Here is a 72,089-nt window from a genome sequence, read left to right as displayed (position 1 = left end):
GGCCTTTTTCATTTCTGAAAAAATGTCTGCAGCATCTAATAGTAAAAAAATAATTTATTTTCTAGCTGTTACACAATATAAATCAATGTCTATGTAGAGGACAAGAGCTTCTACTTGGTCCCGTACAGCATACAGTGTCCCCAAAATTGTTAATGGAGCAGCCCTCACCTAGTGTCCCAAGGAGGAGCTAACCCTGGCACAGCTCACAAATAGTACATAACTTGTAGTTCCTCTCTGTACTATAGGGAAGCACTAACAGATAGCCAGTCAGTGCCTACATTTCAGTAATACAGGTGTTTTTTCAGTTGAGGGAAATGCTCATTTTGATTCATCAATTCAAGCCATTGAATGCTTTCAGATCTGAACTGTAACTGTCCATATCAGTATGGTTTCACATTACAATGTTCCAGAAAAAGACCATTGTATACCACTTTTCATGAAGACATTAATTACTAGTACATAAAAGTCCATTCACTAATGAATGTTTCATTTACAATAATTATGATTTATTCAAAAAGCTTACAGTACTTTGGGGGTTATGATTAAAATACCTTTGCATTTGGACGTCGCAGATGTACTTGCAAGTCAGCCAATAGACTTTTTACTTTACTATGAAAGCCTTTCTCTGTTAAAATCCCTAAAGAGACAGTTAAAAGTAAAAAATTTAAACTCTGCATCTTAATTTTTTTTATTATCCTTTGAGTAACATGGAAGTTATTTGATATAGCATGGAGGCATATATTTAACATGCAAACCTTTAATTAACACACCGAGCTAACACAAAACCCAGATTATTACAGTGGGCCAGATTTATCATTAGGCAAAGTCACTTTTCTGGAGTGGAAAAGTAGCCAAAAAATGTGCGAATGAATATTTGGCGCATTTTTTTGCGACTTTTTCAAGCAAAGCGCTAAGCACTCCAGTTTAGTGAAAATGGGTGTTTTGCCTCATGCAAATGATTGGCTAGACAAATTTACTATTGCGACATTTCCAAAAATCGTACAAAGGTCGCAGAAAAATGAGCAAAAACTCTCCACTGCATACCATGCTTATGTTGAGAATAATTGTCCAGTGCAATTAACATTGCTATGAAACTGAACTGAAGACTCCTTTTTTTACATTCTTATTACCTTGTAAAGTTTGGCAGCTCAAATCTATAAAATGTGAAATGTTTTAAAGTGTTTCTATATATAACTTTTTTTTTACATTTATGAATATAATTTAAGGAATTTTGAATTTATTGTAACCAATTCTCGTTTTTTAAAATAAAATAAAATAGTTTTACTAATTTCTGTATTTTATTGCCTTTACACAGTATTGCCCAAAAAGAACACATGTAAAAGCTTGACGCTATGTAAGCTTCCTTGGCTACTCCACCACAGGAGGACATGAGCCTGGACTCAGTTTGCTGCTACAAACATGATGGTCTCTCTCCTCAGTCAGCTGTAGAGGGGTGGTGTCTTAATCTGCACCAGCCTTGAGAGACTCAGATGGTGCCACACAAAGGGGTAATGTGAGTGACATGACAGCAATGAGTTATTCAATGTATATTGATAAAACTGCTCCTAGCAGTTCAGTGGGCCTCCCTTGAAGCAAGGGGCTCCGGCAGCTGTCTGCCCATGCCTGATGCTAACCCCGGCACTGCCTGATGTTAGTGGCACTGGCTATTGTTTGTACTTGCCTTTACACCTTGTGGTGTTTTTTTAAAAAAAGAAAAAATTTATACTGCAGTATTCCTAATGGGGTAAGTTAAACCATTAGTTTTGTAAAGAAGGTACTGACTTGAATTGGGATACGGCCATGCACTAAGGTACCTTGCAGACTAGATCTCCTCCTGCATTAAGTCATCATGCCAGCACCCGCCCTGACCTTCCAGCGTTATTGTGGGTCACATAGCGTTATAAGAATTACAGATGCAGGGTACCCATCACAGTTTAGGAATGTATTAAATAAAAATGACATAATTATGCCTGTGTTTTGGTAGTGATCCAATAATTGAAAAGGGTATCTTACATCATAAATGAATAAAAATCTATGTGAGCCCCTGGCAGGGGATGTAGATCTTTGCAGAAGTTGAAAGTCTGAATTTATGAGGGCGGGGCATTCATTTAAAAGTGGGCAAAGTACTTGCAATTAGATGGCACATAAAAATGTAATATTCTAATTAATTTACTGTGGAATGTGGTGATGTTTCGGATTACGCCTCATGCACACGACCGTAGGTTGAGTCCGCATCCGATGCGGCATTCTGGCGCCTCGAATGCAAACCCATTGACTTCAATGGGGCTGCAAAAGATGTGTACAGCACTCAGTGTGCGGTCTCCATTTGTGGCTCCGTTCTGTGGCCCCGCTACAAAAAAAATTTAATAAAATGTCCTATTCTTGTCTACGCTTTGCCAACAAGAATAGGCATTTATATTGCAAGAGCCTTTTCCGTTTGGCAAATTGCCAATGGAAACACGGGTGGATTTCGTTTTGTGTGCATCCGTGGTTTGCCAACCACAAAAAACAAAACTGTCGTGTGCATGAGGCCTAAGACTATCATTGTCAAGAAACATAACATCGTTTTGTGAACAGTTAGTGATTTGTTTAGTTTGTGTAAAAAGTGTTTTTATTAACTACAAATACACGCTCAGCATAAAGACAGAATAACTACCTAACAAACAAATGCTTCTGTTGTGTGATTCCACCGGCATTTGCTTTAGACAAATAAGCACTGTTTGTAATTTCTTAATGAAAACCAACATATGATTGATGGCCAAAAAAAAATCAGTTTATTAAAAACGGAAATCAGATAGCCATCCGTATTTTAAAAAAAATATAACTTGAATAACTTAACATTCTCTTTCACAGATGTTCTGCAAATCAAACTTTTTTAACTTGGAAATGTCAACACGTTGAGGTTCCAAATTTAACTTAAAGGGCTTCTGTCACCCTCCAAAAGTCATTTTTCATTTTTGGGCTAATTAAAATCCTTATAGTGCAATTATTCAATCTATAGTGCTCTTACCTTTTTCTGTGGCTTAGTTTCTATAAAAACCGCACTTTTATAATATGTTAATTACCTCACTTCCAGCTGGTAGCCGCCGCATCCTCCTTTCAAAAAAACGCCCCCTCCTCGTGTTGATTGACAGGGCCAGCGAGCGATTTTCTCCTCCGACTGGCTCTGTCTGCGTTTCAAATATCGCGCCGTACTGGTCTTCAGTCGGCGCAGGCACACTGAGAGGAGGACGCTCGCTCGGCCGCTCCTTCCTCAGTGCGCCTGACCCGGGTGTAGATGTGACGTCATCGGCGCAGGCTCACTGAGGAAGGAGTGGCCGAGCGAGCGTCCTCCTCTCAGTGCGCCTGCGCCAACTGAAGACCGGTACAGCGCAGGCCCAAGATTTGGAATGCAGACAGGGCCAGCCGGAGGAGGAGAGCGCTCGCTGGCCCTGTCAATCAACAGGAGGAGGGGGCGGTTTTTTGAAAGGAGGATGCGGCGGCTACCAGCAAGCAACCACCCTACTTGCTGGTAGCGAGGTAATTAACATATTATAAAAGTGCGGTTTTTAAAGAAACTAAGCCATAGAAAAAGGTAAGAGCACTATAGATTGAATAATCGCACTATAAGGATTTGAATTAGCCCAAACACTTTTGGAGGGTGACAGAAGCCCTTTAACAGTGTAAAAATGTTGAAACATAACATTAACATTTTTTATGTGTTCAATAAAATGCTTTTTTGCTCTAATTGAACAACGTGTTTCTTTAACCCCTTAAGGACTTAGGATGTACCGGTACGGCATGTTTGCCGAGTCCTTAAGGACCCATGACGTACCGGTACGTCATGAGTTTAAAATGAGATTGCGGCGCTGCTGGGGTTAATCCGCACAGGATGCCGGCTGAAATCATTCAGCCGGCATCCTGTCACAACGCCGGGGGGGTCATATGACCCCCCCCGTATCAGTGATCGCAGCAAACCGCAGGTCAATTCAGACCGGCGGTTTGCTGCGCTTTTGGCAGATTCTGATCCCCGCGGTCCCTGACCGTGGGGATCAAACTTCAAAATGTCGCATATACTTTTTTTTTCCACCCCCCCCTGCACCCCTGAATGGTTTTATGGCGGCGGGTGGTGCAGGGGGGGTGTTGCGGGAGGCAGGCGGTGCGGCAGGCGGGATCGCGATCCCCCGCCCGCCTCCCCTTGAATAATTGTTGGTGTACAGTGGTATACCAGGGTATGGAAAAAGTTAACAGTAAGAGGGAGCTCCCTCCCTCTCCCATCGGGGGGCTGCTGTGCCTTTGCAGTCCCCCGATGGAGAGGGAGAGAGCCCCCAGACAGCCCCCAGAGAGCCCCGTCCTTACCCTTCCCCGTCTGCGAAGTTCTGACAACTACTGAGCAGACGGGGAAGGTTCCCATGGCAACAGGACACCGTCTCAGGCATCCTGCTGTCCATGGTGCTGAACAGATCTGTGCTAAAGGCAGAGATCTGTTCAGACAAAGTGTAAGTAAAATACAGTACAATATATATTGTACTGTACTGTATTATACAGACATCAGACCCACTGGATCTTCAAGAACCAAGTGGGTCTGGGTCAAAAAAAAAAGTGAAAAAAAAGTAAAACTCAAAAAACACATTTATCACTGATTAAAAATGAAAAAATGAAAATTTCCTACACATGTTTGGTATCGCCGCGTCCGTAACGACCTGATCTATAAAACGGTCATGTTACTTTACCCGAACGGTGAACGCCATAAAAATAAAAAACTATGATGAAATTTAAATTTTGCCCACCTTACTTCCCAAAAAAGGTAATAAAAGTGATCAAAAAAGTTGTAACAATCAAACAGTCATCTCATCCCGCAAAAATCATACCCTACCCAAGATAATCGCCAAAAAACTGAAAAAACTATGGCTCTCAGACTATGAAGACACTAAAACATGATTTTTTTTTGTTTCAAAAATGAAATCATTGTGTAAAACTTACATAAACAAAAAAAGTATACATATTAGGTATCGCTGCGTCCGTATCGACCGGCTCTATAAAAATATCACATGAGTTAACCCCTCAGTTGACCAACGTAAAAAAATAAAAATAAAAACGGTGTAAAAAAAGCAATTTTTTGTCATCTTGCGTCACAAAGTGTAATAGCAAGCGATCAAAAAGTCATATGCACCCCAAAATAGTGCCAATAAAACAGCCATCTCATCCCGCAAAAAATGAGACCCTACTTAAGATAATCGCCCAACAACTGAAAAAACTATGGCTCTTGGCTATGGAGACACTAAAACTTTTTTTGTTTTAAAAATGAAATCATTGTGTAAAACTTACATAAATATTTATTTTTTTGACATATTAGGTATCGCCGCGTCCGTGACAACCTGCTCTATAAAATTACCACATGATCTAGCCTTTCAGATGAATGTTGTAAATAACAAAAAAAAAAATGGTGCCAAAAAAGCTATTTCTTGTTACTTTGCCGCACAAAAAGTGTAATATAGAGCAACCAAAAATCACATGTACCCTAAACTAGTACCAACAGAACTGCCACCCTATCCTGTAGTTTCTAAAATGGGGTCACATTTTTGGAGTTTCTACTCTAGGGGTGCATCAGGGGGGCTTCAAATGGGACATGGTGTCAAAAAAACCAGTCCAGCAAAATCTGCCTTCCAAAAACCATATGACATTCCTTTCCTTCTGCGCCCTGCCGTGTGCCCGTACAAAAGTTTACAACCACATATGGGGTGTTTCTGTAAACTACAGAATCCGGGCAATAAATATTGAGTTTTGTTTGGCTGTTAACCCTTGCTTTGTTACTTGAAAAAAAATTTGACGTCTTGTTTGTTTTGTGCCATATTCATTATACAGTAGGCTTGAAAGCTCAAATAGGATTCTACATTTTTTCTCATGAACTTCTCCACGACACGCTTCCTCATAACCCATTTCATTCATATATTTAACCATTGTAAATAGTTCCTTTCTTGTAAAAGGTGCTGCTCTCTTTTATATTTTCCTGTGTCAATAGAATAAAATTTTTAAAACCAATAAAAAAAAAAAAAAATTAAAAAGTAAAAAACTTACTGCTGGAAGCCATTTTGCGTGAAAATGTATGTAAAACAATGGTCTCCTTGGTTTGAGGAATCTATTTAACTCTAATCTGTAACACAAAACCCCAAAAAGAACATGTTTATGCATAAAATATAAGGTATTACATATTTGTATTAGAGAAGTTTTCCACATCTTAGAAAAAAAAAACTGATAAATCCAAACATAATACACCAAGACACGTGGAAGTGCAAGCAGGGCCACACAAATTTCCTGGGGAAAGTCCAGAGGTCTGCAAACAGCAACACAAGAAAAGCGTACCAACTACTGGAGATATATCCAATGTTATAACTATATTGAGAAAGCAGCATTGTACACATTTTCCAGAGTGTAAGCCAGATATACTCTATTGTAAACAATTCTGCAGGAGAACACTTCACCCTGCATAAGTAACAATCTGGCTGGCTAATCTGCAACTCAGCAATAGCCTTTTGATTCAAACTTAATATGAAAGAATGGATATAGGCAAAAAAAAAAGCAGTGTGGCCCCCTCTACTGTCCTTGTCATATGAAAAAAAAAATTGGGCCAGTCAAAGCGGCGTAATATATATAACACATAACATACACTGATGTCATATGACACTGTACACTAATATAGTAGGTCATTACTAATATTGGCCGATTTTTCAATAACTGTCTAAAACAGAAATGGGCAAACTTGGCCCTCCAGCTGTTGAAACACTCCAACTTCCACCCAGCCCTGCTGTAGGCTGAAAGCTGTAAGCAACCTTGCAGTTTGAGTTTAGAAACATCTCAAGGTGCCAAGTTTGGACATCCCTGGTCTACACTATTTGGGCCTCATTTGTCAATACTTTACAATTCCTTCTTTGTTAAATAATTTACAATGGTAAAATTAGGTTAAAAACCGTATTAGGATGTCCTGGATTCTTTTAAACTCTTCATCATTTTGGAATACTGTACCTGCTTGCAAATTTTCCAAGAGAATACTTTTTGAAAACCTCTAAGATATAAAAAAAATAATAATTTTTAAACAAATTACAAAGATAGACTACATTAATGTTGTAATAAGCCATAAAATCTAAGGTTAAAAAACACTGTCCTTTCACACTTGTATTAAGTGCGGATCCGTCTGGGATCTGCACAGACGGATCCGCACCTATAATGCAAACGCTTGTATCCATTCTGAACGGATCTGTTTGCATTTCCATTTTTTTTTTTTTTTATTAGTTTGACAATATATTCAATTTATAAATTTGGTTCAAGAGAAGTCAAACGGATTCCTTTTGACTTACACAGAAAGCCAATTGGAGGCGGGTCTGTTTTCAATTGCACCATATAGTGTCATTGTTAATGGATCCGTCCACATTGCCTTACATTGTAAGTCTGTGCAGATCTGTTTGGATCAGTTTCGTTAGACGGACATCCAAACGCTACAAGCACCTTTTTGTTGTCCACCTCCAGAGTGGAATGGAGACTGTTTGGAGGCAAACAGATGCATTCTGAGTGGCTCCTTATCCATTCTGAATGCATTGGGGCTAAATTGAACCGTTTTGGCCCACTAGTGAGAGTCCTGAAACGGATCTCCCCTGTGGACCCAGAAACGCCAGTGTGAAAGTAGCCTAAACTGTCACAATAACGTTTATCTTGCCCAGCATAGAGTTCCATCACAGTGGCTCAATATTGAAAAAGAACTGCTCAGGCATATCCCCTTGCATTCTGAATGGAGAGTAATCTGTTCAGAATGCACAAGGATGTCTTCAGTTCAGTATATCTGTCTGTTCTTGCAAAAATTAATACCATAGCATGCGATGGTTTTATCTCTGTTGCTAAAAAAGGTAGACTTGCCTGAATGGGGTTTCGGCATTTGTCCCCCTAAAAATGTAGTACTACCAGATCCAGCATCCAAATTTCCACAATGACACATTTTTCTTTTGAGCATGTGCATGAGCAGACCTGTTAAATTTTGTAAAACAAACCAAGACAGATCCGTCTGTCCGCATGACAAGCGGAGAGATGGATCCGTTCTTGTAACACATTGGTAAGACCGATCCTCATCCAGATGTATCTAAAAAATTTGGTCTGTTCCATCTAGATTGGGGTATCCGGTGTCCAGTTCCAAAGTCCGAATTATTTTCCATGGACAACCTTCCACAAGTGTGAAATTAGCCTAAGCTGTGTGTTTGTTCACAACTTTTAACAGGAGACAGATGTTACACACCATTGAATTAAATATTGGTTTAATATTGCTGAATGCACCAAGCCATCTCCACATGTTGACCACACTACTACCTGCACCTTTATTCATGTGTTAAATTAGCAGCTTTTGTTTTACCAGGTACTTTGATCAGTGTTCAATACATTAAAACATCTCACATGTAAGCAAACCTACCAGCAACAACCTCTCTTCAGCTTTGCCACTGGACTCTGTCTTTGCTGCGTCATTCAAGTAACTCCCACTGCAACTTAGCAATAATAAGCCTTCTGATTGGTCCAGGCTTTTTTTTTTGAAAAAAAGTTGCACGATGCTTTAAAAAGTCCCACGTTAAGGACGTGCGACTTTTCTAAATCAGTGGTTTGGTCAGTAAGATTCAAATCCAAACGGTTCACACAATCACTGAAGCCAGTTTCGAGTAGTTATTGTGGTGACAAGTTTTGTCAAAATGGTCAACGAATATGGTTTAATGAGAAATGTATATCTAAAGTCAACTTAAACACAATGTTTTGGTAACAATAAAAAATGCAACAAATACACTAAATAAAAAACCTGGTGAGACAACAGTGTCAATAGCAACTGTTTTTGAATTTTTGAGTTGAAAATTGGATGTGTACCAGAGGACAGTTGCTGAGGGGTGATTACTTACCTGATATACACCTGTTTGGTGGAGCGCAGAGTCATGGGATGAAAGGTCATACCCCCACTTAACATATTCCTAATTATATCAATAAAAACACTAAAGCCAGTCAATTTGATTGGAAAATAATTTTTTTTACTAAATTAAGAATTTAACATTAATAACTCAATTAAAATTCCATTAAACTCAAAAACACGAGCTCAGCCATAAGCTCAAGCTCATTATAACTTAATAATTTAACATTACCAACTCAATTTAAACATTCATTTGACCTCATATACAAAAAAGCACGAGCTCAGCCATAAGCTCAAGCTCAAAAATTGCAGCTTATCAAACAACTCATACCCCAGCTTAAAAATAAAATAAAATGAATATAAAAAACGACAGCCTATCGGGAAGGGCGGGCGGGGCAGCGATGCTTCTTTCTTCACAGATGAGGTAACGGACCCCAGCTTCACCTGCACCCACATATTTATCCACACCAGCTCAACCCGACCAGCCAATCAGAGTCTTAACAACTCAAACAAAGATATCCATTGGCTTAAAATATCAGCCAATAAAATAAGGGTTGCCACCACAGGGAAGAACTACCCAGATGGTGGCGACCAATCAAAACCATGTTGCCATCCCAGGCAATCTGCCCAGACACGGCAATAGTAAAAAAGGCGGGAAAGATTCCCGCCAAAACTGATAGCATAAACCACCTAGGGATGACCTTAATCCCATGAGGACCCTTCCCTAATGTCCAGGATCCCACCATTCACCACGCAGGTGCAGATCCATGTAATCAGGGAGGAGTATAAACCACATTAGCCAATCCTAGCTTGCTAGTTAGATGGATTGATTGTTTGGCTTGTGGCTTTCTGTGGGGGTCTATGTATGTGTCTGGACTTTAGCGTGCGTTTCAACCCTGGTATTTTATTGGAAAAACAAGTCTGTTTGCTATCTGTAATTGACATTTCAATTGGTAGGTAAATTTTGTACTTTACAGTGTAATTTATGTGGATTTTGGCAAACTGGTTCAAATGATTTTCTACACGGAAGTTTGGTGTGGCTTCCTTAACTTTACGTAATATGGATGGCTGACAACGTGTGATATAGACATTTAGCACCCTTTCAAACGGGTGAGTTTTCTAAGCAAGTTCTGGGATGTGGACCCTATCCACCTGCACTGATTTGGTCCCCATTTAACTTCAAAGGGGCTGTGTAGAAGAGCTTGGAATTATCATGCATTACTTCCAATGTATATAAACATTACTGCTTATTATGTATGAGCCATTTTCTCAATTAAACACAGCCATTCAGCCAACACTAAAGTGAATTAAGATGCATGCTTGATAGCAGATGATAGGGATGAGCAGCCAGAAAAGTCTATTTTTAGCTTAATTTGGACTTTTTTATTTTTTATTTTTGTTTAAAGCAAATATTGTTGGTAAAATTGTCTCTTTTCATCTGTGTCTATGTTGAATGTGGCATGCAGCAGTCTGCTGGGGATTTGCCATAGTGGTGCACAATCCATGTACTTTTCTCTCATTTTGCTAATCACATCTCCTTGTGTGTATTTATGGTTGGTTTCAAGGTCACTCATGGCTTATGTGTTGTCCTGTAGCTGGGGTTTCATATTATGTTTAAAATGTTTGCCTACCTCCCTGTTAGATCCTAAAGTGGTTATCTTCCACTAGGAACTTTAAGGGGTTGTGCTGCACCAGATGTTTTTGGAAAACACACGTGTACTCACAATGTACATCTAAAAAAATGAACAACCATATAAATAAAGCTATTTTAAAACATTTCAATGCGGCTCCAACGCTCCCCCACTCAATGATTAGATATCTGATTGTCTTTCCCTAACTTGCGGCTGCACCGCCCTGTGGGTCCTGGGACAGCGCAACATCAGGTGGCTAAAGCTGTCTCTCTCTGCTCCACTGTAACTTTGCCACCTCATCAATATTCACCCCCATTTATTCTCAAGCTCCTTGGCCCTTTACGTTACCAGACTGGAGGGGTGAGGTTTAGTGCAATGTTGGCCAGCCTAGTTTCTGCCCCTTAATCAACTTTGCAAAAATTACTTATGCAGCCAGTGACGACACACGGCTACCTGAGCAGCGGAAGAGGAAGCTTTGCTTACCTGCAAGGGACCCGGTACATCACTGTGGAGTAGAAACCATTAACTTCCAGCTATGAGTTTCAAATTTGAAACGGGGGTGCTGAAATCTGTGCAAAAGTTCACATGATTTTAGGTAATGTGTATGCCACACTTGGACTATTATAGCTATGTTCCCTGTCACAGACAACCCCATTAAGTGGTTTTGTCCTCTCAGGTTCGCACATTAGCCTTCACCTTCAGTGTGTGCTTTGCTGTGATTCAGTCTGTCAGTGCCGTGTGTGTTTCACCCTTCTGCTCAGTCTTGTTTATGTTTTTATATGGTCTTTAAAGGTTTTCACTATATTGCTTTCCAATGGGTTCAACCATCTATGTCTCAATGTGCCGCCTTGTTCTGCAATATGGCATTATGTCCATATTTGTATGCCATGCCTATGTCTGTATTACATGCTTTGTTCCAGTTTTTGGATTAGCCTTGTTCTGTTATGGATGGGTGTGTGTGTTCTTGTCTGTCCTGCTTTTCCTCTCTGCTCCTGTACATGGAAGGGGGTCTATGTGTTGCCTTGATGGGGAACACCAATCTCAGCTCCTTGAGTGTCCCCCCCAGGGTCCATGACACGTTTTAAAGGTTTTCTGTGCCCTTAGGCTACTTTCACACTGGCTTTTCTGGGTCCCCTTGTGAGATCCGTTTCAGGGCGCTCACAAGCTGTTCAAAACGGATCAGTTTAGCCCCAATGCATTTTGAATGGATAAGTATCCGTTCAGAATGCATCAATTTGCCTCCGTTCAGCCCCCATTCCGCTCTGGATGCGGACACCAAAATGCTGTTAGCAGCATTTTGATGTCCGCCTAACGATGCTGAGCCAAACGGATCAGTCCTGACTTACAATGTTAGTTAATGGGGACAGATACGTTTTTACAGAGACAATATGGTGCAATTGGAAACGGATCCGCCTCCCATTGAGTTTCAGTGTAAGTCAAAACGGATCCGTTTGCATGATCTTGAAAAAAAATTTCAATTTTAATTTTTTTTTAGAATGCTTTTTTGGTCATGGAAATGCAAATGGACACGTGCGTTTGCATTATAGGTGCGGATCCGTCTGTGCAGATACCAGACAGAACCCCACCTAACGCAGGTGTGAGAATAGCCTTACTTTTAGTGCTATTGTCACTGACATTCGCTGTGTCCTAATGTCAGGTACATCAAACTTTGAACTTTCCACTTAACCCTCCTCTTGTGTTAGGGTCAGAACTGACCCGTTTTCAGGTTTTGAATGTCTATAAGTATCACATAAATGTGTTTATTGCATCAAGATTTTTTTACTTTGTCAGGAACCTCTATTTAAACAATGTAATAGAAAAAGAATCCTTTTCACTAAATTATAAAATATTGTGGTGAAATTAAGACGTTTATGGTGCTAGGGTCAATTCTGACCCAGTTATAATATAGGATTATAGGACACTAATAAGTGCCAAAACTGAAATCCTAAACACTCTCTCTGCTTAGTAACACTGACAGCCAATCACCTCTCAACCCTGTGAGCTGTAGTTAGGGAGAAGCCTATCTCTTTGCCTGCTTGTCTGCTTCTCGAAATAAAATAAAGAAACATAGGACCAATACATTTCAGAGTTGCTGACTTGCAGAGTAATCATCTCCAATATGCAGCATGCAAGAGTGAGAAGATTTACAGGAAGCCAAATACTGGATTATATCTTGGATGAAAATGAGGCAGAGGACACAGCAGCATAGCGATATGGATGAGCAGGTTTCTGAGGCAGAAGATGAAGTAGAGTATCAACCAGAATACACAGACACATCTGATGAGTCTGATGAGGAGGCCACCAGTGCTGAACCTGCTGCTGTTCCTGCTGAAACATTCAAATCCAAAAGTGGTAAGATCTGTTGGAGTTCAGAACCTCCTGACTTACATGGCAGGGCAGCTGCTGCAGATGTAATCAAAATGACCCCTGGGATCACAAGGTTTGCTGTGACGAGAGTAAGTGACATCAAAACATGTTTTGAACTGTTCATGCCATTGTCACTAAAAAAAGTGATCATTGCAATGACAAACCTTGAAGGAAAAAATGTCCATGGCAACATGTGGAATGACATAAATGAGGAATGCTTAGATGCTTATATTGGTGTTCTTCTTCTTGCTGGAGTGTACAGATCCTATAATGAGGCCACTAATAGTCTCTGGGACAAGTCAAGAGGCAGATGTATCTTCCCAGCAACAATGTCACTTCACACCTTTCGAATGATATCAAGAGTTTTCAGATTTGACAACAGAGATACTAGAGCAAAATCTGACAAGCTTGCTCCCATAAGGGATATCTGGGAGAAATGGGTTCAGCTCCTTCCACTAATGTTTAACCCTGGGCCTCAGGTAACAGTAGATAAACGTTTGATCCCTTTCCGTGGAAATTGCCCCTTCCGGCAGTATATGCCCAGTAAGCCAGGCAAATACGGCATAAAAATCTGGGCAGCCTGTGATGCAAAAACAAGCTATGCATGGAACCTACAGATTTACACCGGCAAACCCGAAAGTGGCGTCCCTGAGAAAAAACAAGGACAACGTGTAGTCCTTGATTTGACTACTGGACTGCGGGGTCACAATATCACGTGTGACAATTTTTTTTACCAGCTATGACCTTGGACAAGAACTTCTCAGGAGGAAACGCACCATGGTAGGCACAATAAAAAAAAATAAACCTGAGCTGCACACTGAAATTTTGCAGGTGAAGGACAGAGCTCCACTCTCTTCAAAATTTGCTTTTACAGACACCACCACTGTGGTTTCATATTGTCCAAAAAATAATAATAAAATGTGATACTTATGTCCACTTTTCACAAAGAAGCAGCTGTGTCATCAGGAAGTGACCAAAAGCCCACAATTATCCTGGATTACAATAAAAACAAAGGAGGAGTGGACAACCTGGACAAGCTGACTGCTACCTATACTTGTCAGCAAATGACCAGGAGATGGCCGATGGCTGTGTTTTCTAACATCCTAGATGTGTCTGCATACAATGCATTTGTGTTATGGACCCACATCCACCCAGGTTGGAAAACAAAAAAAAATAACAAGCGGAGAATATTTCTCGAGGAGCTAGGAAGTTCCCTTGTCAAGGCACACATTGAGCAAAAGAAACGGGTGTCTCGAGATCCAATCGCTGCAGCCGTGATCAGACAGATGCAAAGTTCATCAAGCACTCCATCCACACCATCAACAACACAAAGAGAATCAGTGCCAGCATCCTCATCATCATCTAGCTTTGCCTCAACATCAACCAGCACAGCCACAACTCCAGTGATGCCATCTGATTCTAAAAGAAAGAGTTGTCAGGTCTGCCCCAGCAATAATGGCAGAAAGACACACACATTATGCTTCCACTGTAAAAAATATATCTGCAAAGAACATGCTAAGTGTCAGCTTTTGCCACACATGCATCTAAAAACACCCACACAAACACATGTTCTTGCACAAAGATGCTTTGAAACTAGTACTTGATTTCTATTGGTTTGCCTTGCTTGATTGTGTGTTGTTTGTTTGACCTTGCAAGTCTACATTTTGTATTATTACTTGCTTTTCATTGTTTATGAACGTTTTATGGTAAAAAAAAAAAAAAAAAAAGACTTTTAGCTATTTTCTTGAAGTAAATCTATATGGGTCAAAAAAAAATTTAAATATGGTGACATAACAACCTTTTATTTACTTATAATATTCTATTGAGGTTTATTTTACCATTTTTTTAATTTGAAAATGAGAGGTATGCTATCAAAAGAAAGGTCTAAGGGGTCACACCAAAAATATTAAAACCAATCTTTTCAAGGATGAAGAAGCCTAACAAGGTAACCAAGAGGTAAGAAACAAATTGGATGATAAATAAATTGTTCAGAGGGTATTTTATGGCTGATTTAAGACACGGGTCAAAACCGACCCGTTAACATCATGGATAGTAACAGAAAGCTAACATAAGAGGAGGGTTAAATTAAGAACCGCGTTATTACATCTATTGAGCCTGCATAATGTCACTTGCCTCTTGGAGCAGATGGTGCTTTGGTCCGCCACCTACATCCTCAAGTCTCTGGCATATTGACTGGACCCACAAAATTGAATAGAGTGCAGGCAGAGCTCGACTCATCAAGCTGTCCCTGTTCGTGTTGGAAATCAGGCGCATCTGTCATCCATTTGTAAAAAAAAAATTTTGCACTAAGACTAGCACAGACTACACTGTATTTTGTCACTTATGCACCAACACAAATCCGCTTCTATGTAACCGCTTGGCTAATGTATATATACAGTGGCCATTAATGCAATTAGTTGGGACTGTATTTCCTTACTGTATTACACGGTGTTTTGAATTTTTGGTGAAACGTATTTAATCGTTTTTTGTTTCAGTTTTTAATTTATACTAATTGTTTTTTTTTACCACACACAAGCTATATTGTAATGGATGTTCTACTGTTACAAAGGTATCTCAATCTACAGTGGAAATATATTTATCCCCAGATTTCGAAAAAAATATGTTTTCGAAACAGATTTATTTTATATTCAACACCGGTTGATAATTTTCAGCAAACCTTCAGATTAAATGAAGAAGCTTTTTTTGAACTTTATGACAAAATTAAACCTATCAGTGGGAAACTGAAACTATTATCTGTGTTGGTGGTCGTTTTGGATTCAGTCATGCAACATTTTCCAGAATACTCCAAGTAATAAAGGCTATTATTTCTGTGTGTAAAACATATATTCACTTTCCAAGGTCACCTGGCGAAATTTTTTAATTCAAACAAGATTTCTTTCTCAAGGCTGGATTTCAAAACATAATATCATTAATAGACTGCACTCACGTTGCTCTTATACCACCCAGTGATGTGGAGATGATCTACCGCAATCGTAAAATGTTCCACTCAATTAATGTACAAATGTGTTGTGGCCCCAATAAGGAGATCACTGATGTTGTTGCCAAGTTTCCAGGAAGCACACATGACGCATTTATCCTGCAAAATAGCTGCTTGGCAACAAAGTTAATGGATGGTGATTTTGGAAATGGCTTATTATTGGGTAATGTATTTTTTTATTTGTTTTTAACACTTCACTATATTTTTTTTTTATTTTATAAAATTTTTAAGTTTAGATAAATTTTAGTTTTAATATATTTTTTTGTAAATTATGTTTGGCAACATATGTATTAATTAATATTAATCTTGTGTTATTTTTTAAAAATTATTATTTTTAAAAAATCAAAAATTTATATATATAGTTTTTAGATTAAAGTTAACAATGTTTTTGATAATACACATTATTGGATATATATATTTTTTTTTTTTTCAAAAGGAGACAATGGATACAGCCTGAAAACATGGCTAATGACGCCATATTTAAATCCAACTTTGGAAGCAGAAAAAAGATTCAACAAAGCACATACAAAAACAAGGGGAATAATTGAAAGAGTTTTTGGGGTTTTAAAAAGTAGATTTCGTTGTTTGGATATGACCGGTGGTGCACTTTTGTACACTCCTGAATGTGTGCGCAAAATTGTCGCTTGTTGTATATTACACAACTTAGCCAACAAATTTAAATTATCAATTGATATTGCTGAAAATCTACGAGAGGAAATAAGTATTCAAGGTATACAACTTGCAGAAGGAAATGATGATGGTTATGTTGTTAGATGTGAAATTGCCCAATCATTTTTTGGATAATAAAAATCTTATACAGTGGGTTATTTTTTCTTAGTGTATCTTTTGTTAGATAATTTTAAAGATAATAGCCTTGAAATTTTAATTTTGGTTCACATTCACCATGTTCGCAATGTGATAGTGTTACAATTTAAAAAAATAAAAATAAAAAAGTGTATGTTTTTTTGTACATTATGTATCAATATTAATTTAAAACAGTACAGTTTATATCTATTGTTGGTTTGATTTGTCTATGTGAAAATATTTTATGACTAATATTTTTTGATTGTTTTGTGTATAGTCAAACTTTTCACATTTTATATTTGTCTAATCTAATTAACCGTTATTTCACATTTTATGAATAATCAAATCAAATAAATTTTTTGCGGAACTGAATTTTTTTACATTGGATAATTCCATCCAAAAGCATTTGGGCAAACATAAGAATATACATAGGCAATTTAAACAATTAACCAATAAAATATATTTAATTAAATTTGCAACGAAGAACGGGTATTCAGCAGTGTGGCCCATTTGGTGACTTTACGGCCAGACCAAAAGTTAGGCTATGGCACCCTTGCAGAGGTAAATCCACTTATGCAACATTGACTACAACAGTCCAGGACTGCTTCTCCAAAAGAGGCACAGCAAACATGCCAAGAGGGGACCTCAGTAAGTTCAAATCACCGTTTGCCCTGTCAGTTCTCCAACTCAATTCTTGAAGCAGGAAAAATGAAAGGACGGATTTGGCACATAACTGAGCGGAACAGAGCCCACGAGCCCCATAGACTAAAATGGGGTGCGTTAGTTTCTCAGCCAGTGGAAGTGGTGTTTTTAAGCAGAAAAAAAAATCCAGCATGCACTACTTTTGTCTCCGCTCCCAAATCATCTTCAGAGCGTAATCCAAACGCACCCTATGGGGTCCCTAGGCTCCTTTTGGCTCAGTTATATGCAGATTCTGTCCTTTACATTTTTCGGCCACCTTAAGGCATTAAGAGAACAGAAAAGGCAGAACGCTGTTGTGAACTCAGGCTTAAACTTTGAAAATTATTAATATTACTCTGTCCTACTAGAGACATGTTGACGATGCTGTGGCTGCCAGTCTGGCACCACCACATAAGGGAAAATGGGCCTGGATTACCAGACATAAGCGTTATCTAGCAGCATCAAAATTATGGCAGGGAGATTACCTGCTGGACACATCTAAAATACAATCCTATCCCAAATTTAAAAAAATGATGCCTGTGGACCACATGACACCAACAAACATGACTAAATCCAACTTTCATTAAACTAATGGATGCTGCACTTTGTGTCCAGGGACCGCTTGTCTGAAACCATAACTATGAACATTCCACCACTGTAGGCAATGTGCCAGTAGCAAATATCCAGCCACCATGAGGTTTGGTAGCGTCATTGATACATAATGCATGTGCCATTTTTGGAATTTAAACATAAAAAAGTATGAATCAAGTAGTCAAATTGACTAGTTGTTGGACATTTTTCTATTGTTCATATTTTTGCTTTTTCACATGACACTTTTTGGGATTGGATAATTCTTTTTTCACCTTCAAGAGATACTTTCCTTTATCAGAAACTTCTTTGGGAATATTTGTCTGTTTAATGGATTTTGTATTTTTTTTAATTTTTTTTGGGAGAGGGTTGAGGAACATTGCTTTCCAAATTTAAAAAATGTCTGGCACTATCTTCTTGGGACAATGACTGTTGAGAAACACTGAGGTTCATCTGCAGGTTCGGTAACATCATATACAATAGATGTAGATGGGCTTGAACCACTGGTTATTGGACTTTTTGGGGAAGTGCTATGTTGTTCCATTATGTTACACATTTTTTAAACTTCCATAAAAATTCCATTTAGTGAAACATTCAAATCAGATCTTATATTTTGCAGTGACATTGCTATGTCTCTTTGGGTTTGAATGAGATCATTATAAAAAAAATTGGGTTGCATTCATATACCTATTTAGTAAATTTCTTGTATTTTCATCATGTAATGGTTCTGGATTGTGTTCTTCCTGTATAGTATCAAAATTGGTGTTCTCTACACTTTGAGATGAATTTTCAGCAGCAACACAAATTTCCGAATCTTCTTTCAAGTTATCTGTTAATTGGGCTTCTAAAAAAATAAATAAAAAAAATTAGATTTATATTTGAAATTTACTCTTTATAGGCTTTTGGCTTGGACAATTATTATTTATTTTTTTTATAATTTTTGAAAACATAATATATAACATGTCATTCAACAATCTTTACTGTTCCAGTTAATGACTAATTTTTTCTAAATGATTAATTTAATTGAAAATTTAAACATAAAAGTTGAGAAATATTCCTTCTTGCAACTCCAAATCCATTGTATCCATGTTTCCAATGTCAGCTATTTGCTCTTTACGATAGGTGTTAGCAATTAGTTCCTCTATTTCATTCAAACAAGTTGTATTGCATGGACCACCTCCAGTTTTCTTTACCATTTTGTGAATTTGACAATTTTATTTTACAAAGTCGACGACAATCATGCCATTTCTTCTTTAAATCTGAAATAGATCTCTTGTCAATTCCTAAACTGTTGATTTGCACCCCAATATTTGCCCATATTTTATTTTTTAGGGCTAATGGAAGACGATCAGCGTTTTTTTCCAAATAAAGATTCATAGTTTGATACCACCTGTAGAAATGCAAAAAAAAGTTTTTTGACTAAAAATACATTATAAATTTTAAATGTATAAAAATATAGATATTGGTTATATTTGGAATTTTATAAAAAAATGTTAAAAAAAGGTATTTTTGGACATCACAATATTTATTATAATATTATGAGAGATTCACCATAGCAATGAGAAAACCAGACACATCATTTATGCAATATTGTATTTCAAAAGGTAAGTCAAAAATTATTATCCAAACCTTTGCTAACATTTATTAAGCTTAAGTTTGTCAAATGAGGAGGAAGAGTAATAAAGGATTGAAACGCTCTAGGAATATAGGGGATAATGGGTAATAAGGACACATGCACACAGCCTTTGCACATCTGTGGCTGTATTACGGCGTATAAGGGTCCATTCACACGTCTGCCATTTTGTTAGGTATTTAGCTGCATGGAATTGCGGACCAAATCATTTCTATGGTGCAGCACGATCTGCTGCCTGGACATGGAATTGTGCATTGGCACTTCTGGATCCGCAATTGCGCTGCTGCAAGAAATAGATCATGTCCTATTCTTGTCCACAATTGGGGACAAGAACAGGCATATTCTATTAGTGGCAGTGATGTGCGGTCTGCAAAATGTGGAACGGACATTGCCGCTGTCAGTGTTTTGCTAATGTGCGGATCCGTGGATCCACAAAACACATTATGGACGTGTGAATGGACCCTCAATTGCAGATCTCCAAAAAGCAGCCACCATCCATGTTAACCACTGTCCATCCATGGATAATAAACTCCTCTGCAATTAGACCTGTTCAAAAATAAAATGGGAAGGTTATTAGGATTAGTATTGCAGACCACATGAATGTGCCCTTTATCCGCAAGGGAATGCCCCACAAACACATGACATAATGAATGTTCCAAAGGCACACATTTACCCATTATTACATATATTATAAATTTAATATATTCTCATATACACAATTCCTATTTTTTCCGACTGAAATTTTTTTCCTAATTTTTTACCTTTTATACTCGTGTATACTTGAGTATAAGCCGACCAGAATATAAGACGAGGCCCCTAATTTTACCCCAAAAAAATGGGAAAAATTATTGACTCGAGTATAAGACTAGGGTGGGAGATGCAGCAGCTACTGGTAAATTTCAAAAATAAAAATAGATACCAATAAAATTACATTAATTGAGGCATCAGTAGGTTAAAGGTTTTTGAATATTTATTTTAAAGAAAAACAATACGGTATCAACAATAACTTTAACAGTACAAAAACCAACTAAAGCTAAAACAGCTAAAATCCTTCAAAACTGGATTCCTCATCGTCTGTATGTCCAAACAGAGCTTCAACTGTAGCTGGTGTGAGGTTATCAGCGTAGAAATTGTCATCATCACTGAGTTCGCAGTCATCACCATCACTGCTGTCCTCATACAAAGCGCTGTCTTCTCTGCCATCCATAGCATTACTAATGCCACATTTCTTAAAGGCGCGTTGCACCATGTCCTCTGGAATCTCTTCCCATGCATCACGAACCCATGTTGCTATCGATTCTATGTTGGGCTTCATCAGATTTCCAACTTTTGTCAGTCGGGGTTGACCAGATGACATCCATTCATGCCACCTATTTTGCACACGGTCTTTCTTTTAAAAATAATGACAGGCCGTAGCTGAGTTCCATTAGCCAAACATGACAGAACAACTGTGAAATGGTTTTTTCATTTCCTGTGGTTCTGAGTAAAATAGTTTTTTCTCCCAAACTTGCCACAGTTCTGTTGCTTGGAAGATCAAAGGTCATAGGTGTTTCATCCATATTCCCAATATCTCCCAGGTCATAGTTATGGATCCTTCTTTGTTTTATGATGAATGAATGGAATGACATCAATTTTTCATCAAGGTCTTTTGGCAACTTCTGTGAAATCTTTGTTCTTTGCCGCAAACAAAGGCCAAACCTATTCATGAAGCTGATGCAACAAAATTTTCAATGCCTGGTGCTTTTAATTTGTCATCTTTAGCCATTTGAAGGGCACGTAAGCAAATTCCCATGCGTGTTACGCAGTAACCATTTTGACGACACTCCATAACCCATTTATGCAATTCAGTCTCTAGAGCCCCATATGAAGTCGTTAAACCACGTCGAGCTTTTTTTGCCTTTGGAATCTTTTCCAAGTCAGCTTTCATTTTCCACCACTCCCTCACTTGTTTTTCGCCAACACAAAATTCCCTACTTGCAATACTGTTATTGCTTTCTTCTGCTCTTGACACAACCTTGAGCTTGAAACCAGCTTCGTATGACCTGCGTTTTTGTTTTGGTCCGGGATTAGAAGTACTGGTTTCCATTCCTAACAGGATAAAAAAAAAGACTTTTGAAAAAGAATGCCAACTATGTTTGCATAGAGCAGCCTGTGTTGGGGCTCATACTATACACGCAGTGTTACTGCATGCGCTGCGTTACGGCCGGCGTGCAGGAGAAAAGAAGAGCGGTGATCTCAACAGTCATTGGACCACCCACAGAGGCTGCAGAGGATGAGTCAGAAAAGGGAGTCAGACTCCCATCAATCTGAGTTACCCTCTTGCACCTAAAATGCAGAGTGTGTGCATATAATGCACACACTCTACATTATATACACACATCTGCAAGAGGGTGACTCAGATTGATGGGAGTCTGACTCTGACTCCCTGTATTTAATGCAGAGTGTGTGCATTATATACACACACACTCTGCATTAAATACAGGGAGTCAGACTCCCATCAACTGGGCATTTATTTATTTTTAATATTTATCAGGTTGTTTATTTTTTTATTTTTTGTTCCCTCCCTCCCTACTTTATACTTGGCCAGGGAGGGGGGGCTGTCCAGGGGCTGGTACTTACTGCCGGTGTAAATCTCGTGGTCTGCTCCCAGTGTAAATCTCGCGGCCCGCGTGTCTCGTGAGATTTACACTGGGAGCTTAACAGAGGTGCAGCGCGGATGTGCTGGGAGCTGACCGGAGCAACTGTAAAGGTAAGTAACAGCTTCTCCGGCCCCCAACATGTCATGGTCTGTATTATGGCAATGTAAGTTGCCATAATACAGACCTAGACTCGAGTATAAGATGAGGGGGCTTTTTGAGCACAAAAATATGTGTCAAAAAACTCGTCTTATACTCGAGTATATACGGTAACATTTTTTTCTTCTTCATTTGTGAAATTTTTTCCTTCTCTTTTCTTCAGTATTAACAGGCACCTGATTGTCTGATGAATCTCTATTTTTGGATTCATCCAAATCGGGTATTGTAGAAGAATTGTTTGTAGGGACAATACTTTGGCTTGTAGATGCTGTAACTTCAGGATTTGATTCATTACTAACATGTCTGCTAAGCTGTGGGCCATAATTTTGGAGAAATTTCACAAACAGATCATTCATCATCGATGGGTCCATGTTTGCCATGTTCTCTTTCAACGTACCTCAGGAAAATAAGTTATATGCGACTTTTACCTCACAAATATATGTCTATGCGACTTTTTAATAGTGTTTAATTAATGCCGTGCAATATTTTTTACCATGCGACCAATGTAAACCAACGTGCGAATTTTTAAGGTATTCCATGTGTGACTTTTTTCGGAAATGCGACTTTTTAAAACCATTTACAAAGACATTAACCGACTATAGGCAAACCACATTTATCACAGTCTTAAAGGGACCATCATAAATCTGACTTGGCTAAAACGGACTTTAGCCATATGTAAAAGTGGAGTGAGCTGTCAGTCATGATAAATCTGGCCCAGTGTGTTAATAAAAGAGCATTGATTAAGCTTACATAACATAAATCAAAAATCACTGCAGAAAATGCACCAAAATGATACGCAACTGACAATACTAGCTAATTCCTCAAGCCGATGTTAAAAACTGAGAACTTTGCCAATATCTTCCAGTCAGTAACATATCGGAGCCCCTCATGCACCACGTCACGGTGTCTCAGCAAGCATGGGGTCCTACCACTCAACTACCTGTGGTGTGTGAACAGGGTCTGACCAGTGCTAGAAACCAACTCACATCCAGACTCTCACATGCCTCCATAGTGGTATCACCAATGCACTGTGAGGTAGAAGCTACCAGGTGCAAAAGAACGTTACCAACAAAAGGAAGGTACACATTCTATAACAGTATATACAACAATCTGGGCACTCACTAATACTTGGAACCAGACAATATAATTTAATGTACAATAGACAAATGACAACAATAAAAACTCCATACAATAAAATCCGGAATTCGCATATGGACCAGTTACAGTCTATAAATCGGATGTAAAAATCGATAAAAAATAGTTCTGAGCAAGAATCTAAAATCCAACTGTTCTTATAGTTTGAAGACAAAATCACATAGCAAGTGTGCGGCGTCCCGCTACACAGGCCCAATATTGATCCACTTGAATTAATGGTGTCCAAAGTCGAACCGCAGCGATCTTACAGGGGTATTATATTCAAATGCCGTTTATATGCCGTTCGTCCTGAGACACTAGTGCTGTAATAGTAATGCTCACACTTACGTGTCAGCGATCTGACCCTTCTTCTGTACCACACTAATTCGAATCACACGCTGCCCTGCAGACGTGTATCGATGTCCGTTTACCTCGTGACTGATGACGTTCTCACGTGGGCGGGCGGGTGGGCGGGTGGTTCAATCGCTTACGGCTTGCAGCCTGTAACTGATGGTAACCCTGTATTATTTAATTAGTAGATATTCGCGTAGCGGTGCTATGATGAAAAAGAAGATGAAAATTCTGATGTCTGTAATTCGAAGTCCTGCTTGCTGGCTCCATGTCACTAGGAAATGAGAGTTATTACTATGATTATTCAACTAACAGACAGGCAGTGAGCGGCTTACAGAGGAGGCTGGGGACCACGCTAGCCTGCTATATAGCAAAGCTGCTCTCTATTAAAGATACCGGGGGGCATAACTCCTACAGTACTGCACCAATTGCAGTAAGTAATCCATTATTTTACTCCTGTTCACCCGAACTATAACCCAATTTATTGTTACATCAAATTGTGTTTTCAAAATATGTGGGGGGGGGGGAATAATCACACTAGAAAAAGTACATCATATGCACAGTTGTTATAGGTGATAACACAGTAATTAATAAAATAAAACAAATAAGGGATTTGATGAAAAAAAAATACAGTACAGACCAAAAGTTTGGAAACACCTTCTCATTCAAAGAGTTTTCTTTATTTTCATGACTATGAAAATTGTAGATTCATACTGAAGGCATTAAAACTATGAATTAACACTTGTGGAATTATATACATAACAAACAAGTGTGAAACAACTGAAAATATGTCATATTCTAGGTTCTTCAAAGTAGCCACCTTTTGCTTTGATTACTGCTTTGCACACTCTTGGCATTCTCTTGATGAGCTTCCAGAGGTAGTCCCCTGAAATGGTTTTCACTTCACAGGTGTGCCCTGTCAGGTTTAATAAGTGGGATTTCTTGCCTTATAAATGGGGTTGGGACCATCAGTTGCGTTGAGGAGAAGTCAGGTGGATACACAGCTGATAGTCCTACTGAATAGACTGTTAGAATTTGTATTATGGCAAGAAAAAAGCAGCTAAGTAAAGAAAAACGAGTGGCCATCATTACTTTAAGAAATAAAGGTCAGTCAGTCAGCCGAAAAATTGGGAAAACTTTGAAAGTAAGGGCTATTTGACCATGAAGGAGAGTGATGGGGTGCTGCGCCAGATGACCTGGCCTCCACAGTCACCGGACCTGAACCCAATTGAGATGGTTTGGGGTGAGCTGGAACGCAGAGTAAAGGCAAAAGGGCCAACAAGTGCTAAGCATCTCTGGGAACTCCTTCAAGACTGTTGGAAGACCATTTCAGGGGACTACCTCTTGAAGCTCATCAAGAGAATGCCAAGAGTGTGCAAAGCAGTAATCAAAGCAAAAGGTGGCTACTTTGAAGAACCTAGAATATGACATATTTTCAGTTGTTTCAAACTTGTTTGTTATGTATATAATTCCACATGTGTTAATTCATAGTTTTGATGCCTTCATAGTCATGAAAATAAAGAAAACTCTTTGAATGAGAAGGTGTGTCCAAACTTTTGGTGTGTACTGTATATATTTCGGTATATGATGTCATTGTAGGCGAAACCTTGGGATCTAGTGATCACCAGTCAGTGTGGTTTAATATAAGAACTGTGAAAGAGTCCCACCACACAAAAACAAAAGTTTTAGATTTTAGAAAAACAGACTTTTCAAAAATGAAATTAGTCATAAATGAGTCCTTATCAGACTGGAACGGATTACATGGAGTCCAGGAGAAATGGGACTACTTAAAAGGTGCATTATTGAAGGCAACAGAAAATTGCATTAGACTCGTCAGTAAAAGCAAAAAAAGGAGGAGACCAATGTGGTACTCAGCAGAAGTGGCCCAAATCATTAAAAATAAAAAGCTAGCATTTTGTAATTATAAAAAAACCCAGAGCAATGAAGATAAGGAAATCTACAAGATTAGGCAGAGAGAGGCCAAGCAAGTTATAAGAACTTCTAAAGCGCAGGCAGAAGAAAAACTAGCTCAGTCTATGAAAAAAGGGGATAAGACATTCTTCAGATATATAAATGAAAAAAGGAAATTAAAACAAGGAATAACTAAATTAAAAACAAAGGACGGAAGGTATGTAGAAGAGAATAAAGGGCTAGCCGACTGCCTTAATGAATACTTCTGTTCAGTTTTTACAAAAGAAAAAGGAGAAGGACCTCCACTAGAAAGAATGACTATTAAATCGTTTGATGCATGTATCTTTACAGAGGAAGATGTTCTAAGTTTGCTGTCTAAGGTGAAGACAGATAAGTCACAGGGGCCTGATGAGATACACCCAAAATTATTAAAAGAGCTTAGTGGTGAGCTGGCAAAACCGTTAACAGATTTATTTAACCAATCATTAGTAACAGGAGTCGTCCCGGAAGATTGGAAATTGGCAAATGTCGTGCCCATTCACAAGAAAGGTAGTAGGGAGGAATCGAGCAACTATAGACCAGTGAGTCTGACATCAATAGTAGGCAAATTAATGGAAACCCTATTAAAGGATAGGATTGTGGAACATCTAAAATCCCATGGATTGCAAGATGAAAAACAACATGGGTTTACTTCAGGGAGATCATGTCAAACAAATCTTATAGATTTTTTTGACTGGGTGAATAAAATAATAGACGGTGGAGGTGCAGTAGACATCGCATATCTAGATTTTAGTAAGGCTTTTGACACTGTCCCACATAGAAGACTTATCAATAAACTGCAGTCATTGAGCATGGACTCCCATATTGTTGAGTGGATTAGGCAGTGGCTGAGTGACAGACAACAGAGGGTTGTAGTCAATGGAGAACATTCAAAACAAGGTAATGTTACCAGTGGGGTTCCACAGGGATCTGTACTGGGACAGATTTTGTTTAATATCTTCATAAGTGATATTGCAAAAGGCCTCGCTGGTAAGGTTTGTCTTTTTGCTGATGACACAAAGATATGTAACAGGGTTGATGTTCCTGGAGGGAAACGCCAAATGGAAAAGGATTTAGGAAAACTAGAAGAATGGTCAGAACTCTGGAAACTGAAATTTAATGTGGATAAGTGCAAGATAATGCACCTGGGGCGTAAAAACCCAAGGGCAGAATATAGAATATTTGACACAGTCCTGACCTCAGTATCTGAGGAAAGGGATTTAGGAGTAATTATTTCAGAAGACTTAAAGGTGGGAAGACAATGTAATAGAGCAGCACGAAATGCCAGCAGAATGCTTGGATGTATAGGGAGAGGTATAAGCAGTAGAAAGAGTGAAGTGCTTATGCCGCTGTACAGAACACTGGTGAGACCTCACTTGGAGTATTGTGCGCAGTACTGGAGGCCATATCTCCAGAAGGATATAGATACTCTAGAGAGAGTTCAGAGAAGAGCTACTAAACTAGTACATGGATTGCAGGATAAAACTTACCAGGAAAGGTTAAAGGACCTTAATATGTATAGCTTGGAAGAAAGAAGAGACAGAGGGGATATGATAGAAACTTTTAAATACATAAAGGGAATCAACTCGGTAAAGGAAGAGAGCATATTTAAAAGAAGAAAAACTACCACAAGAGGACACAGTTTTAAATTAGAGGGGCAAAGGTTTAAAAGTAATATAAGGAAGTATTACTTTACTGAGAGAGTAGTGGATGCATGGAATAGCCTTCCTGCAGAAGTGGTAGCTGCAAATACAGTGAAGGGGTTTAAGCATGCATGGGATAGGCATAAGGCCATCCTTCATATAAGATAGGGCCGGGGGCTATCCATAGTATTCAGTATATTGGGCAGACTAGATGGGCCAAATGGTTCTTATCTGCCGACACATTCTATGTTTCTATGTTTCTATATTTTGCGGAAATAAGAATGCTGAAAAATTACCTGAAAAACTTTAAATACTCTTCTGGGGAACCAGAAATCAGGGGATTGATTGACGCTACCTTTAAATATTTCTACTGCTGAAAAAATAAATAAATAAATAAATAACTTCGCTAATATCCCATAAGCATAAACCTTAAAAATAACACAAGACTTTAAAATTTTAAATTGACACATGATTATGTAATTTAAGTCTGGATTCACATTACATACCCTCTATGGGGGAGATTTATAAAAATCTGTGGATGGAAAAGTTGCCCATAGCAACCAATCAGAATGCTTCTTTCATTTTTAAAAAAGGCCTTTGAGAAATAAAAAAAGCAATCTGATTAGTTGCTATGGGCAACTAGTCATCTTTTCCTCTACACAGGTTTTGATAAATCTCCCCCTACATGTTCAAGGAATACCTTAACATTGCTTGAAAAAAAGTTTATAAAAAAATTATAGTGCGACTTCAAATGGAATGAGACATACTAAATGATAGCCAAAATGCATTAACCTAGTGGGGACATTTTTATATACAAAGAAAAAAATATATATAATAAATAAAATTACAACTAATTTTGAAATAATAATACCCATTAATAACAAGCAGCAATACTTTGTTTTCACTGTACAACTTTTTGCAATCAACTGTGTTGCGTAAATAAGATTACAAATCTTTCAATAGATATTGTTCTGGAGCCTAAAAATTTAAAAAGAGAAACATTATTTTTAAACTTTGAGAATATAAAAATTAATAAAATTATACATGTACACCCTGGTCATGATTGTGGTATATAAAGCACACTAACAAGCATAGAGAAATTGATAGATGTTAGGTTAGAGATTCAATCAGCAACGACATACCGCCAATGAAAACGTGATTGACCCACTTAGAAAGATCCATAACATGCACTCCAACAATGTAGTGTGATAGCGGCCCCTTGAAGTGGTATACCTCACCCTACATCCAACCAGAAAACCAGTACCTTACATAGGAATGAAGTTAGTACCTGTGATAAAAAGAAAGATACTAAATGATAATGCCAGCTGCTGAGACAGCTATATAATAGAGCAATGCACCTACATGCTGGAACCAGTCACAAATATCCACCCCATGTATTTGTAATATCTTGCTCCCATGTCCCTGGCCCTTTAAGGGACCGACACCCCCACCCTAAGTCCCACCATACACAAAATGTACCTGAACCATGATCAAAGTAAATACCTGTAATACAAGGAGAGACACTAAGGCTACTTTCACACTTGCGCTTGATCGGATCCGTTCTGAACGGATCCGATCATATTAATGCAGACGGAGGCTCCGTTCAGTACGGATCCGTCTGCATTAATAACTTAGAAAAATTTCTAAGTGCGAAAGTAGCCTGAGCGGATCCGTTCAGACTTTCAATGTAAAGTCAATGGGGGACGGATCCGCTTGAAGATTGAGCCATATGGTGTCATCTTCAAGCGGATCCGTTCCCATTGACTTACATTGTAAGTCTGGACGGATCCGCACGCCTCCGCATGGCCAGGCGGACACCCGAACGCTGCAAGCAGCGTTCAGCTGTCCGCCTGGCCGTGCGGAGGCGAGCGGAGCGGAGGCTGAACGCCGCCAGACTGATGCAGTCTGAGCGGATCCGCATCCATTCAGACTGCATCAGGGCTGGACGGAAGCGTTCTGCTCCGCTCGTGAGCCCCTTCAAACGGAGCTCACGAGCGGACAGCAGAACGCTAGTGTGAAAGTAGCCTAAGGCTGCTGCTGCTGTGACCGCTATGTGTTAGATCAGTGCGCCCACGTGCTGGGAACTGTCATAAAGTTCCATCACATAAACTTTTATGAAATGGCATCCATGTCACTGGCCGTTTAACCTCTTCAGGACACAGGGCATACAGGTACGCCCTGATGTCCTGGTACTTAAGAACACAGGGCGTACTTGTACTTGATCGGAAGCCGGTGCCTGCTCAAATCATTGAGCAGGCACCTCGGCTAAATGCGCGGGGGGTCCCGTGATGGCGAACGCCGCAAACCGCAGGTCAATTCAGACCTGCGGTTTGCGGCTTTTACCTATTGCGGTGGCGCCATCGGGTCCCCATGCGGCTGTGGAAGAACCCGATGGCATGGAAGGCAGCGTGATGCCTAAGGAAGGCATCGCGCTGCCTTCCGGTGACGAGCCTGTGAGATCCAGCCCCCTGGATCTCACAGGCCGGAAGCTGTATGAGTAATACACACAGTATTACTCATACAGCCAATGCATTCCAATACAGAAGTATTGGAATGCATTGTGAAAGATCAGACCCCCAAAAGTTGAAGTCCCAAAGTGGGACAAAAAAGAAAGTGAAAAAAAAAGGTTGAAAAGATAAAGTTTCCCCCCAAAAAATTAAAAGTTTCAAGTAAAAATAAACAAAAACTTCATTTTCCCCAAATAAGGCTACTTTCACACTTGCGGCAGGACGGATCCGACAGGCTGTTTACCATGTCGGATCCGTCCTTCCGCTATTTCACCGTGCCGCCGCTCCGTCCCCATTGACTATAATGGGGACAGGGGCGGAGCTCCGGCGCAGCACGGCGAAAGGCCGCCGGACTAAAAGTCCTGCATGTCTGACTTTTTAGTCCGGCGGCTCTCGCCGTGCACCGTCGTGCTGCGCCGGAGCTCCGCCCCATCCCCATTATAGTCAATGGGGACGGAGCGGTGGTCCGGCGAAATAGCGGAAGGACGGATCAGACATGGTGAACAGCCTGTCGGATCCGTCCTGCCGCAAGTGTCAAAGTACCCTAAAGTAAAAAAATAAAAATAAAATATAGACATTAGGTATCGCCGCGTGCGTATCGACCGGCTCTATAAACATATCACATGACCTAACCCCTCAGATGAACACCATAAAAAATAAAAACTGTGCTAAATAAACAATTTTTTTGTCACCTTACATCACAAAAAGTACAACAGCAAGCGATTAAAAAGGCGTACACTCACCAAAATAGTACCAATCTAACGTCACCTCATCCCGCAAAAAATGAGCTCCGACCTGAGACAATCGCCCAAAAAATAAAAAAAACTATGGCTCAGAATATGGAGACACTAAAACATGATTTTTTTGGTTTAAAAAATGAAATCATTGTGTAAAACTTACATAAATAAAAAAAAATTGTATACATATTAGGTATCGCCACGTCTGTGACAACCTACCCTATAAAAATATCACATGATCTAACCTGTAAGATGAATGTTGTAAATAACAAAAAAAAAAAAAAAAGTGCCAAAACAGCTATTTCTTGTTACCTTGCCTCACAAAAAGTGTAAGGCTAGGTCTACACGACGACAGATAGGGCACAACTACACTGCAACATTTGTAGCGCAACATTTTGTTGCACCAATGTTGTGCAACAATTTTTATAACGGCAGTCTATGGTGTCGCACTGCAACATGCTGCGACTGTGACGCAACAGTCGCAGAAAAATCCATCTCGAATGGATTTTCTGCGACTGTTGTGTCACAGTCGCAGCATGTTGCATGTTGCAGTGCGACACCATAGACTGCCATTATAAAAATTGTCGCGCGACATTAGTGCGACAAATGTCGTCGTGTAGACCTAGCCTAATATAGAGCAACCAAAAATCATATGTACCCTAAACTAGTACCAACAAAACTTCCACCCTATCCCGTAGTTTTTAAAATGGGGTCACTTTTTTGGAGTTTCTACTCTAGGGGTGCATCAGGGGGGCTTCAAATGGGACATGGTGTAAAAAAAAAACAGTCAAGCAAAATCTGCCTTCTAAAAACCGTATGGCATTCCTTTCCTTCTGTGCCCTGCCGTGTGCCCGTACAGCAGTTTACCACCACATATGGGGTGTTTCTGTAAATTACAGAATCAGGGCCATAAATATTGAGTTTTGTTTGGCTGTTAACCCTTGCTTTGTAACTGGAAAAAAAATATTAAAATGGAAAATCTGCCAAAAAAGTGAAATTTTGAAATTGTATCTCTATATTCCATTAAAGGGCTTCTGTCACCCCCCAACCCCCAATTTTCAACTTATTATATTTGTTAATGTAAGCAGATTCCATATATGCCCCTCTTACCTCGGGCAGTGCAGTAATTACAGTAAAAAACATACTTTTATTATATGTAAATTTCTTCACTACCAGCAAGTTGGGCGGACTTGCTGGTAGCCACCGCATCCTCTGTTTGAAAAAACGCCCCCTCCTCCACTTGATTGACAGGGCCAGCGAGCGCTCTCCTCCTCTCGCTGGCCCTGCCTGCAGCCTCAAATCCCGCGCCTGCGCCGTACCGGTCGTCATTCGGCTCGGGCGCTCTGATAGAAGGACGGCCGCTCTTTCCTCAGTGCGCCTGCACCGATGACATCAGCCCTACACCCGGAAAAGAAGACCTCTCTTCCGGGTGTAGGGCTGACGTCATCGGCGCAGGTGCATTGAGGAAGGAGCGGCCAAGCGAGCGTCCTTCTCTCAGAGCGCCTGCGCCGAATGACGACCGGTACGGCGCAGGCGCGGGATTTGAGGCTGCAGGCAGGGCCAGCGAGAGGAGGAGAGCGCTCGCTGGCCCTGTCAATCAAGTGGAGAAGGGAGCGTTTTTTCAAACAGAGGATGCGGCGGCTACCAGCAAGTCCGCCCAACTTGCTGGTAGTGAAGAAATGTAACGTCCCCCAAAAATAAAATGTCATTCCCAAAATGATCCTAAAATGAAGTAGACATATGGGGAATGTAAAGTAATAACTATTTTTGTAGGTATTATAGAAGTAGAGAAATTGAAAATTGGAAATTTGCTAATTTTTCCAAATTTTGGGCAAATTTGGTATTTTTTATAAATAAAAATGTTTTGTTTTTTTTTTACTCCATTTTACCAGTGTCATGAAGTACAATATGTGACGAAAAAACTCAGAATGGCCTGGATAAGTCAAAGCCTTTTAAAGTTATCATCACTTAAAGTGACAATGGTCAGATTTGCAAAAAAATGGCCTGGTCCTTAAGGTGAAATAAGGCTGTGTCCTTAAAGGGTTTCTGTCACCCCGCAAAACTCATTATTTTTTTTTTGGATAGTTAGATTCCTCCTAGTGCGATATAGCAGAATATAATGCTCTTACTTACTTTCATGCGGCCGATTCTTTATAAAACGAACTTTTATAATATGTAAATGAGGGCTCTACCAGCAAGTAGGGCGTCTACTTGCTGGTAGCTGCTGCAGAAATCCGCCCCCTCGCCGCGTTGATTGACAGGGCCAGCCGGGATCTCCTCCTCCGGCCGGCCCTGTCAGTAATTCAAAAATCGCGCGCCTCGCGTCATTCGGCGCAGGCGCTCTGAGATGAGGAGGCTCGTATCCTCAGCACTCCCTCAGTGCGCCTGCGCCAATGACGTCTTCTCTTTCGGTGATGTCATCGGCGCAGGCGCACTGAGGGAGTGCTGAGGATACGAGCCTCCTCATCTCAGAGCGCCTGCGCCGAATGACGCGAGGCGCGCGATTTTTGAATTACTGACAGGGCCGGCCGGAGGAGGAGATCCCGGCTGGCCCTGTCAATCAACACGGCGAGGGGGCGGATTTCTGCAGCAGCTACCAGCAAGTAGACGCCCTACTTGCTGGTAGAGCCCTCATTTACATATTATAAAAGTTCGTTTTATAAAGAATCGGCCGCATGAAAGTAAGTAAGAGCATTATATTCTGCTATATCGCACTAGGAGGAATCTAACTATCCAAAAAAAAAAAAATGAGTTTTGCGGGGTGACAGAAACCCTTTAAGGAGTTAAGAGACCGAGACCCCCGCCCCTAGTCCAACCATACACAAAATGTACCTGAGCCATGATTAAAGTAAATACCTGTAATACAAGGAGAGAAACTAAGGCCTATTGCACACGGACGTTTTTTTTCCCCGTTTACTAGACGTTTTTTGCGTTCCGTATACGGTCCGTATACAGAACCATTCATTTCAATGGGTCCGCAAAAAAAACGGAATGTACTCCGTATGCATTCCGTTTCCGTATTTCCGTTTTTCCGTTCCGTTTTAACATAGAACATGTCCTATTATTGCCCGCAAATCACAGTCCGTGGCTCCATTCAAGTCAATGGGTCCGCAAAAAAACGGAACACATACGGAAATGCATCCGTATGTCTTCCGTTTCCGTTCCGTTTTTTGCTGAACCATCTATTGAAAATGTTATGCCCAGCCCAATTTTATCTATGTAATTACTGTATACTGTATATGCCATACGGAAAAACGGAACGGAAAAACGGAACAGAAACGGAAACAAAAAACGGAACAACGGATCCGTGAAAAACGGATCGCAAAACACTGAAAAAGCCATACGGTCGTGTGCAATAGGCCTAAGGCTGCTGCTGCTGTGACCGCTGTGTAGTGGATCCGTGCATCTAAGTGCTTTGCCCAGGCATAAAGATCCGTCTGAAATCCTGGGGACTTAATGGCTCCTCTCCTCCAGGCTTGGTTGCATGAAGAAAAGGTCTGGCAGTAGTACATGTGACATTATGCTTTGTGCCGCCCCCTCCCCAGACAACCAATGTCTGATACCAGATGTCTAACACCTGACCACTGACGACTGACTGCTGATGGAGTTTTGGCTGATGGCTGACACCTGACGGATGACACCTGATGCCTGATGGCGGACGGCTGATGGAGTTTTGGCTGAGGGCTGACACCTGATGTCTGACCCCTGATGGAGTTTAGGCTGAGGGATGACAACTGATGTCTGACCCCTGACGACTGATGGAGTTTGGGCTGAGGGCTGATGGAGGAGGTATTTTTTGACTGACGTCTGAGGGACGAGGGAGTTTTGAGTTAGGGGGAAGGGATTTTTGGCTGACGTCTGAGGTGGGAGGGAGTTTGGGCTGACAGAGGAGGGAGTTTAGCCTGACGGAGGAGGGAGTTTGGGCTGAGGGAGGAGGACTGATGGAGTTTTGCCTGACGGATGAGGGAGTTGTGGATGATGTCTGAGGATGTCCTAATATGTATGCCGTAATAATAATGGTCAGTTCTGAGTTAGAACCAACCAGTACCTCAGACAACAATGATCATTATCCTAAGGGGTCTAGTAAATCATGCAACAAAACCTATAATAGAACCGACCAATAACCCCACAATAATACGCATGAGATAATATTAAAAATATGACACAAAAATTGATTGAGCATAATTAGACATGTACATTGATGAAAACAAATGATGGGGGAAAAAGGGGACCCCCGAGGGTACCTCCACCTAAACCCCTGTTATACAAAGACCGGCTAGGAGCACCAACTGGACAGAAGTCCACCAGATCCATGGGAAATAACAGTATTAATGACAAAAAAACACCTTTATCCTAAACCCAATCCTGTACGGAAAAGGGAATAGGAAATATACAGAGACAGTCAAATTGTAAATACCGAACCCTGCTCCCAGTCCTGTGAAAGATGAGAGAGTATCAAGGGAAAAAGGACCTTATCTCAATTAAATAGACATCAACTACATATAACACCAAGACTGGACACAGGAATCAGGTAACATGAAGAAAAAATGGTAGTCATAAGTACAACAATCAGTATGAATTACCCATGGTGGACAAAAGGCCCGGGGCTCCAGGTACTACTGCTACCTTGACACGTGTTTCGCCAACCCACTGGCTTTGTCAGGAGGCTAAAGTATACTGGTATATGTTGGGGTATATATATCAAAGGATGCACCTAAAGTTAATAGAGGACACATGCACGGCATGATTAGGAGGTTCGCATCACAACAGTGCGCCGCTCGTCACCATGCGACAGATGCCGAGTGTGCCCTTGCACCACATGACATACAACCAAGGAAGTGAATGGCGCATGGTGCGGGGCATCGCCCACGCCCGTCACCAGGGGGAGGAGCAACACGGAGCGCTCCATGATGCGGCCAACCCAGGGTGAGAAGCCTGAATCCGTGAAGAGAAAAATTTGCGGGGACCAGTCCAAACACATGGAATACATCATACATGTGTGTGGTAGAGGTATGTAGGCCCCAGACTATTAAATACATATCATGTCAATGGGATAACGTACCCCTACTGTAAAAAATATTACCAGTCACCCAAGGTGTGCCATGGGCTAAAGTGACTACTGATATTATTAATACAATCTGGGCCACATTGGGCCTCTTTTACCAAAATGTCTAATACAAAAATTGGCCTTGTCACCTATAGCAGTGGTTCTCAACCTTTTCACACCAAGTAACCCCTTTTGAAAAGAAGTTGAAGGATTTGTGGTGTCAGTTAGGGGTTAGCGAATCTCGGATCCAAGATCCGAAATTGACTTGTTCCAAAACTTTGTTTTAATGCTGTACCGGGACCTGTCTCCGTAAAGCATAAAAATGTATGTGGTGCGGCGAGGCAAAACTAGTTAAGTCCGAAGTTGCGTAAGACTTTCGTGAATAACATCGGGCTTTAATTCTAGGACTTTAAAAACATTTTAAAACAGGAATTTAGTATCAACATTATAAAACGACCAGAAAGTGCATGAACTGTGTAAATTCCTATGCAGCAATGAGCTCCCCCTAGTGGTGGTTGCAAGATTACAGTTTTGAATTATAATTCACTGTATGAAGGGAAACTGGACAGAACAGTTTGGGGTAAATATCAATGTATTTATGTCAGGATACTTGAGAAATATGGTATTCAGAATGAGCACCATATTTACGAAGAACTGCTTACCATATTTCTGAAGTGAGGGCAAAGATCAATTGTTTTCTTTGTATTAAAAAAACATTGTGCATGGAAAAATGGGTCAATGAGTCTGTGAAAAATGTAAACAGCAACACTGACACTATTTGTATTTTCAAACGGAAAATGCAAATGTGATCGCACTCTACATCCAGCACTCTGCCCTGCCTCCATGCTGGATGAGACATTGGTGTACATTTTGGCCAAAGCGTAATAAGCCACTCACCACGTCAAGGTCGTCTCATTTGAGTGGTCCCTAACACTAGTTCCTACCTGTTTATGGGCCATGACAGCCACTATTTGTATTTTGTGGATTTGTGAACCGCAAAATACATATGGTTGTGTGACTGTAGCCTTATACTTCCTGCAAAAGTAACTTATGGCAGGCGACTTCTATAGGAAGATATATGTGGTGACTATAGAGCTCCACTGACCTCTGTATAATGGTCAGTTCTGACATCAGAATGTGAAGTTATATATATACATATTTATGTGGTTAAGTGTTATATGTAATCATATATGTAAATGATACTCCAGAAGAGCATCGCTTTCAACCCCAATGCCTCAAATGGTCACCAACTAGAACTTAACCCCTTAGTGACCACTAATACACTTTTTTACTGACGTAGCCAAAAGGGAAACTAAATCATTATAAGTACTTAAAATGGTGCATTAAAAACTAAGACCTCAAACAAGTACAAGTACATTGATGAAAAAACTAGTTATAGCTCTTGGAATGCAATTATTTTTTTTTTAAATGCACGTGGTCACTAAGGGGTTAACCAAAAAAATAAAATTAAAAAGTACAGTTATACTGCCCTATAGTACCATGTGTAGCAATATACCTGTATGTCTGTTCTATTTAACAGCTGCATGTGCTGCTCGGCCTAGAGTACATGAGCTGCGGGGACTTTTACAACTACCTACTGATGAAGGACAAGCTTGACATCCCCAGTGCAAGGTAAAGGTTTGTACTACAAATGTGATTAGAACTGTATATGAGATATAAGATCGTCTATCTTCCTATCTGTGTTGTTTTATGTACAGTACATTTAGGGTTCTAGTATTTTCTGTGGTAACAACAGTGTAGACTGCGGCCATATTCTAGTCCCAAGAACCCCATCAGAAGCCTGACTGACCCATTATTAGTCACTGGGGTCTGACAGGATTTGTTGTGTGTTCTGCTGACAATCATCTATGGAGTAGAAGAAATATCTTAGCACTTCTTGTGTTATCCCAGGATGTTACATTCATTCATTGTCTTTCTGTCAGATTCTATGCCGCTGAACTCGTCTGCGGAATCCACGTTCTTGCACTCAAAGGGCATCATCCACAGGTATCTACATTTTAATTGTCTGTTCCAGGGTTCAACCTAAAGTCTAACCTCAAAATCAGCCATTTGTCACAGATATCTAATTGTAGGATCAACTCTCCAACAAATAATTTTTTTAGATTAACAGAGACCTCAAGCCCGAGAACATCTTGGTGGCTGAAACGGGCCATATAAAGATCACCGATTTCGGTCTCGCACTTGTCAACATGCATGGAGACCGAACAGCCACTTCATACGCTGGAACAGAAGGCTACATAGCTCCTGAGGTGAGCAAAATAGAGATTTTCCATATTGTAATTGTATTAGTCATAATGGATCATACACATGGCCCGACATATGCCCATTACAGTTCCTCATCAGGGAATGGGACATTCTGACAACAGAGTTAGAAATCCAGGAGTCAGAAACAAAGAAGCACAGTCTCAGAGAGGGATTGGTGAATGTCACAGGGGTAGAGACCCTCACCCGTTATAGGTCATAAAGATGTGTAAAGCTTAACATCATCTCAAATTCAGGCTGTATGCAGACATAACTAGAGATCATCAAATCTCAGTGTATTACATAATCACCCAGATTATTATAGTGATATAACTCAGTATGGTGATGTCAGTTGTAGAACATTTTAACCAACTCAGTATCTACTCTCTTCCTCCTGATAGATGCTGGCTAGGAAGGAGTATAACGCCGGGGTAGACTGGTATTCTTTTAGTGTCATCTTGAAAGAAATGGTTACCAGTGATTGTGCGTACCATCAGACAGACAATCAATGATGCATCCTCCGGCATTAAGAGCATCATTAGAAAGATCAGTAGTCGGAGGGCAGAGCTAGCCACTGAAGTGAGAGGACGCACTGCTGCAGAGCTCTGCATCTTGACATCTTTAAATTGCTGTAGCAAGGTAAATCCTGGGCGATTTCATCTAAAAACAACAATTTGAGCCCAGAAAGTGACACAGAACATGCTGGTGTCACTTAAACAAAAATCGCTGACACCCGAAAAACGGGGCCTACTGCGGCTTCAGAAGCTGCGGGCTAGAGTAAGCAGCTTAAATAAGCGATCCAGACAGGACTCTTAGCGGTTATTTCACTATTACTGGCGCTGACAGGCTGCGCTTAAACTGAGGGGCTCATAGACAAGCGCTTTCAGCGCTAACATCAGTGCCGTCCATATCGGGGCCTAAATCGCGCCTGAGACCGGGGACTAAAGTGCCGGTCGGGTGCGGTGGTCAGCCGGAGGAGGGCCATTTCTTCACAGCTGAAGAGCCCTTCAGCCTGCTAAGAACAACAAGGGGACCCGGTAGTGGAGACCAGCACCTGAGAGGAGCCGGGACCTAAATTTGTAACAGCCGGGAGAAGCAGTATAGGCACCTGCCCTGACTGGACACAAAAGGAGCCACACAGGACCAAACACAAGGTCCCAAAAGGTACCCAACTGTAAAATCCGCAAGTTCAGTGCCTTGAGTCCATATAACACCCATGAATACACCCCCTGAGAGTATAATATATTGCGGCATAATAAGCCACAAAAGACTGTCACTAGAGGTTTTATTCCCTCACCACTGGTGCTGACGAGTGGCGCTTCAATTGAGGAGCTCATCAGATTTACTGGGGGAGAGAGTTAACAAAGTGCCCAGAACGCAATTCAGCCTCAAACACATCAGATATTGTTTTGATTCCATTGCTCGCTGGCGGCTGAGAGATCCACTGGGCCCCACAGTAACTAAATAGAGATAATCTGCTATCAGGTATAAGAGAGACACCCTATAAGCCTGCAGCAGTTGAAGCATAATAACAGACTCATGTGAACACATACGGCAGAGCAGATGCCCTGACAGAGTCGACTGAAAAACAATCAATGCTTTAGCTACGCTTTTTACTACGGAAGCTGCTCTCTTGCATCTACCTCCTCAAGATATATATTCCGCTCAAGTAAAGAGCCACTTAATTCTCTCCCAGCCATTGCACTATATAAATCCAGCGCTTATATGATGGGGAAGCTGAAAGGAATGACCGATGAAATTAGGTCTAGTAAGACCACCAAAAGACAATCAGAAACTAACAAGGTGCAAAAAAGCTCTATAAACGCTCAATAAACATCAGACAGATGTTTTCAAGAATAAATGCTGTGGAGGAAACCTCTGAAAAAAATCAGCTTGCACTCAACACATCTAGAGAACAAAATGGTGGCTCAACAAAAGGAGATTTACAACCTACGTCTGCACATAGACGATTTAGAAAATAGATCAAGGTGGAATAATCTGCGGATTAAAGGTCTTCCAGAAACAGTTGAAGACAAAAGCATCTCTGCAGTTGTAACAACGATCTTCCTGGAATTACTGGGGAAGGAGGAACCACAAGATCTAGGTATAGAAAGGGCGCATAGGGTTTTCCGCCCCAGAAATTTGCCAACAGATGTACCCAGAGACATTTTATGCTACCTATTGAGCTTTAGCTTAAAAGAGATTCTTAAAAAAGCCAGATTTGCTAAAAAAAAAATCTAATACGATGGAGGAGATATTACTATATACCAAGATATCTTGAGATATACATTGTAGATAAGGAGGCAGCTGACCCCCTTCACTAGGGCTCTTAGAGAAAGAAACATCAAATACAGATGGTTATATCCGTTCGGACGGCTGCTTACTCATAATGGCAGACCATTCACCGTAAGAACTCCGGATGACTTATCGCTGGTCATACAGAAGCTAAACCTCGGGCAAATGGACATTCCGGATTGGACTGCCAGCGACCCAGAGGATACCTTTCCAAAGCTTCCTAAGATTAACAAATGGGAGTCGGTTACCACTCCAAAACAAAGAAGAAGCGAATCCCAAGATTCTACTTTCCCGAGAGCCCCACGAAAAAATGCAAGAGGCTTCACACCGGGCTGAAAAGTTATCTATATCCTTTGAGTAATGTTTAAAATTCTACTATTTTTATTCTTTTTTTTTTTTTTTAGAGATGTAGATTGTATGATGCCTATACTAATATGTTTATACTCTCTATACAGATGACTTGGTCAACGGCTCCACTGTTGAAGATAGGAGCTAAGATCACTTGGTTCTCATGTCTAGGTAATAGTTAAACTTAGACAATACTAAGATTACTGTTTATACAATTCAAATAGCGATATATGTTTATAGATTAAGCAGTTTTTTTTATCTACTGTCCGTTTGGTTAGCAACCACCTCACAGTAGCACACTTCTTAGTGTTCTATAAACTCTGATCCACAGGAGCACTCCTTTTGTTCTTTTCCTCCTGCGGATTAGACACTGTTCTTTTCTCCCTGGTACGTTTCTCTTATCACAGAGGTGTACCGAATGTTACCAGTTTTAAATCTGTTATACCCTACCAGTCAGAAAGCATTAAAGAGATCTAATATCACTCGTGGAAAATATGGTTGAATTTAAGTGTGTAACTTATAATGCAAAATGGCCTAAACGTACCTTCCAAAAGAGGTCAGATCCTCCAGATTTTTAAAAAGAAGAAAATAGAAGTACTCTTTATAAAAGAGACGCATTTCAAAAAGACCTTCACTCCAGTAGCTAAAAATAACTTTTACAAACATTGGTTTAATGCATATACACCTTCCCAAAGGAGAAAAAGGGGTCTCTATCCTTATCAGTAAGCATCTCCCCTTTACTAAAATAGATTGCCTTACAGAGGAAAGATAAATTTTTCTTAAAGGCAGAATAGGAGACCGTGTGTTTACCTTGACCAATATCTATGCTCCGAATGAGAGGCAAGTTGCTTTATTTAGAACTGTCTTTAATAGGCTAGAACCGTTCATGGAGGGTACGCTGATCTTTGGAGGAGATTTTAATGTAGCTCTCGAACGAAACCTAGACACATCACATGGTAGATCACGAGTTACTTTAAAAAAAACTTAAGATCATTAAAAAAAAAAATCTGGAATATCAGCTAATTGATAACACAACCGACAAAAAAAGATTACTCGTACTTTTCCAAAGTACATAATATGTACTCGAGGATCGACTATGTGATATCTCAGAGAGACATTGGAAATGTGGTAAAATCGGAATACGATTCTAGATTATTGTCTGATCATGCTCCTCTCCAAGTTCAGTTTCAATTTGACCCGCATGTAAGCAAGCTCATGACGTGGAATCTAAATGAGAGTCTCCTGTCTAAGGAGGACAATCTAAGAGATCTCGCTTCTCATCTGGAGCATTATTTCCAGGAAAATCTGGGTGGTAAGAAATGTGATTCTTTAGTTTGGGAGGCACATAAAACAGTTTTGAGAGGATTCCTGATCCAGATGGGCGCTAAGGAAAAGAAAGCTCGAAACAAAGAATTAGATGAGATACTATCCAAAATTAAAAAACTAGAACAACTTCATAAAGCTTCTCTATGTAAGACAGTAGAAACTGAATTAACCCATCTTAGATTGAGGGTGAAGGAGTTGATGGAAGTAAAGTTTCAAAGATATCTTTATATGACTAAATATCAACATTATTTACACATGAACAAGTCTGGTAAAGATTTAGCTAAAAAAATACGGAAAGACAAGGTAGTCACATGTGTCCAAAAGATTAAAACAGAGAGGAATACTTGAAGGTATTTGAATTGGGCAAAATTAGAGTCATTTAGAGTTTTATACAAAGCTTTATAATTTACCCCCTGACAAAGAGAGAGACGATTACACGAAAACACGCATTGATGAATATTTGGATAGTATAGAAGTTTCTAAGTTATCGCAAGTTTAGATAGAGTCACTTAATGTCCCTTTTACTAAAGAAGAAATTATACATGCAATTGACAGCTTGAAGAATGGTAAAAGCCCTGGACCTGATGGTTTTTCGGCCTATTACAAAAAATTCAAAAACATTTTAGCCCCACACCTAACAAATTATTTTAATACAATTTCACTAGATACCCCATTAAGGAAAGAGTCTTTAATGGCACATATCACTGTGCTCCCAAAAGAAGGGAAAGATAACACTATTGAATAATGATTTTAAACTATATGCAAAACTCCTGGCGTCAAATCCTAAGCTTTTTGATCGGGGGCGACCAGGTGGGATTCGTACCAAATAGAGACGCAAAGGACAATACTATAAAAGTATTACAAATGATCCAACATGCATCTTTGAAGAATATCCCGTTCCTGCTGGTCGCCTCCGATGCGGAAAAGGCTTTTGATAGGCTGAACTGGACCTATCTACATGCAGTCCTGATTAAATTTGGGTTCACCAAAGGTTTTGTGGAGAAAATTATGTCCCTCTACACCATTAAAGTAAACGGAATACTATGCGAATCGTTCAACATACAAAATGGAACGATACAGGGCTGCCCCCTATCCTCCCTCCTTTTTGTCCTGTCCCTGGAGCCCTTCTTAATCAGGATACGAAAAAAACAGAGTATCAAAGGGTATCAGACCCAATACGCTCTCTTTCTAAACTAATTGAGGAGTTTGAGATTTTCAACAAGGTATCGGACTTTAAAATTAACTTACATAAATCAGAAATATTTAATGTTACTCTAAAACAAGATATGTGGGAGGAGGTTAAAAAACTTAGCATGCTCAAACCAGCTATCAACTCCTTAAAATACTTGGGGATTAATATAGGTTTGAATCCCTCGGATCTATATAAATATAATTATTTGCCCATACTGAAAAAAAATAGAAGCTCAAATCAGAGAGTGAGAACTATTATTACTGTCCTGGTTTGGGAAGATTTATCTGTTTCAAACCTTGCCTATTGAAATTCCTAGAGAATTCTTCACTACAATTAAAAAGATAACAAAATTTGTCTGGCAAAACAAGCAGAACAGGTTGGCATACCACACTATGATTAGAAGCAAAAGGAAGGGAGGGACTGGTTTGCCTGACATCGAGGGGTATTTTAAAGCGACAATCATATCAAGGTTGCTGGAATGGGGAGTAGCTCCGATCAGAAAACTCTGGGTGGAAATTGAAAATGACACTAATGAGATTAACTTGCCTTCAATGTTATGGAAGACTCCCCTATACACAAACAATCTTAAAAAAATAAAATAATCAAAAATCCACCGACTAGATTCTCCATCAAAAAATAGTACACCCTTAACAAGACCTTGAAATTCTTCCCTAAAATTAGTTTAGACACTCCACTTATTGGAGTTATCCCCAATACATGGCATATTTGGTTAAATATTTTAAAAAACAATACAACAATTACAGAAATCCCAATAAGGTCAATCTATAAAGATAAGAAATTAATTCCATACAAAGATCTTAAGACTGTTTTGGTTAACCCTACCATTTCCCAGAAACAATATCAGAATTTAGCAGTCTTAGTAGATAAGTTGAACTTTGATCCTATTTCCCTTACAGAGGGAAACTGGATGACACGTCTTTTCCGCAATAGATCCTCGGGAGAACACTTGATTTTAAGATACTATAAAATAATTAACGCCACACAAGATCATCCAAACTACATTGAAAAATGGTCTAAAGATTTAGACTGGAAATTGAGTGAGACACAAATTGAATATGTAGCGAGTAATGCTCACTCTAACTCAAAATCATCCTTGTACCAGGAGATGCAATTTAAATTGACTTCTCGATGGTACAAGACCCCTGCACTTATATTCGAGTCAATCCTGAAATCTCCAATTTATGTTGGCGTTGCGGAAAGGAAGTGGGCAGATATGCACACATATGGTACCACTGTACATTGATAGTCCCATTTTGGGAAGCCATCAACAAAATTGTAAATGAAGTGTTTAAGGCGCAGATTAAATTCTCCCTAAATATGGTGTTATTTAACATATTTGAGGTGAACCAAATCACCTGTCAAGTCCAAACTTTGTTTAGGCTACTTTCACACTAGCGGCAGGATGGATCCGACAGGCTGTTCACCCTGTTGGATCCGCCCTGCCGCTATTTCGCTGTGCCGCCGCTCTGTCCCCATTGACTATAATGGGGATGGGGGCGGAGCTCCGGCGCAGCCTGGCAGTGCATGGCGAAAGGCCGCCAGACTAAAAGTACTGCATCTCACCGCGAACTGCTGTGCTGCGCCGGAGCTCCGTCCCCTCCCCATTATAGTCAATAGGGACGGATCGGCGGTCCGGTGAAATAGCGGCAGGACGGATCCGACAGAGTGAACAGCCTGTCGGATCCATCCTGCCGCTAGTGTGAAAGTACCCTTATTTATCCTTAATGCTGCAAAGATAATCATTCCTAGGAAATGGTTGCAAAAGGACCCCCCTATTAAAGAGTGTTTTTTGGAGATGACTAGAGTACAAAGTTACGAGAAAAAAAAAGATGGAGTGTGTTATTCAAGACAAAGAAATATGACTATCTGGAATAAATGGACTGAATATGGTGACCATGGACAAAATGCCCCAGATGTTAAAATAATTGTCTGAACGTAATAATTGTTTAATTATAGAAATAAAAAGTATCAGAGGATTCATTTCTGACTGGTGCTTGTTTCTTACCCTCACTGTCCTTCCCTTTTCTCCCTTTCCCTGTTATTCCTATATTTGCTATGTTGTGTAGGTTTATGAACAAACCCTTGATTGTCTTAAAAAATAAAGATATGTATGCTTCTACCTTTATTTTATTGTTTATTTTTTTGATTGTTTATCTATGATTCAATGAGAGTGATGTAACTTCTATGTATGTATTCATAAATCTTTAAAAATAAACAGAATTTTAAAGAAAGGTCAGTAGTCATACAAGGTATTAGTACTATGGTTTATACAGTGATGGCTGTGAGCATGTTTTATTGGCTCTATCTCTTCCATTTATGGGTTTTTATTTGATCATTTTTAGCTCCTTCAGAAATATCCTGACAGACGCTTAGGAGTGAATGGTAACATCATAAAGCACCGATTATTTTTGCGTATGGACTGGGTCTCAGTGGAAGCCCTAGAGTTGCCTCCACCATACATACCTGAGGTAAGTACATAACCAAATGTTCCAGCACCTCTTCTATTACAGGTTACAGAACTGATTTTTGTATAAGAGAAAGACTGATCGGAAGAGGACATTCATTGTAATCTTGAAGTTGTTGAGCATTACTGGTGGCACTAATACTGAAAAGATAACATCTAGAGCTGCTGTTCCACCCATGGTGTACTCTACGTGGAGGCAGACCACACCAGTGCTATAGGACTCGTAGCTTTCTTGCTGACAACACAAAACCACTGCATTTCCCTGCAGTTACCACTGGGGGGTTAAAATAGATTTTTACAGTTTCTATTACTGCAGGCAGCCACTTATCATATACCATGTGAAGAGAAGCAGGAGATAATTGATTATGAGGCTAATATTTGAAGTCAGTTTACCTTGAGACTACACTAGCATATTTTTTGCCAAATAAGTCAAATGTCACATTGTTTGATTTATTTGTTAAGTTTTTAAACCTAACACTGTTGTGTATAAATGCTGCTCCAGGTTTTAGATTATTTTTGCGACTTTCCAAAGTATGGAGTAAAACTATTCCACATAACTAACCACTGTCCTAACCCCTTTTCAAAACTGGAGTGAGCAGTGTAAAGACGCAAAAAATGTATGTTCACAAAAGCCCCGAAAAATTGCAAGCTCGAATTTTGGAGTGCAGGGTGTAATAAAGTCTCCACATGGTGTTTAAAAAGAGCACCATATTTATGAAGTACATGTTCCACTTTTCTGTTACATAGAAGTCAAGTAGATGAAGTGCAATTGTTTTTTATATTTTACAACATTTTTCAACTTTTCATTAATAAACTCTAAATTTGTGTGACTACACCTCACCTCACCCACTATTATCACCATATTTCAGAAGTGGTGAGAAGTGTAGAAAGTTGCATTTTATAGAGAAAATAGGTGGTGCAAAAGGTGCATCATTATTTGTATCATTTTTACACCATAAAAAGGCTCAAGAGAATGATAATTCTGCCCTAATTTTTAAAAGAGGACTGTTATTGAAAAACATAATCCTAATATAATAATTCTGTCTTGTTATAGCCAACTGAACCTCATCATAATCCTAGACTATTCCATCTGGACAAACTGGAGGCAGCAGAGGTCAGAACACCTATTTCAGCAGTGGACCAGGCCTTGCTCGAAGGAATTTTCTTTTTGTCAACTTGGAAACCCTTGATGAAACACCAGCTCCATAGTCACCAGAGCAAGCTGCCCCCCTGAGCCTCTGGAAGAGCAGGATCAAGTGAAGGAGAAGATTGGACATCACTGAAGTGATCTACAAGCAAGTACTGTAGGAAAGAAGGAGGAGAAAGAAGCACCTTGCTGCGCATGGCCCCACATTTTCAGAAGAATGAAGAATCCTGAGAAGAACAAAGACAAGGATCACCTCCTTAATATATTCAGATAAGTTATGGTAAGTAAGGTAAGTATAGTTTAGAAATATTTATAGTTAAAAGAATAATAAAAATAAATAATAAGTGTATTATAGTTTTTTTTTATGATTTAGACTACAGTAAGTGTAGTTGAAAAATCCTATAGAATTATTATTACACTTAATAATATTTTAGTCTGTGATAATTTGGCGCCGTACTGCATTTGTGCAATCTAGAGCATGTCTACCATAGAACAGGTTGCTCATTGTAACCGCACCTTATGTCCGTGTCCTTTAGTACTGCCTTGTGTGGATGACAAAACAGCAGTCCTGTGACCATCCTCAGCTAACTGGTACACGAATGCCCCATCCTCTGTACACACTGGTCATACTTCATAGATCTGGCCGGGAGAGATTAATTAATGCTCTCAGTATTACACCATCTCATCATCTACACATGTCCCAATAATTTGGCTCAAGAGCTCAGAGGTGCTGGATAAGACAGCATGGAAGAACCGGACATGTACATAATATATATGCAATATGTGCAGTATAGCTAGACACTGAGTATAGGAGAGATGTAAGATAGGTCTATGATAATTATAAGATATAACACCAATGATAAGTACAGTATAGACAGTAGTTAGGTATAACAGAATTAAAGTGACTTTCCAGTGGGCGTGGGGGTAACATTTTAGAGAATATCAGGGACTGTACAGGTAAATTCGGCCATGTCATCTGATGTGAATACAACCTCACTTGCAAATGGCGTGACCATAGGGGATGTCATGGCTGTACATTACCACTTCTACCACCTTGGTCATAGGGTAAAGCAGTAGTTTGAGGCACTTCCCTTACATTCTGCTGACATATACACAATTAACTTTTTTGATTCAGGGTGATATGTGGATTTTTTTTTTAAAACAGAACAAGGTAAATTTCTAATGGGATAAACTGGAGATTCTCTTTAAGATAAATATAAGATATAACATAGGTGTAAGTTTCAATTAAAACTAGGCAAATCACCAGGACCAGACAGCCTCACTAATAGATACTATAAAATATTTGCATTAGAATTAACACCCAATTTAGAAACAATATTTAATTTAGCCACTGAAATAAAATCCTTCCCAAAAGAAATGTTAACAGCTACAATCATAACCCTACCCAAAGCAGGAAAAGAACCTACTATACCATCTAACTTTCACCCAATTTCTCTATTAAACACGGACATTAAAATATATGCAAACATTATAGCAAATAGATTACTTAATATTCTTCCCTTGATAATAAACAAAGACCAAGTAGGTTTTATTAAAGGAAGACAAACCTTTGACGCCACACGTAGAATAATAAACCTCATACAACATTGGAAAACACTAAATATCCCTATCATTAGACGCTGAAAAAGCATTCGACAGGATACACTGGGACTATCTAGAATCTGTATTACACAAATTTGGATTAACTGACCACATAAATTCCGCCATTATATTACAATCCCTCAGGAAAAGTCTATTCCTCCGGTTTCAGAATCTTTCAATATTAGCAATGGTACAAGACAAGGGTGCCCCCTCTCTTCTTTAATTTTTGCATTACTAATGGAACCCCTAGCAGAAACAATTCGTATAAACTCACAAATAATAGGTATTAAAATAGGCACAAGAGAACACAAAATTACATTATACGATGAGGACATAATATTAACACTAAAAAATCCCAATATTTTTCTTAATACACTACAAACCACTCTATCCAATTTTAATATGCTTTTATATTACAAAATAAATGAAAATAAATCACAAATATTAAACATAAACATTCCTCAAAAAACACAATTGGAATTAACCGCATCATTCTCATATCAATGGAATAACAAAAAACTTAAATATCTAGGAATATATATCACATCCACTAGTCAAAATCTATATAAAGAAAACTATAAACCCTTACTATCCTCTATACCTCAAAAATTACTTGCATACAATAAAATACAACTATCCTGGGCTTGCAAAATAGCTGTAGTCAAAATGTTCATTCTCCCTTCTATCCTATATACATTCCGTACGATTGCCATCCCAATCAAAAATTATTTTTTTACTACTCTACAAAATCAAATTTCCAAATTAATATGGACAAATAAAAAACCTAGAACAAACTTAGAAACTGACACAACACTGGAAAATGGGAGGCATTGGACTACCGAATATAAAGAACTACTTTAAAGCAACACTACTAGACCAAACAAAACACTGGTGGACAAACTCTGAAACTGAAAAAAGACACTCGGTTTAGATAGAAGAAAATTGTTTGAAAATCAGACCCCATCAGTATACTCAAAACAACTAAACCACAAAGAAAGGAATATTATTCTACTCAATATTTGTTCTACTCAAAATCCTATAACGAAAGGTATTTCTAACTTTTATGCTGATATTATTAATTATGAAGATAAGTTAAAAAATAAATATATACTACAATGGGAAAGAGACCTAGAAACAACCTATACTCCTGAAAATTGGAGATCTACGTTTAACTGGACTAATGAAATATCCAAAGGAATGCACCATTGTGAACTCTCCCGAAAAAATACTCCTGAGATGGCACCTAACACCGGAAAAAATAAACCATATGGACCCCAACCACTTTGATCTATGCTGGAAAAATGTGGAGCCCAAGGAACTTATCTACATCTATGGTGGACATGTCCAAAAATTCTGACTTTGTGGAAATGCTACATTTTGCCTTATGGTTTCCTACCAAATCAACCTATCCCACAAAATACTAAAATAGTGGGATCCAATATAATACTAACTGCAAGAAGCCTCATAGCAAAAAAATGGAAAAGCCCAGAAATTCCTACCATCACAGAAGTATGGACATCAGTCTCACACGCATACAACATGGAAGTTAAATACACATCATATTCACTATCCTTGAGTAAAAAAAAAAGCTGGTATAAGTTATACATTGATATTTATGAGTGTGGATCTGTATGTATGTATGTATGCAGAGTGTATTTGTGTATGTATATATATATATATATATATATACACCCTGTACAGAATTATTAGGCAAATGAGTATTTTGACCACATCATCCTCTTTATGCATGTTGTCTTACTCCAAGCTGTATAGGCTCGAAAGCCTACTACCAATTAAGCATATTAGGTGATGTGCATCTCTGTAATGAGAAGGGGTGTGGTCTAATGACATTAACACCCTATATCAGGTGTGCATAATTATTAGGCAACTTCCTTTCCTTTGGCAAAATGGGTCAAAAGAATGACTTGACAGGCTCAGAAAAGTCAAAAATAGTGAGATATCTTGCAGAGGGATGCAGCACTCTTAAAATTGCAAAGCTTCTGAAGCGTGATCATCGAACAATCAAGCGTTTCATTCAAAATAGTCAACAGGGTCGCAAGAAGCGTGTGGAAAAACCAAGGCGCAAAATAACTGCCCATGAAGTGAGAAAAGTCAAGCGTGCAGCTGCCAAGATGCCACTTGCCACCAGTTTGGCCATATTTCAGAGCTGCAACATCACTGGAGTGCCCAAAAGCACAAGGTGTGCAATACTCAGAGACATGGCCAAGGTAAGAAAGGCTGAAAGACGACCACCACTGAACAAGACACACAAGCTGAAACGTCAAGACTGGGCCAAGAAATATCTCAAGACTGATTTTTCTAAGGTTTTATGGACTGATGAAATGAGAGTGAGTCTTGATGGGCCAGATGGCTGGATTGGTAAAGGGCAGAGAGCTCCAGTCCGACTCAGACGCCAGCAAGGTGGAGGTGGAGTACTGGTTTGGGCTGGTATCATCAAAGATGAGCTTGTGGGGCCTTTTCGGGTTGAGGATGGAGTCAAGCTCAACTCCCAGTCCTACTGCCAGTTTCTGGAAGACACCTTCTTCAAGCAATGGTACAGGAAGTCTGCATCCTTCAAGAAAAACATGATTTTCATGCAGGACAATGCTCCATCACACGCGTCCAAGTACTCCACAGCGTGGCTGGCAAGAAAGGGTATAAAAGAAGAAAATCTAATGACATGACCTCCTTGTTCACCTGATCTGAACCCCATTGAGAACCTGTGGTCCATCATCAAATGTGAGATTTACAAGGAGGGAAAACAGTACACCTCTCTGAACAGTGTCTGGGAGGCTGTGGTTGCTGCTGCACCAATGTTGATGGTGAACAGATCAAAACACTGACAGAATCCATGGATGGCAGGCTTTTGAGTGTCCTTGCAAAGAAAGGTGGCTATATTGGTCACTGATTTGTTTTTGTTTTGTTTTTGAATGTCAGAAATGTATATTTGTGAATGTTGAGATGTTATATTGGTTTCACTGGTAAAAATAAATAATTGAAATGGGTATATATTTGTTTTTTGTTAAGTTGCCTAATAATTATGTACAGTAATAGTCACCTGCACACACAGATATCCCCCTAAAATAGCTAAAACTAAAAACAAACTAAAAACTACTTCCAAAAATATTCAGCTTTGATATTAATGAGTTTTTTGGGTTCATTGAGAACATGGTTGTTGTTCAATAATAAAATTAATCCTCAAAAATACAACTTACCTAATAATTCTGCACTCCCTGTATATATCTATCTCCATAAAAGAAAGTCTGGCAGCACTCAGGGATACTGAAGACTTCATTAGCAAAATAAGAGGGATACAGACCCCGAAAGGGGCGATTTTAGCATCTTTTGATATTGTATCACTGTACACTTCGATTAACCATGAAAAGGGCTTATTGGCGGTAGAGGATATGTTACAGGATTCGGAGTATCCTGCTTCAACACGCCAATTCATTTTGTCGCTATTGGGACTGTTGCTCAGGAACAACTATTTTGTGTTCCAGGGACAGTTCTTTTTGCAGTTGGTGGGCGCGGCGATGGGATCCAACGCCGCGCCTACCTATGCAAATATATTTGTGCGGTCATTTGAGGAATGTCTTGTCTATGTATCTCTCCACTGCAACCAGGTTTTGGCGTGGTGGAGATACATAGACGACATTTTCCTCCTCTGGACAGGCACCATGGAGGCACTGATGGACTTTCATGTATTTTTGAACTCCATTGACCAGGAGATCCAATTTACATTAACGGCATCAGAAGAGAGGGTGCAGTTCCTGGACACTCAGGTATATATAGAGGAAGAGCAAATACATATGGATTTGAACATTAAACCAACTCATAAGAACACATTATTGCATTTTGCTAGTGGACATCCAAGGAGGATGGTAAATTCTTTACCATACAGTTAAATGCTGAGAGTGAGGAGGATAGTAGACAAGGAGGATAATATGAACCAGGCTCTGAAAAATATGGAGCAGTCCTTTGTGGACAGAGGCTATCCTAGGAACCTGTCGGCCAAGGTAATCCAAAGACTGGTTTTAGACCATGCGGCAGATGTGCCGCATGTCCTAATATGGAACCCGGTCCTTCAAGATCTACCATTCCCTTACATGTTCTAGTTCGCCAGTGGTGTATCACGCATCATGCCCATGTCCCAAGATATATGTGGGCCTGACCACACGTGAACTAAAAATTTGCGTACGCGAACATGTCAAGGACATCCTCAATGCACAAGAAATAAAAGAGGATGAGGTTCTTAAACCAATTGCGAGACATTTCAAAGAGTTCCATTCTTGTAATCCTAGACTCCTTAAGGTTAGGGGGATTGACTGTGTCCAGGTCGACCTACGTGCAGACAATGTATCCAAGAGGCTGGCTCAGAAGGAGAGCCGCTGGATTTGGACCCTTGGGACTTTACGCCCCAGGGGTCTAAATGAAAATTTGGGTTTCTCATCTTTCTTGTAACCGCCGGGACCACGCCTGTGGATGCCACCATTCCTTTTAAATTTTTCCTGTTAGTATTGTTTTATATTTTTTCTAACATGCTCTCTCCATCATCTTTTTTTCATAGGACGTCACATCTTCATATTCTTCATCCACTCATGCCTGTGACAACCGGACTTCCTTCTAGTCTGCCATTTATTCTTGTCATTTAAGCACTTGCTTGATTTTGTCTACCACGTGTATATACGATCTATACGTGCTTGCTGACATATTACCTTTCATTTCTTTTCCTTTATCATGCTTGTCCCTTTTATGCGTTTTCTTGAATAGCACAATATACTTGGCACTTTGGCAATCATGTTTCTCAGTGTACTCACACATTTGTTTTTCTTCCCCCCCTTTTCTAAATTCACTTCTATGCACATTGTCACTTTCATGGATTTTTGTCTATATCCCATACAGCAGTATATGCACTTGCACTTTACGCTCTTCATCATTTATTATTCTTCATATCAACCATAAATAAAGGCTTAATTCTGCATCACCTTTAGTTCTTACACTATTATACAAAATTTGCATTTATTATGTATTCTGGTACTTAGATCTATTTATTCTACATGTATTCTTGATCAATGTACACTCACCTAAAGAATTATTAGGAACACCTGTTCTATTTCTCATTAATGCAATTATCTAGTCAACCAATCACATGGCAGTTGCTTCAATGCATTTAGGGGTGTGGTCCTGGTCAAGACAATCTCCTGAACTCCAAACTGAATGTCAGAATGGGAAAGAAAGGTGATTTAAGCAATTTTGAGCGTGGCATGGTTGTTGGTGCCAGACGGGCTGGTCTGAGTATTTCACAATCTGCTGAGTTACTAGGATTTTCACTCACAACCATTTCTAGGGTTTACAAAGAATGGTGTGAAAAGGGAAAAACATCCAGTATGCGGCAGTCCTGTGGGCAAAAATGCCTTGTGGATGCTAGAGGTCACAGGAGAATGGGCCGACTGATTCAAGCTGATAGAAGAGCAACGTTGACTGAAATAACCACTTGTTACAACCGAGGTATGCAGCAAAGCATTTGTGAAGCCACAACACGCACAACCTTGAGGCGGATGGGCTACAACAGCAGAAGACCCCACCGGGTACCACTCATCTTCACTACAAATAGGAAAAAGAGGCTACAATTTGCACAAGCTCACCAAAATTGGACTGTTGAAGACTGGAAAAATGTTGCCTGGTCTGATGAGTCTCGATTTCTGTTGAGACATTCAAATGGTAGAGTCCGAATTTGGCGTAAACAGAATGAGAACATGTATCCATCCTCTGATGGCTACTTCCAGCAGGATAATGCACCATGTCACAAAGCTCGAATAATTTCAAATTGGTTTCTTGAACATGACAATGAGTTCACTGTACTAAAATGGCCCCCACAGTCACCAGATCTCAACCCAATAGAGCATCTTTGGGATGTGGTGGAACGGGAGCTTCATGCCCTGGATGTGCATCCCTCAAATCTCCATCAACTGCAAGATGCTATTGTTGCGGAGATTCAAGGTATACCCTCAATATCTTCACTTAAATCCCCTTGTAGCTGAAGAAGCAGGTCAATATCCAAGAGACAATTTCCCCAGTAACTGGACGACACACAGTTTGGGAGTCAACTGACTTTACTAGGCATGCGCACCTGGTTTCAAACCTCCAACAGCCTCATTTACATACAATACATAGATTACTATGGTACAAGGAGAAGTGGGGTCATACAATAGCAAGGGCTGATAGGAGGTTGAGGGGGGACACTGCAGCTAGTTTAAACTGGTCTCCCAGTGTCCCTGAGACAACACCCTGCTGGGGAAACAATGGGACAGAAAAAGGGGAGGGGAAGAGGCACAGAAAAGCAATGCATTTAACATAGAAAACATTACAGTAAGAGCAAGATATATACAAAGATATTCTATGTGGCTAGGTTTGCCACAGCTATCCTATCAATATGGGCCAACATTTCTAAAGAATGCTATCAGCACCTTGTTGAATCAATGCCACGTAGAATTAAGGCAGTTCTGAAGGCAAAAGGGGGTCCAGCACCGTATTAGTATGGTGTTCCTAATAATTCTTTAGGTGAGTGTATAGATTATGTAAAATTGGACTTTTGGTATTAATTATGTATCCTATAGTGGTGCGCACCATCTATGTATTATGTCCGTGGAGATATATGACAAGATGTGTTTTCCGTTTTATGTATACCATGTGTTTACCCCTCTCCTCTTCTGTGATGCGTGCGCGCGTTGCCTGGCACTGCCCCCTGGCGCCTCTCGCCTGTGCGTCCTCACGCCACTATCGTCCGATCATGTGACCTTGTCACGTGGTGTGGGCATGCCGGCGGGACACCGGCCGGGAGGCGGCTGGGCGCGGCTTGACTATAGCCTCGCGCGCCATTTGACATCCACAGCTGAGGACAGGTATGGTTATTCAACCTTCTATTGGTTGAGAGAGCTCTTAAATACATAATTCACAGTGATGGCGTTACCCCCAGACGAAGGCACGCTGAAACGCGCGCTGGGGTAGCGCCACCCTGGGTGATTCAGCACACAGTCTTTTTCCAGGTCTGTCTCTGTCTTCTTTTTAGCCACACGGCATTCAATACAGGTTTTTACCTATACCTGGTTCCTATTGTGGTTTGTTGTTTTTGCACTCGCAACACAAACCTTGCCATGTGGTCTCTCTTTTTTGACTGTTGACTCACCTGTGTACTGTATCCACCATACTTTTTCTTGGTCATTGGTTGGTTATTCTACCATGCATTTTCCATTGATCTATACATTCATCTTTATCATTGACATGTGTGCTAGCCCAGGGTGGCGTTTTTCATCTGCTCCCATTCACTTTTTAATGGCAAATTATTCATACGTACGTCTTTTTATTATGTCATAATTTAATAAAATACATTTTTTACTTTTCTGGTACATTGAGCGCCGCTTTCTTGTTTCTCCGTTTATCTTACTCGGGAGCTAGTACCGAGTTATAACTACGGGTGCCCTTAGTGGTCACACTAGGTGGACACTGCTTCCCACCTTCCATTTGGACACCCCTGGTCTCCTTTTTGTTTTCCTATCCTAGGAACCTGGTCGATAGACATGCAGATAGAGCAAGAAAAATGTCAAGAGAGGAACTGTTGATTACAAAACAGAAGCAGGCAAGTGAAAGGTTGCCTTTTGTGTCAGCTTACAATGAGTTGAGCCCTAACATTGAACGTATAGTGAGGCGACACTGGGGGATACTTAGAAGTGGCCATCCTACAATAGCGGCCTTTAGAGACCCTCCTATGATGGCATATAAAAGAGCAGGGAATGTCAGAGACAAAGTAGTGCACTCAAGACTGCCTGAAAAAGGCCAGCTAAGACAAACATTTTTGAAAACGAAACGTACAGGCAGCTTCCCATGTTTGGGATGTGTGAACTGTTAACTTATGCACAAGGGACCAGTATTCACACATCCCGACATGGGAGAAACTTTCAACATCAAATATTACCTTACATGTGATTCATCATGGGTAATATATGTATTATGGTGTCCTTGTAAAATGCTCTACGTAGGTGAAACCACATATAATCTGAAAACCAGGCTAAATAATCATAGACAATCCATCAGAAATAAAAGGAAAGACCTACCGGTGTCAAAACATTTTGTAGAAAAATCACAAAGAAAATGAATTAAAATTCATGATCTTAGACCATGTAAAACCGCTGGAAAAGGGGGGGGGGTGATAGGTTAATGATATTGAAGAAAAATGAGCTCAGATGGATTTTCCGTTTAGATACATTGAAGCCCAAAGGCTTAAATGTTGAGTTTAGGCTAACTGGGGGGATGGTGGGCTAGTGCCCTGTCCTCTATTTCTCATGTCTATGTATGTCCAGAATGCTCTACTAGGTGGATCCTGTGGAAGTTACGTATATTAATAATGCCACAATGTGATTCTTTTTGTATTGTTGTGTGACATAAGTATATATATATAAAAAAAAGGGAAATTGATTTGTTGGCTTTTAGATTGGCTGTATACAAATGTGTGGAAATAAGGAGGATGACAGATAAGTATATTGGTGTACACAGTCTCGAGGAAAGAAAGAAACCGCAGGCTATCATCTGCGCACCGTCTTTGAATCTTCAGAAGCGCTTCCACACAGCGCACAGGAAGAAAACATAGGATTTCTTGTGTTTGGATAAAAGACACACAGCAACGCCGAATAACTTATTGGGTCTTGACAAACACTTGACCCCGGCGCCTATACCTATTGTTTGCATTGTCCTGGAGATCTACTCATCAGTACAAATAAGCGGATCCAAAATCAGACCATCGGTGCTGTACCACGTGGGACGCCACGCCAAGCACAAGTGATCGGCCGCCTCATTACACCGAAACTGTGAGTAGTGTGTCCATATACAGTACAGTTTAACAGCAGATTCTTTGTTATATGCTGTGAAGATTTAACACCACAAAGACTCTACATGTACTTGCAAATATCGGCTTAGCCTGAACTTTTAGTAACAAGAGAGACATTGCGCAATAGACCTGCGTACCTGAATCGTTTCCTAGAAAAACCTGCTACAATCAGCTAACATTATTATCCATCAGTGTCATTGTTGTATCTTACGATACTACCACCTTGGTTTTATATGTTTTATAAAGTGTATGTTTCAAATGATTGATTTTTGAGGATCCTCATTTTATTTTATTTTATTGAGTTGCTAATAAATAGCTTATTCACATACTGGCTGGTCTGCATTGTGATTCTAGTTGTCGGTGTGCCCCTCTCATTCATCCATTTTAACATTGCCCAAACGATTGCCCTTAGATAAAATGGTGGTAAAGGCCAATGAAGTGCGGCGAGTAGCGGTGACGACATGGCCGCGCGCATGCTGATGCGCACTGGACATGCCGACACTGCACGGACACCTGATGTTGCGGTAGTTTGGTCTCCACCTCTGGTGACGCACAGCAGTTATGTACCGCCCAACAGGAGGGGTAAGGGTTGACACATGCGCATTGGACAGGGGTAGATGCGCTGAATTAGCGTGCACCACCGCGAGCTAAAGCAAGTTTTATCCTTTTTGTTTGCTACATAAAGCTACAATCTCCCAGCAAGGCATATTTTAATGTAAGTGTTTTTAATGCACTGTGCACTTTATTACACGCACTATGATTATGTGAAAGGATTGTCATGGTACACTTGCAGGGCGGTCTCTCGTCCCTGTTCACATTGAGATGTGGTATGAATCAAATGAATTGTAACATTCCTTTAAAAGGGGAGTGCATGTTTTGTATAGGTTGATTAATTGATTGGTAATGACTATACTATGTATATATACTAGCACTTTTGCACTGTATGTTTCACCTGACTTAAAAAAGGTTCTGTGAGAGAACCGAAACGTTGTCACTTGATATGTGTTAATAAATAGCACATTTTTTCATTCTTCAAAGAGTGCTGCGGATCTTTTTTTTGCTTTATATATATATATATATATATATATATATATATATACCGTATTTTTCGCTTTATAAGACGCACTTTCCGCCCTCAAAAGTGTCTTATAAAGCGAACACTGCCATGTTTACTTTGGGGACGCTGATACATTGCGGCCTGCGATGTATCAGAGGGGTGGGAGGAGGGGACGGAGGCTGGCAACACTCGCGGCGGGGCCCGATGCAGTCACTGTACTGTAATACATCGGGCCCCGCTCACAGCAATTTTCATATGTACAGTCTATAATCTTCAAGCAGTATCTCTGCTTTAAACTAGGGCAATCCTCTGTAGTAGTACAACTCTCTATGAAAGCGGTAGGCAGGGTGGCAGCGTAACCTCGGGATGCTCACTCATTCACGCTCCTCCCACTTCATTCATGAAGGAGGAGCAGGAGCGTGAATGAGTGAGCATTGCGAGGTTACGCTGCCGCCCTGCCTGCCGCTTTTATAGTGAGTTGTACAACTACAGAGGATTGCCCTAGTTTAAAGCAGAGACACTGCTTGAAGATTATAGACTTTACATATGAAAACTGCTTTCTTCTATAACAGTACTCACTATGAAAGCAGCGGTCCAGCCGGTGCGTGACTTCACTCACTCGGTCATGCTCCTCCCACTTCATTAATGAAGCTGGCAGGAGTGTGACTGACTGAGTGAGTGACGTCACGTGCTGGCCGGACTGCTGCTTTTATAGTAAGTACTGTTATAGAAGAAAGCAGAGCCATTAAAAGATTTTACATATAAAGTCTACTGTGTGCCCTGTTGTGTAATGGGGGTCACTATTCGCACAGGGACAATATACTGTGACACATTGATACTGTGACCAGCATAAGATCATCTTATGCTGGTCACAGTATCATGTCTCTGTGTGAATAGTGACCCCCATTACATAAGATGCTATATGTGTGTCATCCACACATCCCCCGTAGTAGTGTATCATCCCCACATCCCCCTCATAACAGTGCGTCATACACAGATCCCCCATAACAGTGCGTCATCCACAGGTCCCCCCATAACAATGCGTCATCCACAGGTCCCCCCATAACAGTGCGTCATCCACAGGTCCCCCCATAACAGTGCGTCATCCACAGGTCCCCCCATAACAGTGCGTCATCCACAGGTCCCCCCATAACAGTGCGTCATCCACAGGTCCCCCCATAAAAGTGCGTCATCCACAGGTCCCCCCATAACAGTGCGTCATCCACAGGTCCCCCCATAACAGTGCGTCATCCACAGGTCCCCCCATAATAGTGCGTCATCCACAGGTCCCCCCATAACAGTGCGTCATCCACAGACCACCATTAGTTCAAAACCCACAGTTTAAGGCCTCATGCACAAGACCGTTGTTTTGGTCCGCATCCGAGCCGCCGTTTTTGTGGCTCGGATGCGGACCTATTCACTTCAATGGGGACGCAAAAGATGCGGACAGCACTCCATGTGCTGTCCGCATCTGTTGTACCGTTCCGTGGCCCCGCAAAAAAAATATAGCATGTCCTATTCTTGTCCGTTTTGCGGACAAGAATAGGCATGTCTACAATGGGCCGCCCCCGTTCCGTTCCGCAAAATGCGGAAGGCACACGGACGGCTTCCGTTTTTTGCAGATCCGCGGTTTGCGGACAGCAAAAACCAGCACGGTCGTGTGCATGTAGCCTAAGGTTGAGTATTTCTATACCATCTTGGATGTTGTAATCAAATCTGTTCAAGAGAGATTTGAACAGCTTAAGTGTCAATTTTCAATTGTTGTATAACATTAGGAAGCTTAATGACATGGATAGAGAGCAACTCTTAAAGAGCTGTATGGAGCTACAAACCGTATTAACTGACAAAAAGTCCAAGGATGAAGATATTGATGGAATGCAACTGTATGAAGAGCTCATTATTTTGGCTGCGTCATTGGCACAAGAGCTAAACAACTTTACATTTGCATGTTGGACAGCAATGTAGTATAGCATATTAAATCGCATAAACAAAGTAAGCAAACTTCTTCAAAGTCAAACTATTTACTTGCCAGATGTGGTGGAGCTTTTAGAAGCCAGTAAGAGCTACTTGGAAAATTATCGGTCTGACACTGGATTTGAGGAGTTACTTACAGAAGCAAAAATGATGGCATCAGAAATGGAAATTGATCCTGTGTTTCCTTCTACGTTGCATAAGCAGAGAAAAAAAAAAGAGACTTTTTCCTATGAGGGACAAGATGAACCAATCCCAGATCCCCAAAAACAGTTTAAGGCCTCATGCACAAGACCATTGTTTTGGTCCGCATCCGAGCCGCCGTTTTTGTGGCTCGGATGCGGACCTATTCACTTCAATAGGGACGCAAAAGATGCGGACAGCACTCCGTGTGCTGTCCGCATCCGTTGTACCGTTCCGTGGCCCCGCAAAAAAAATATAGCATGTCCTATTCTTGTCCGTTTTGCGGACAAGAATAGGCATGTCTACAATGGGCCGCCCGTTCCGCAAAATGCGGAAGGCACACGGGCGGCTTCCGTTTTTTGCAGATCCGCGGTTTGCGGACTGCAAAAACCAGCACGGTCGTGTGCATGTAGCCTAAGGTTGAGTATTTCTATACCATCTTGGATGTTGTAATCAAATCTGTTCAAGAGAGATTTGAACAGCTTAAATGTCATAGCAACAATTTTCAATTAGGAAGCTTAATGACATGGATAGAGAACAACTCTTAAAGAGCTGTATGGAGCTACAAACCGTATTAACTGACAAAAAGTCCAAGGATGAAGATATTGATGGAATGCAACTGTATGAAGAGCTCATTATTTTGGCTCCTGTTGTATCACCAAGCATGAAACCAATTGACGTTCTGGGCTATGCAGTCAGGAATGGTTTTGCTCCAAATGTAGCAATAGCACTTCGAATACTGCTGACACTCCCCATTACAGTGGCTTCAGGTGAAAGAAGCTTCTCAAAACTGAAAATCATAAAAAATTATCTGCAGTCTTCAATGTCTCAAGAACGGCTGGTGGGTCTTGCCATGCTGTCTATTGAGAATGCCATTGCTCAAGATTTTGATTTTGAAATATTGCTGAAGGACTTTGCTAATGCTAAAGCAAGAAAAGTAAATTTTTTGTAGATCCAATAGCCTTGGTGAAATTATGCTTTTACAGCGTAAAGATCACAGATTGGCACTTGCATTATTGATTGTATTTAAGTTTGCACTATGTTAGTTTGCACTTTGTTGCTTTGCACTATAATTTAATCACAATTTGCACTTTTGTACTTCAGTTTATTGACATTTTAATTTTTTGTACTGTATTTGAGGTGTTAGAAATATTGGAATATTAGTCTTTTATATCTCTCCTGTCTCAAAGTGTTTTTAATTTTTTTGTTATTTATTTTACCATTCTAAACTGTTTTAATATTTCTATTTATATTGTAATTTTTATGTTATGTTTGGAAATCTTGTTGGCACTTGATATATGTGCAATGCTGCTATTTTATGTTTTGCATATGAGAAAATGTTTACAATTAAAATGTTTTAATTAAATGTTCTATTTTACTATTTTTATTATTTGGTTGAAAGGCTGATTGGGGGAGGGGGGATTGTAACGGGACTGCTGTAGAATATCTAAAATTAGCTGGTCAAGTAAAATGTTGCATGCAACAATCATTAAATAGGTGGCCGACAAAAAAGGGGCGGGTCAAAGGGCTTGGTCAATGGGTGGAGTCAAGAGGGGGCGGCAAAATTAGCTTTTGCCTAGGGTGGCAAAAATCCGTGCACCAGCCCTGTTCACGGGGACACTAAAGAATACCCCACAGTCTTGGTCACACTAGAGACTGAATGTGGAACTGCCTGTCATGAAGTGGGCGTGGTCAAGTCTCTGATGCACAGTGTGATCCTGGGGAGAGACTTTCCATTGTTCTGGGACTTGTGGGGGATGAAAAGTGTGAGCTCCACTGTAATGGTCCCTGAGGACAATAATGTGTGCAATGTGATAAGCCCTGTGCCCTTTGACCAGGATGCTGAGGTGCCAGCAGTAGGGGTAACCACCGAACACAATAATTTTCCCTTAGGCTGGGTTCACACCTGAGCGTATTCGATAAGCGCTTTTTACAGGCGTTTTAATCGGGTGTTTTTGAGGTGTATTTTGGGGCGTTTTTGTATTTGGAAACGCGCGTAGTACGCGCGTTTGTGTGATTAACCACAGAGGCATCCAATGAAAAACTGCGACAATACGCCCCAAAGAAGCTCCTGTACTTCTTGGGGCGTAGGGCATTTTACAGCGCGTTCGTACGTGCTGTAAAACACTCAGGTGAGAACTATGCCCATAGGGAAACATTGGTTTTTGCCTGTTGAGCGTTTTACAGCGCGTAGGAACGCGCTGTAAAACTCTCAGGTGTGAACCTAACCTAAGAGGTTCTTGCTGGTGAAACTGAGGAGCCAGAGGAAAGGGTAAATATGCAGGATTTAGAGGTATCCCGAGATAATTTTGGCACGGTGCAACTCAGAGATCACACGCTATTAAAGGCCAGGGAAAATGTTAAGGTCATAGATGGTGTGCCGCAATTTCCAGGGGCTGATGAAATGTTCCCCCACATGGCCATTAACCAAGAAATGTTGTACCAGTGTCACGGCAGGCGTGCACTCAGACTCACAGATAACCCACCAACCAGGCTCTGGGTGAGAGACAGGGGAAGGGTCACCTCCTAGCTAATCCCTGACCTCTTTCCCTGCACTGCTCAGCCCACATGCAGACCTTGGTGGTAGGTATGATGTGTCCCCGTGCCTGGGCTGAAAACACCCTAACTTTCCTGAGATGGTAAAGAGGGGAAATAGGAGCAGCCTGCTCGCACAAAAATCTGGATGGAAGAGATGACACAAAACAACCAAACTAGAAATCACACTTATCTTTCTGAGCTGGAACAGACAACCTTCCTTCCTAGCTTCCAAGACCACAATGATTCCTATAATCCGCTCAGAGCACTGGGATTGTGTGCTATTTAAACTAATGACCCCACCCAGTGCACCTGATGAGAGGCGGATCCAGCACGGCTCCAAAACAAACACTAAACTCGTGCTGCTATCCTGGCCGACCTCCGCACATCGTCAGAGCGGGGCATGACAACCAGGTTGATAAAATACGTGGGGAAGTTGTTGAGCAGCTCGTGGTGCCACAGCCTTTCCGTGGAATGGTATTAGATCTAGCTCATAAGCATGTGCTTGGGGGACACCTAGGCTGTGAAAAAACCTGAGATCGTATTTTCCAGAGATTTTTCTGGCCTGGTGTGTATACTGAGGTACAAAGGTACTGTGAGTCCTGCCCTGAGTGCCAGCTGACTGCGCCTATGCCAAATTTCAGGAGTCCACTGGTTCCTCTACCTATCATAGAGGTTCCTTTTGACAGGATCACCATGCATTTGGTTGGCCCTTTAGTAAAGTCCGCTAGGGGGCATCAGTATATCCTGGTAGTGTTAGATTACGCCACCCGCTATCCTGAGGCATTCCTACTCAGAAACACCTCGTCCAAGACCATAGCACTAGAATTGTTTAACATGTTTACCCATACCGAAAGAGATACTTACTGACCAGGGCACCCCCTTTATGTCCAGAGTCATGAAGAAGTTGTGTAAACTGTAAAAAATTAAACCCATACGTACATCTGTGTATCACCCACAAATGGACGGTCTTGTACAGTCGTGGCCAAAGGTTTTGAGAATTACATAAATATTGGAAAAATTGCTGCTTAAGTTTTTATAATAGCAATTTGCATATACTCCAGAATGTTATGAAGAGTGATCAGATGAATTGCATAGTACTTCTTTGCCATGAAAATTAACTTAATCCCAAAAAAACTTTCCACTGCATTTCATTGCTGTCATTAAAGGACCTGCTGAGATCATTTCAGTAATCGTCTTGTTAACTCAGGTGAGAATGTTGACGAGCACAAGGCTGGAGATCATTATTTCAGGCTGATTGGGTTAAAATGGCAGACTTGACTTGTTAAAAGGAGGGTGATGCTTGAAATCATTGTTCTTCCATTGTTAACCATGGTGACCTGCAAAGAAACGCGTGCAGCCATCATTGCGTTGCATAAAAATGGCTTCACAGGCAAGGATATTGTGGCTACTAAGATTGCACCTCAATCAACGATTTATAGGATCATCAAGAACTTCAAGGAAAGAGGTTCAATTCTTGTTAAGAAGGCTTCAGGGCGTCCAAGAAAGTCCATCAAGCGCCAGAGATGGTCTCCTAAAGAGGATTCAGCTGCGGGATCGGAGTGCCACCAGTGCAGAGCTTGCTCAGGAATGGCAGCAGGCAGGTGTGACCGCATCTGCACGCACAGTGAGGCGAAGACTTTTGGAAGATGGCCTGGTGTCAAGAAGGGCAGCAAAGAAGCCACTTCTCTCCAAAAAAAACATCAGGGACAGATTGATCTTCTGCAGAAAGAATGGTGAATGGACTGCTGAGGACTGGGGCAAAGTCATATTCTCTGATGAAGCCTCTTTCCGATTGTTTGGGGCATCTGGAAAAAGGCTTGTCCGAAGAAGAAAAAAGTGAGCGCTACCATCAGTCCTGTGTCATGCCAACAGTAAAGCATCCTGAGACCATTCATGTGTGGGGTTGCTTCTCATCCAAGGGAGTGGGCTTACTCACAATTTTGCCCAAAAACACAGCCATGAATAAAGAATGGTACCAAAACACCCTCCAACAGCAACTTCTTCCAACAATCCAACAACAGTTTGGTGAAGAACAATGCATTTTCCAGCATGATGGAGCACCGTGCCATAAGGCAAAAGTGATAACTAAGTGGCTCGGGGACCAAAACGTTGACATTTTGGGTCCATGGCCTGGAAACTCCCCAGATCTTAATCCCATTGAGAACTTGTGGTCTATCCTCAAGAGGCGGGTGGACAAACAAAAACCAACTAATTCTGACAAACTCCAAGAAGTGATTATGAAAGAATGGGTTGCTATCAGTCAGGAATGGCCCAGAAGTTGGTTGAGCGCATGCCCAGTCGAATTGCAGAGGTCCTGAAAAAGAAGGGCCAACACTGCAAATACTGACTTTGCATAAATGTCATGTAATTGTCGATAAAAGCCTTTGAAACGTATAAAGAAGTGCGTGTAATTATATTTCACTACATCACAGAAACAACTGAAACAAAGATCTAAAAGCAGTTTAGCAGCAAACTTTGTGAAAACTAATATTTGTGTCATTCTCAAAACTTTTGGCCATGACTGTAGAAAGATTTAATAAGACACTAAAGAGTATGTTACAGAAGGTGGTCAGTAGGGATGGTAAGGATTGGGACTGTCTTTTACCATATCTTATGTTTGCCAGCCGTGAACTTCCTCAGTCATCCACAGGTTTTTCTCCCTTTGAACTGGTGTATGGCAGACATCCACGTGGTCTCCTTGATATAGCAAAGGAAACTTGGGAACAAGAGCCTACCCCCTTCAGGAGTGTAATAGAACATATCTCCCTGATGCAAGACAGAATCGCTGCTGTCATGTCAATGGTTAAGGAGCATTTAGAACAAGCTCAAGAGGCCCAAAGCAGGGTATATAACAGATCCGCTAGAATAAGAACCTTTGACCCAGGAGACCGAGTGTTAGTTTTGGTGCCCACAGTAGACAGCAAATTTCTTGCTAGATGGCATTGGCCTTATGAGATAATTGAGCGAGTGGGTGAGGTAAACTATATGGTGTACCAGCCTGGTAAGAGAAAGCCAGAACAATTGTACCATGTGAACCTCATCATACCCTGGAAGGACAGAGAGGCTATGTCAGCTGTAAGTGCCCCCTGCAGTGGAACTCCTGAAGTGCATGTGTCAGACTCCTTGTCAAAGTCACAGAGACAGGAGGCCAAGGAGTTCGTGCAGAGGAACACTGACATCTTTTCAGAGTTGACAGGGCTGACAAACATCATTAAGCATGACATTGTCGCCGATCCACATGTATGGGTCCATTTAAAACCTTACAGGGTCCGTGAAGCCCGCCGACAGGCCATATCTGAAGAGGTCAAGAAAATTTTAGCCATGGGTGTGAATGAAGTATCAAAAAGTGAGTGGTCCAGTCCCATAGTGTTAATTCCTAAACTCGATGGCACATTACTCTTTTGTAATGACTTCCGTAAGTTGAATGAGGTGTCAAAGTTTGACGCATATCCTATGCCTCGAGTTGATAAACTCATTGAGAGACTCGGTCAGGCTAGATATATTTCTCCACTCTTGACCTAACCAAAGGCTATTGGCAAGTTCCTCTCACTAGTAGTGCCAAAGAGAAAACTGTGTTCGTTACCCCAGACGGGCTCTACCATTATGTCTGCTTGCTCTTTGGGTTACATGGGGCTCCAGCGACCTTTCAAAGATTAATGGACATAGTCCTTAAACCCCATCGTCGGTATGCTTCAGCATATTTGGACGATATAATTATCTTTAGTGATGATTGGGAGAGCCACTTACCGAAAGTACAAGCGGTAGTAGATTCTCTCCGAGCGGCAGGGTTAACAGCCAACCCTAAAAAGTGTACTTTGGGCCTGGAGGAAGCACGTTACCTGAGGTACATAATTGGCAGGGGAGTGGTAAAGCCTCAGATAAATAAAGTTGAGGCTATCCAGCACTGGCCACGTCCTTTAACCAAAAAGCAGGTGAAAGCTTTTTCAGGAATTGTGGGATACTACCGCAGGTTTATTCCTCACTTTGCCAGTACAGCAGCCACGTTAAAGAACAAGTGATTATGTGGCTGGAGGTATATTAGGCGGTCAGTGGATAACAATTTTACAGTAGGCCAGTGGAGTACAGGCCTGAAAAATTATGCATTCACTGGACAGAAAAGAACAAGTGATTATGTGGCTGGAGGTATATTAGATGGTCAGTGGATAATAATTTTACTGTAGGCCAGTACAGGCCCGAAAAATTAGGAATTCACCTGACAGAAAAGAACTTGTGATGATGTGGCTGGAGGTACAATAGGCGGTCACCGGCTAAAAATTTTACTGTAGGCCAATACAGGCCCCAAAAATTAGGAATTCACCTGACAGAAAAGAACTAGTGATTATATGTCTGGAGGTACATTAGGCGGTCACTGGATAAAATTTTTACTGTAGGCCACTGGAGTAGAGGCCCCAAAAATTCGGCATTCATCTGACAGAAAAGGCCTGTTATGCCGCTGTATATACATAAGACAAGGACCATTCTTTTTTCTGGGTGGTGGCGGATATTTGTGGGCTGGCATGAGTAAATTCAATTACATGTGGTCGTCACAGGTGTTGAATTCCTCCAAGATCCATGCCTCATTCATTTTTAGAAATGTGAAGTAGTCTACACTGTCGTGAACTAGGCGAGTGCGCTTATTGGTCACGATCCCCCCTGCTGCGCTGAACGTCCTTTCGGACAGGACACTCGACGAGGGGCAAGCCTGCACACCCAGTAGTCCAGGGGTTCCTCGCTTCTCAGAACGTCCACATCGGCCGTTAACTAGATGTAGTCGGACACCTGTCGGCAGGGGCGTTGCTAGGTCAAAACATTCGGGGCCTGGGCCCCTATTGTTTTGTCCCAGGCCCCGAATGTCCTGCCTGCCTGTTAGATATAACTGTATTGCCATCCTCAGGATGGCAATACAATTCAATCTAATGCATTGCAAGAGCTGAAGGACCTGTGATTACCTCACAGGTCATGTGATCAGTTCTAAATGCAGTAGCTGAAAAGGACCTGGGATGATGTCACCATTACGTGCCAAGTGTTGAGCATGAATATTTGAAAAGCAAATTTTTATCGCAAATATCGGCACTGAGAATTCGTGAATATTTAGAATATAGTGCTATATATTCGTTATATCGAATATTCGTCATTTTTTCCATCTGAACACATAATTCCTCCCTGCTTCTTGCTTGTGGACCAATGAGTCATTGACCCACAAGCAACTTAAGCAGGGAGGAATCATGACTTCAGATGGAAAAAAATGACAAATATTTTAAAAACAAATATATAGCACTATATTCTATAGTGCTATATATTAGTTTTTGACCCACGACTGTATTGAGCGTGCAATATTTGCATATTACGTGATCATTACCTTGCCGATTTTCGCATAAAAAAAAAGAATTTTGAATATAACGAATATACCAATTCGCAAATATATGACGAATATTCTACAAAATATTTGCAAAATATCACGAATTGGAATATGACCCCTGCCGCTCATCACTACATGTGACCAGTACAGGAGAGGACGGCTCAGCAGTGAAGAGAAGCCCTGGGAAGAGGCTGAGGTGAGATCTGCTACATGAAGAGAGGTAAGTGAAAATTACTCCATGTGAGAGGCAGAACAATGTTGGGAGTTGTAGTTATTTAACTGGGACTGTATGTTAGGGCTGAAGGGAGGGAAGTTATTTACATGGGACAGTGAGGTGGAGTGATGTTAATTACATGGGACTGAAATTTGGAAGTGGCTGGGGTAGGGTTATGTTATTTACATTGAACTGTATGTTGAGGGGTAATGTTATTTACATGGGACTGCATGTTGGAGGTGGCTGGGGAGGGGGTGATTTTATTTACATGGGACTGTATGTTGAAGGTGTCTGGGGGAGTGAGTGATGTTATTTATATGGGACTAAATATTGAGGAGGTGATGTTATTTACATGGGACTGTATGTTGAAGGCGGCTGGAGAGGGGGTGATGTTATTTACATGGGACTGTATATTGAAGGGGGCTTGATAGAAGGTGTGATGGTATTTATATGGGACTCTATGGCGGAGGGAGGGAAATAGTGTTATTTACATGGGACTGTATGGCAGAGGTGCTGAGGAATTATAACTACAGGGAGCACTGCAGGCGGCATTATAAATACTTGGGGCGCTTCAGGGCGAGCATTATCACAGAAGGGGGCAGTATAAATACTGGGGGCACTGTGGGGGCATTTTAAATCCAGGGGACATTAGGCATTCTTATTACTACTGGGGGCTCTATAGGAGGGATCAGCATTATTTCTACTAAGAGCAATATGGGGCCTTATTACTACTGAGGGGTCTGTCGAGAGCTTTATTACCACTGGGGGTACAATAGGAGGCCTTATTTCTACTGGGGGCTCTGTAAGGGTATTATTAATACTGGAGGGCTCTTCTACTAATGGAGGCACTCTTGTGGAGCATTATCACTGTTGGGTCCAGTAGGGGGCAGTATTACTAATGATAGCATTCTAGAAGGGAATTACTATTGGTGGGACTATGAGGAGTACTGTTACTATGGGGGCAGTACTGTTACTATGGGGGCACTCATTTTTCTTCAGGATAGCATTCGGGGGTACAGAAAAGTAAGGAAGCTAAGATGTCTGTGCGTCACACTCTGCAGAGACGAGGCGGCTGAGAGAATTGTCCTGACCGAATGGAGAAGATGATGACAGAGAAGATCTACATCAGAGGAGACGTCACAAGGTAGGCACTGAATGTGAGAGGTATGTGCTGCTTTATAGCAAGTACAGTAAAATGTCTTCAATGCCAGTGTTTGCGGGGGGGGGATGTGGTTGTTCAACTTAGAGATGCATTGGTGCTTGGGCCCCGAATCTTTTGAGACCCTAGCAACGCCCCTGCCTGACGGTCTAGGCTTTCCCTGAGGCTGGATCCGGAGGGTGTCTTTTGATGGGCTGGCTGCAAGAATAATCTCATATCCGAAATGACCAACACATCTTCAAACCGCCCTTTTCTTGAAGGCGCGCCAGGATTAGTACCCGCACCTGTTTCGCTGTGGGTGGAAATTCCTCTGCCAGCGCCCGTAACAGCAGAATGCAGCATCTCTCGCAGCAAAGCCTGGAAATGCTGCATTCTGAAAGCCCTCTGTGATGCTGGTAAAATGTCCGCCATTTTGTGTTTGTACCGGGGGTCTAAGTACGTTGCCACCCAGTACTGATCCTTGCTCTTTATGCTTTTTATACCGGGGTCCCTCTTCAAACACTGGAGCATGAAGTCCCCCATTTGCACTAAATTGAAAGCGGTTACGCGCCCTGGCTCCTGCTCATCGCCCAGGATAATGTCGTCCTCGGTCTCCTCCCCCCAGCCACGGACAACACCAGGGATCCCCGAAAAGTTTAAAGTGCACCTCAAAGCCTGTCCTTCTTGCTCCTCCTCCACCATCCTCCTCTGACTCCTCTTCAGACTCCTGCTGACTTGTCTCAGATGGAGTAGCCCCCCCCGGGAATTCATTTAGCATTGCGACCTCCTCATCTTCCAGCTCCTGTTCCTCGACGGCTTGATCAATGACACAACGCAATGCAAGCTCCAGAAAGAAGGCGTAAGGTACGATGTCACTGATGGCACCCTGGCTGCGACTGACCAGTTTGGTGATCTCATCAATAGCCTCAGAAGTCAGCATACATCGCGCATGAGCAGCAACTGGCTGTCACAGTAGGTAAGATAAGGGAAGGAAACGGCAAAGCAAACAAAACAACTGAATAGGCCCCAAAAGCTAGGGAACAAAGGGGTCACCTCCTAGCAATCCCTAAAACAGGGGTAGCCAACCCGCGGCTCGCGAGCCGCATGCAGCTCCTCGCACCCTCACCTGCGGCTCTCAGAGGAGCACGCTCTCCTTTACATATGCGGCTCGCAGGGGAGCGGGCCAGGGATCTCGCAGGTATCGAAATATTAGCAGCACAGGGGAGAAGGGAGAAGGAAGCAGTACACCCTCCCCCCCGGGGTGCTGCTGCCACCAATGAGAATGCAGAGAGGAAGAGGAGGGGATGGGCTGTGGCCACTGCCACCAATGAAGGTAACTCACTCATTTATTCAAATACAGGAGGCGGGTGCTGGCTGCAGAATAATTTAGCCCGCACCCGACCTCTATGAGAGGTAGCTGAGATCCGCGGCAGTTAACCCCGCACCTGAGGGGTTAACTGCCGGTGATCGCAGCGCCGTCATAGAGGCCAGGTGTCGGCTATGTGATTCTGCCAGCACCCGCCTCCTATTGCTGTATTAAAGGTTGTCATTGGTGGCGCAGTGCACCCCCCCTTAATACGTGAAGGCCCGCGCTCTGACCTGACGCTGTGCACGTCAGGTCACTGTGGAGAGGGCGCCACAGTCTTCAGAGCAGCGGCAGAGAGGTAGGATAGGCCTCCTACACACTTTTATTTTATTAAAGTACTGATCTGGGGGTCTTATCTGACATGGGGGTAGTATGAGCTCAGATAAGACCCCCAAATCCTCATCAGACCCCCAAAATAAGCCTCACCAGTGCTCATATAAGACACCAAAAATCAGACACCCCATGCTCACATCTCCCCTGAGCGTCTGAGCATGGGGCGGTCGTCTGAGCATGGGGCGGTCGTCTGAGCATGGGGCGGTCGTCTGAGCATAAGGGTGTCGTCTGAGCATAAGGGTGTCGTCTGAGCATAAGGGTGTCGTCTGAGCATAAGGGTGTCATCTGTGCATGGGGCGGTCATCTGAGCATAAGGGTGTCATCTGAGAAATCTTGAAACACATTGTGAAAAACAAAGATTGCCAGAATTCTCACTAAAGCTGTCTACACTACAGGTAGAAAAGGTGGTTTAAATGCACTTTTAAATGTTTGATAACTCAATTGCAGTAATACTGTCGTGTGCATGCATATTTGTGTAAATGGATAGCTTGTGGCTCTTGGCAGTCATACGATTTTTTTTTCTGGCTCTTTGTGTCTGTAAGGTTGGCCACCCCTGCCCTAAAAGACTTTCCCTACGCTGCTATGCCCATGTGCATATCTCGATGGTAGATATGCACA

At 41.0% G+C, this 72,089-nt stretch overlaps 1 pseudogene; it reads left to right on the top strand.

Annotated features, from left to right (window-relative positions):
* The first annotated feature begins 12,752 nt into the window (after positions 1-12,752).
* LOC121005560 lies at positions 12,753-38,259 on the top strand (annotated as a pseudogene).
* Positions 38,260-72,089: the final 33,830 nt, after the last annotated feature.

Source organism: Bufo bufo, chromosome 6 (assembly GCF_905171765.1).
Source record: "Bufo bufo chromosome 6, aBufBuf1.1, whole genome shotgun sequence".
Classification (NCBI taxonomy): Eukaryota; Metazoa; Chordata; class Amphibia; order Anura; family Bufonidae; genus Bufo; species Bufo bufo.
Note: the sequence above shows the minus strand (reverse complement) of the source record. Positions and strands in the feature narration are given on the sequence as shown.